At 38.1% G+C, this 72,089-nt stretch overlaps 2 protein-coding genes across 2 annotated transcripts; both read right to left on the bottom strand.

Annotated features, from left to right (window-relative positions):
* Positions 1 to 33,251: 33,251 nt before the first annotated feature.
* LOC130455932 (small cysteine and glycine repeat-containing protein 1-like) lies at positions 33,252 to 33,598 on the bottom strand. Its single transcript, XM_056808374.1, has one exon. The coding sequence runs from the start codon at positions 33,596 to 33,598 to the stop codon at positions 33,293 to 33,295; it is 306 nt and encodes a 101-aa protein (XP_056664352.1). The 3' UTR covers positions 33,252 to 33,292.
* A 19,346-nt stretch (positions 33,599 to 52,944) lies between these two features.
* LOC130455853 (small cysteine and glycine repeat-containing protein 7-like) lies at positions 52,945 to 53,856 on the bottom strand. The gene has a single exon (XM_056807611.1). The coding sequence runs from the start codon at positions 53,854 to 53,856 to the stop codon at positions 53,494 to 53,496; it is 363 nt and encodes a 120-aa protein (XP_056663589.1). The 3' UTR covers positions 52,945 to 53,493.
* Positions 53,857 to 72,089: the final 18,233 nt, after the last annotated feature.

The raw sequence follows: 72,089 nt of genomic DNA, 5'->3' as shown, positions 1-72,089 counted from the left end.
AACGTAATGGACTTCTTCATTAGTGGCAATGCAATGTCCCTGAACAATCTGCAGGCATCTAGGAGAAAAATACTATCCACAAGCAGAGGACAAACTGTGGGAGTAAAAACACCAAGGAAAAGCAACTGCTTGACTATAGGGGTTGAGGGAACATGTCTGAGGAGAGACTCTAAATGAACACTCTAATGCAAATACCAACAGCGTGGAAATGAGTATGGATCGAGGATACATGTGATACACAGTGGAATCATGCATCGGCTAGGGGAGGGGTGGTGGGATGGGGGGAGGAAAAGAAAATGATCTTTGTCTCCAGTGAATAATGTTTGGAAATGCTCAAATAAAAAAAAATTAATTAATAAAAAAAAGAAAAGAAAAGAAAACATCAACAGATTTATAGCATTGATGTTATGAGTTGTCTTGGTACCCTGACCATGTATCCCTATCTTTGTATTCTATACATGTGCCCTGACCATGTTATTTGGCCATGCATATTTTCTGCATTTAGATTAAAAGCATCTTGAGGGCAAGGACTTTCCTTCATTTTTCATCTTGGCATCCCCAGTGCTAAATACAGAGCCTTGAACATAATATGTATTTAATAAATGCTTAATGATTGATTTTGATTTGTGTCCTTTTCCACTAGTAATATGGGAACCATAGAAAGTGAATCCTACATCTGCATGGAGAAATTTCTTTGCTATATTGTTTGATTAAATGTCTTTTGTTTTGAAATAGTGGACTCATTGGCTGATAAAAGTAAGCATATCAGTGGAGGCTCATGAAGCGTAATTTTAGGAGAGTGCTAAATTGTAGTGCATTGAACCTGGGATAAGTTTCTTATTAATAGATACCAGGAAGCCAGGAAATTTGGGGTAATGTGCAAACCACCAAAAAGCAGGATCTAGTTAGGAGTGGTTGGCTTGATACAATTCTGTTTCTACCAAGTACAGTTAAGTAATAACTTTTCGAGAAGTGTCAGACAAAAAGTGACAAATTATTTTCCAGGGCTTTACACATTGCCCCAAATCCTCTAGTTTTCCAGAATCTTTCCAAGATCAGAATTTTTAGCTAAGTAACTATTGCCCTCAGGGGATATAAAAGTGATTGGGGTTTAGCCTGATTTTCCACTTCCTGTAGCAAAGGAGGGAAAAAATGCCACTGTACATTGCTATGAAATATTTCCTCCCTCAGCTTTTGACATTGAATATTTTTTGTTTTTATTTCATTTGAATAAATGTTTATTAAACACCAACTCTGTGGAAGGTCTTGTGGGTAGAGACAAACTTGAAGCAGTCCTACCCTAGGAACTTATATTCTCCTGGGGAGACTTAACATTTAAAGAACAAAGCTTTATTTTCATTTCTCGGACCTTTTAGAGTATGGGTGATTGTATAATAACAAGTTCTGTTTAATATTTATTTTTTCAACAGACTTTAGCATTTTTTCCTATCTTAAAAAAATACAACACTGGAGAATATGGAGGGGAAAAGGAAGGCTTATGTATGAGATGATTCAACTACTGTCATTTCCTCTTAGAATTCAGCCATAGTAAATCAAACTTTATTTGGAGTCTACTAAATCATTTGTTACATAGTAAGGAATTTCTGCACAAAATTGGTGAAGCATGAAATAGCTTGGAATTCCCTTTAGCATATGAATTATCACTTGGCAAATTCTATCAACATTTAAACTTTATTTTTAAAAGTATTATGTTCTAAAAGACTGATTCTGGCTTTAAATGGTACATTTTTCTTGGAGAATATAAGGTAATTTTCCTTTGGGGGGAAAGATGAAAATTTTTAAGAAAATCAAGAGAAAAGATAGAGCAAGAGGATTATTTTCAAGTAGCTGGTTTGCTTTCCTTTCATTCCAGGAAATGCCCAGTCTGGGAATGACTAATCCAATGACTGGCCCTGAATTAGGACTTCTTGTTTCTAAGTTCACTATACCATACTCTTCATGTGTAAGTGTGTACATATGTATGTGCATAAAAGTACAAGTATACAGTATATTATCTGATTTTCCATTATTTATATATATACATATAAAAATATATATATACATATATATAAATGTATATATATGTATATATATATTCCTTAGTATCTTCCATTGCACAGAATCTATTATCTCCACCAGTCTAATCCTAAATTGCACCATGGGCTTTTAGGAATTGAATTTTCAGTCCAGGTTTAAAAAGTCAGTATCCAATTGAATTTCTTCAAATATACCCTAAGAAATATTATCTCTGTTTCTGGATTACTTTTCTACACCTTTGTTGGTTTAACCTTAGTTACAATGAGTATAGATTTCATATATTCACCCAAGAAAAATTTTCATGTCTGCACTCAAGCACAATTTCATCTACCTACTCCTAGAAAGAACTATTTTCAATCATTATCTCGGTTTTCTCTTCTCTTCATTCACTCACTCTTCAACCCTTCGTAATCTGAATTCTGATGTCATCACTTAGTAAATTCACTCTCTCCAAAGTTATTAATGATCTTGCAAAATCTGATGATCTTTTTTCAATTCTCATTTTTCTGGACCGTGTAATATATTTGACATTGTCACCCACCCTTTCCAGCTGGATGTTTTTTCCTTTCTCGGTTTTTGGGACACTATTTTCCCCTGTTCTATTCTCTGACCACTCTTTCTCACTTTCTTTTGCTGGCTCTTTTGATATCATGCCCCATTACTCTGGGTATTCCTCAAAGTTTTGCCTGGGTACTCCTCATCTTCTCTTTCTATACTGTCTCTGTCTTAGTGGTCTCAACAAATTGCATAGATTCAACTATAATCTTTATTTAAGAAACTCATTATAACCAGCCCTGATCTGTTCCATGAGATTCTATCTGAAATCCACAACTGCCTACTGGAAATTCCAAACTGGAAGACCTGGAGACAGTGCAAATTCAGAATTACCCAAACAAACAGAACTCATTATCTTTCACTCAATTTGCCCATCTTTCATACTAGTTTTTGTTGAAGCACCATCATTATTGCAGTCCCCCAAGGTCATGAGCTTGGTATTCTCCTTGACCTCTCACTCTTATTTATACCACAATCTAATCAATTGTAAAATGTTAGTTTTTAATGAATTGATTTTATTTATATTTATATAATGTAAATTATGTATAAATATATTATATAATTTATATTCATATAATGTATATTATATATAAATATAGCATATATAATCTAGATCAAATATTATATAATATTTAATATATAAATAAATTATGCAAATAAAAATACAAATATAAAAATAGATGCATGGAATAAATATATAATATAAGATATATGGATGTAAACTATATAATTTATAATAATATAAAATTAAAATTAAAGAATAATAAAATGATTATTTAATTAATTAATTTTAGTTAATGTTGCTTCAAAACATCTTGCATCTGATTTCCTTTTTCTTCCCAACCATCATCTTTATTCAGGTCCTTATTGCCTTTCACCTAGGCTATTACAATATAGCATCCTAATAGGTCTCATTGCACCAGGTTTTTTCTTACTCCATAAAGAAAATGAGGGCATTTGTTTTGCTTGATTATGCACATTTGCTTCTAGAATTTTTCTCTTTTTGTTTTTTTCCCTCCCAATGACATAGAGGGCGAGAGGGAAAGAAAACAGATTTCTGTTAACTAAAAAAAACTTAAATAAAAAGATGAGGCAGGGTGCTACAGATGATGAATGATGCATGCACTTTTAGATGAAGTGACTATAGTGTTAGTTTTACTTACTTGGTTTACTTTGCTATGAGAGCTCTTCTAGAGTGGGTATAACCTGTAAATGTAAATAAAGAAACATAACATATCAATAAAACTTTAAAAATTTATCAATAAATAATTTTTTGTTTAAAAAAATCCTTACCTTCAATCTTAGAATCTATATTGTACATTGGTTCCAAGGCAAAGGAGCAGTAAGGGGTAGACAAAGGGTGTTAAGTGACTTGCCCAGGGTCATACAGCTAGAAAGTGCCTGAGGTTAGACTTTAACTCAGAACTTCCCATCTTGGGATCTGACTCTTGATCCACTGAACCACCTAGCTGACCCCAAATAGTTTGTTTTTGTTTTTGTTTTTGTTTTTGTTTTAAGGAGAAAAATGAGCAAAGCTGCCATTAGCCAGGACCAGGGCGCAGCATTCAAGATAGACCTGCTGGAACCAAATGCTCCTCAAGGAAGTAAGATTTTCTTCTACTTCTCTCTGATGTACAGCTTTTGTATGAGCCCTGATATAAACTTGGGGTCCCCTTTAATATGTACCATTTAAAAAATCAACTTACCCTTAAGAAAGACCCAGACAGGGGCAGCTGGGGTTCAAATGTGACCTCAGAAACTTCCCAGCTGTGTGACCCTGGGCAAGTCACTTAACCCCCATTACCTAACCCTTACCACTCTTCTGCCTTGGAGCCAATACACAGTATTGACTCCAAGACGGAAGGTAAGGGTTTAAAAAAAAAAAAAAAGGCCCAGCCATTAGTAGAAATCAAGGCATTTCCCCAAAGCATGGACCCAGTCCAAGTTTTGTTATTGTTGTTTGGTTGTGTCTGACTCTTTGTGACCCCATTTGGGGTTTTCTTGGCAAAGATTCTGAAATAGTTTGTCCTTTCCTTCTCCATCTCATTTTATAGATGAGAAACTGAGGCTCATAGAGTTGTGACTTGCCCAAGGTCATAGAGCTAGTAAGTGTCTAAGAAGTATTTGAATTTAGAAAGATGAATCTTCCTGACTTCAGGTCCCATGCACTACCCACTGAGCCATCTCGCTGCACAAGCAGTTCTAGAATCAACAGAAAAACAGGATCTGGATTCCTCAGTGTTTTCATTTCTTGTCACCCTCTTACATGACTCCATTCCTTCAGCATGTGCAGTACATTGGCATTCCCTTCTATGATCTACTCATCTGTTCATTTAAAAAACATGCTCCAAATTAACCATACACAACCCACTCTCTGTTTCTGATTTCGGTGTACCTATTCCATCACCCAAAGAGTTTTTTTCCTCCATGAAGTCAAATAAGTAAATTTTAAAACTTTTGTTTGCTCAAATGTTTCTTCTAATGCCAGACTTATCTTTTTAAAGTTGTTTTTATCTCTGTTATATTCAGGAGAAATAAATAACCCCTTGCCTTGCCTAGAGCTCTTCCTATGGCAATCTGGTTTGCCTTTACTTGCTTCTGTACAGCCTTCATGAGTTTTTCAATATCCAATTATCACCTGTACTCAGGTCCAAGCAGCCTGAACTTAAGGACAGCGCTCGTAATTCCTTCCTTTCCTTCCTCTCCTAACAGCAGAGTGCTCACTGAACTTTCATTAGAAATGAATTTCTGGGGGCAGCTGGATGCTCAGTGGATTGAGAGCCAGGCCTAGAGATGGGAGGTCCTAGGTTCAAATCTGGCCTCAGACACTTCCCAGCTGTGTGACTCTGGGCAAGTCACTTGACCCCCATTGCCTAGTCCTTACTACTCTTCTGCCTTGGAGCCAATGCACACTATTGACTCCAAGATGGAAGGTAAGGGTCTAAATAAAAGAAATGAATTTCTACTGAATGGAGATGACTTTTTTGGGCTCTTCTGATCCTGCTTGGAATAATGTAGTTTCTTCATTGGAGCCAAGAAGTCTTAAGGCCGATGAGGACCTTCTGTTGTCTTGTTTTTTGGCAGGGACACCTTGATCCATTTGTTGGTGAAAAATCCAAGGGCTCTGCCAGTTCCCCTTGCCCTGAGTGATGGATAGGGTGTCTCTGGACCCCCTTAGGGGCTGCACGAAGGGCTCTTTAGTCTTCCAAAATGACTCAGTTTGTTTGAGAGGAAAGACAAAGGTAAACCAGGTGTCACAAGACAGCCTAGCTAGTAGAGGCAATTTGATCTGCCTCACCGATTAATTAGCTCATGAGACACAGATCTTGAATTCAGTGCCCAAATAATCTCTAGCCACAAACTCTTCCCCCATCTCCACCCTGTAGAATTAGTCACCCAGATGGTAAATATATAGGAAGCAACATGGCGGAGTGTAAGGATTATTGCCCTGACCTTCTATATAAAGTGGGCATGATAATACTTGTGAAAATTGGGTTGGCGATGCTTATCTACCTGCCTCAGTGGTTTATGAGGGAAGCACTGAAAGTCTTAATGCATGATGTAAATCTGAATTAGTTTATTCCACAAGTGGAGTCATCAGGGCACATTTCATCACTATGATTAGAAATACAGTTCAAAGCCTACTGATGGGGAGTCATAGAGTTTGAGAACCAAAAGGACCTTCAGAGATCTAGCCAAGTCTTCTCAGTTGACATAGATGAGGAAACTGAGGCTGCTCCTGTTTTACCTCATTGAAGCTCTTCTCTAGGAGTCCAAAGACAGGAAATAAATCACTTCATCTTCTCCTCTTCAGGCTCCACCGCCTTTATCTTTACCTTTCACTGGTCTGAGGAACAGAAGAAATCAGCGTAGAGGACTCCCTTATCCTATTTGATATGAACAAGATGTTTAGATTGTCTTACGGGCCAAAAGGCAAATATGGAATGGTATGGGAACATTTATTAAATGTCTCTCTAACTTGTGCTAAACTCTGGGGATGTAGCAAAAGGCAACCGTGATCCCTGCCCTCAGTGAGCTTACATACTAACAGAGGACATCACGTGCAAACAACTATGTACAAGAAGATAGATGGTGGATAATTTGAAGATAAGGCAGCTAGGTAGCACAGTGGATAGAGTACCATACTTCAATTTGGAGGGTCCCAGGCAAGTCACTTGACCCCAACTGCCTATCCCTTGCCATTTTTCTGTCTTAGAACTGATACTAATGTGGAAGGTAAGGATTATTTTTTTTCTTGAAAAGAAAAAAAAAAGGAGGCAGCCAATACAGCACAATGTAGGAACTTTCCACATTGGACAATATCATGGAGATACCAATTACTCCTTTGTGATGTAAACATATTCACACACCTTAAAATTCCTTAACTCTACTAGAAGAAGGAAAAATGAGGAGGATAGACTAGAGCAAGGACATGAAAAGGTTAGAAGGTCTAATCCAACTGGCGGGCACAAAAAGGCAATCTGCAGAGAATAATATGCATCACTGACACAAGACAGGAAAGAAAAGGACCAGGATCCAGAGGCTAGCTAGACACCACTTTAAGGGAAGAGTGTAGAATCATACCGAATAGCCACTTGACAAGGTCAGTCGACACAGGAAAAAACAGAGGTCTATGGGCATGGACTTTTAGAAAAGTGTTTCTTATTCCCTTCATTAATTATCATCAACCCCAACCTAGGTACTTCTGGACCCCAAGTGATAATTAAGCAACATTACTGTGGCTAATTTAGTTTATTAAGAGAGGAAGTCTAAGTTATTGGAGACAGAAAACTGGGGATAAAGCCTTGGTTTCAGTGCTCATTAGCTGTATGACCTTGGACAAATTATTTAACCTTAAGGAAGTTCCATTTCTTCATCTGTAGAATTGGGATAAGGTTATTCTGAGGAAAAAGCTATCTAAATTGTAAAGCTCTCTATAAATGTTAATAATTTCTACTAGAAGTATTAACATTATATAATAATATAATATACAATTTATAATTAATGCCATATATAATATATAATATACTATGTATCATATGTTTTATAACATGTAATAGGAAATATAATATGTATTATAACATATCTTATTATATAATATATGATATATTATCTTATATGATATATTATGTAATAATATAATAATGTATTTCATATATAAATGCTACATAAGTATTATTTATTGGAAGACAGATGACTTGAGTTTGTGTCCTTGTACCTTCATTTATTACCTGTGTGTACTTGGGTCCTGTTTCCTCAGAAATATTCTTGTAGAATTAAAGGGGTTGGATATGTTTATCTCTAAGATTTTTTGAGCTCTAGAGCCAGGATCTTATAAATGAATGAATGGATGGATGATAATATAGAATTAATTATTTAATAAAGTAGTGAAATAATTAATTATAAATAATTACTCTCTGTCTCCACAAACAGTGAAAATATAGTTGGTAGTCAAGGTAGAAGAAATCACAAAATCACAGGATTTCAGTGCTTAAAGGAGTCTTAAAGGCAATGAATCTCAACACATGCCTGGAAAATGAACCCCTTCTATCAAATACACAAAAAAATGATGATCTAGTCTTTGAAGTCATCTAATGATGGGGAGCCCACTGACTCCCAAGGCAGCCCATTCTACTCTGTTGTTGTTGAGGTTCAGTCTTTTTCAGTTGTGTCCAACTCTTTGTGATCCCTCTCAGGGTTTTCTTGGCAAAGATATTAGAATGGTTTGCCATTTCCTTCTCCAACTCATTTGACAAATGAGGAAACCGAGGCAAACAAGCTTAAGTGACTTGTCCAGGGTCATAGAACTAGTAAGTGCCTGAGGCCAGATTCGAACTCAAGAAGATGAGTCTTCCTGACTCCAGGCTTGGAAGTCTATTCACTGTACCACAAAGTTGCTCTCATTCCTCTTTGGATTATCTCTACTTGTTTCAAAGTTTCTCCTTAAATTATACCTAAATGTAATTTTCCTCTGCAGTGGTATTGTCCTTAATTCTGTCCTCTGGAACCAAGGAAAACATGTCTAATTCTTTTTCCACATGACAGTCCTTCAACTACTTGAATACACATAGTGTTTCCTCTTTTATTTTCTCTATGCTAAATATCCATAGATCCTTTCCTTTGTCCTCAGATGTCATGAACTCAAGGCCCTTCCCTATCTTAGTCATCCTTCTCTGAACTTAGGTCAGCTTAATAATATCTTTCCAAAAATGTGACCCCCTAGGATTGACCGCAGTCCTTGAAGATTCGTGTTCCTTATCCTGCCCAGTCCCCAAGGACATAAACAGCACATGCTACACTATAAGAATTTTCATCATATCTCTAATGCAAGTGACCTTACTTTTTCAGGCAAATTCAGTGTCTTCATTCTTTTTTAAAATGCCATCACACTATAAAATAGTGAAATGCAACCAGCTAAGGGTTTGTGGTGCCAAAATTTAAATTTAATTTAAATGAACTTGACTATGATGGAATTACATTTAGGGTACATATTTGGCTCTTTGCCCCAATTAATTCAGAAGTTCTCCATTTTAATTTTATAATAAAAATAATAAAGAGGGGATAGGACGCTTGGTTTTGTTTTATAAAAAACCAGATGACATCCAACCATTTTGCTTGTAGGAGCAAGCAGACCTTTCCATACTGAGGATCTTATGCACCAGAGAGAGCCATCCTAGCTGTATGCCAGAGAAAGTATACAAACTCAAGGTCTTACCCCTTGGACTGGAGAATTTGCAAGAAAGATTTCACATCTGTGGTGGTGGTGGTGGTGTGTGTGTGTGTGTGTGTGTGTGTGTGTGTGTGTGTGTGTGTGTGTCTGTGTGTGTGTGTGTGTGTTGTTTGTTTGTTAGAAGTCTTTTTTTTTCTCTTTTGGGAGCCAATTCTTCTCTCCATCCTCTTGCCCTTGGTGATTTTACTTTGATTACAGATGCCACTCTCCCACTTCACTTTGCAGGCAGATATGATATTCCTTCAAAGGGCAAAGAGAGGGCAGATCACAGGCCCATTCCATGACCGGCTTATCAGTTTGCCTGGCCAAACAGCTCATATTGGACACATCTGTGTGAGGGACTGAGAAGCCAAAGATCCTTTTCATTTCAGTGCACCACAAGATGTTCTCTTTCTCATTCATGAAGATGGGAAAATGCTGGCCTTTGCCCTGCTTGATGGAGTTTGACCTCATCGTAACGATCCTCACTTCGCTGACCTTTGCTATCCATTAGGAATAAACATATGAGCCGTGCCAGAGGAGCAGCAGGAGGCACGCTCGGAAGGGTGGAAGGGTGCCACCTGGCCAGGATCAGCACCCACTGCAGAGCATGGGTGGCCATTACCAAGAAACCAGGATCTAGGCTTCAGAGCTAGCCTGGAGCCTAGTGGTAGAGGTTGAAGAGGAGGAAGGACCCGTTCACAGGTACCGAAGGCTCCTCTGGCACAGGTAGTAAAGAGTGCTCGCTGGGAATGCAACAGGGCATGGAGGGGCAACATTCACTGTGCCAGAGAGCAGCCACGAATGCTAGGGAGATCCTGGCATGCTTCTGCCAGCAGGATCCCTCATCCTTAAGTGACTTTTTAGTAAATCTTTCAAGCGGGACTTTAATCTAGATTTTCCTGACTCCAAATCCAGCAAACTATGTACAATATCATACTACCTCATCATAGATAAAAAAGAAGGGATCAATGCATGGTGGACGCTTATGGATTCCATCTTCTATGACATACTTATGTAAAATATGGTATAAATCAATCCCAAATAGCTGTTCATCTTTAATAACAATTTCTGAGGCAGTGTTGTGCAATGGAAAGTGTTGGGTTTGGAGTGAGAGGACCTGAGTTCAGACAATGACTATCAATATTTATATGGCTTTGAGTAAGATGCTTAACAGCTCTGAACTTTCGTTTCTTCACCTATAAAATGGAGGAATGGGGCTTCTAAGGTCTCTTCCAGTTCTAAATCTATAGATCTATAGAAGAGTCTATATTCTTGCATTTGGACCAATTTCCCATTGATGATGACACCTTTCTGCAATATCACATATACTCTATGAAATGTAGAAATCATCCGAGAAAATCTCCATTTGGAAGCAGAAGATCTAAGGTAGAGTCATTATTCCATCATCCACTGGCAACTCTTGGCAAGTTAGTCTACTTCTTTGAACTTGGATGTCCTCATTTGTAAAGTGAGGGAACTAGATTAGATAACATTTGAGATCCTTTCTGGCTCTAAAAGTCTAGAATTCTTTTAGTTATATGAAGCCAGTCTACTAATCAATTAGCAAGCACTTATTAATTACTTACAATGTGCAGGCTATGCTCTGTGCTGGGAATACAAAGACAAAAGTGAAATAGAGTGTAAAGGGCCATCTGGAATGTTTCAAGTTGGATATTCACGGCAATCCATAAAGTTAGTGTGACAGGGAAATTTAGTAATAATAATATATACTCCTAGAAGTCAAATATTAGGGAGGTAATGTGGAAAATGGGCACATAACCTAATTGAAGGATAAAGCAAAAGTTATTAGAGATTAGTCAATTCCCCAAACTAAAATGCAGGCTGAGTCATTTGGAAGAAAGTCAGAGGCCAATTTTGCTCCTAGTTATGTTTCTATTGAGTCACATTTATAATCCTCATGAACCACATGACTACTTAGGGCCCTGTAGGGTCTAGTATAGTAAGAAATTAGAGGTTTTGGAGAACTAAGATTGAAATATAAAAGAGTCATGTGTAGTGTGAAAGCCGTGGTCTGGTCATTCCTCCAATGGGAAGCTTTCTTCTCGTTTTGGAGCAATCCCCTTTATTGGCAAAAGTGATGAAAATACTCTCTGAACACCTGTGCCTCTCAGGTCTTCAATGTCTTGACCACTACTTCAGCATCTGTCCCTAGAGAGACTTTATGGCTCCTTTACATAATATCTCATGAAATCCCAGAAGTCAGAGTGAAACAGGACGTTGGGGGGTTCTAGTCCATCCTGTACCTGATTAACAATCCCTCCTGCAGAATTCCTGATGAGTAATCAGCTAGCCAGTTTACCCTTGAATACAGCTAGTGATGGAGAAATGACTCCTGGCAGTTGGCCATCTCCCTTTTGAGCAGTTATAATTGTTAGGAAGTTTTCCTTTAAGCAAAACCAAAATTTGTCTTTCTCTAACTTGCACCTATTACCAATGATTTTGTTCTTTTGTGACTCAAATAGAACTAACCTGATCTTTCTTCGAAATGATATCCCTTCAAATAATTGAAGGCACCAACCATTCCGGAGAGCAATTTGGAATTATGCCCAAAGGACCAGAAAACAATGGATACCTTTTGATCCAGTAAGACTGCTACTAGGTCTGTATCCCAAAGATAAAAATAATGGAAAGGACCTGTTTGTACAAAAATATTTATAGCTGCTCTTTTTGTGCTGACAAAGAATTGGAAACTGAAGGGATGTCCCTCAACTGAGATTTAAATCATCATGATAGCCTGTTTGGGTCTTTTTGGATCCCAATTCTGTCATCTAACATATTAATTTTTCCTACCTATTTCATGAGTTCCATAAGTTTCTTATATATTTTCCCTGTGATTTCATTTCAGTTATTGATAATAATATTTAACAGTACTGGATCAACTATTTTATAACTATTAGTTATATTTCTAAGAGCGGCTTTATACCAGCTCTTAGAACACAGTAGGCATCAATGAGCACTTATTGAATTGAATAGGGCCTTTTTCTTTACTCAGAATGTCACTGGTGTTCATATGCTCTCTAGATTCCTTCACTAGACACCACCATCCCAAGTATTCATCTTATTTGTCTCCTCCCTTCCTCACCTAAACGCCTACGAGAAAAAACAGTCCACATGTCCTGCTCCCACTTTCTTCCCACACTTCTCTTTGAAATCTGGCTTCTATTATCATGACTTTATTGAAACTAATGGTGGGTGTTGCCCAAGACTCTGTTGTAGCCCACCCTCACCCTTCTTTCTACACTCTCTTTTGGTGACCTCATTAGCCCCCATACGTTTAATTATCACTTCTGTGCTGATGACTCATAGATCCATACCTCTCCCCTGAGCTTCAATCCCACATCAATTGCTAATTAGATATTAAAATGGCTATCCAGAGACATATCAAACTCAACATGTACAAAAGGAAACTCATCTTTCCTTCAAACATTACTTTTCCAAACTTTTTATTTCTGTCAAAGGGACAGGGAAAAGGACAGGGATAAAAAGACAGAGGGACAGAGATAAAGGCAGAGACAGAGAGATAGATATACAGAGACAAAAGAGACAGAGAAAGCCAGAGGGAGAAAGAGAGGAGAGAGACAGAAAGAAGAGGGAGGGAGGGGAAGAGAGAAACAGGAGGAGAGAGAGGGGAGGAGGAGGAGGAGGAGGAGGAGAGAGAGAGAGAGAGAGAGAGAGAGAGAGAGAGAGAGAGAGAGAGAGAGAGAGAGAGAGAGAGAGAGAGAGAAAGGAAGGGAGAGACAGAAGAAAACAGACAGTGAGAGGCAAAGATTGAGAGAGAGAGAGAGAGACAGAGAAGAAAAGAGAACACAGTCAATTCTGGTTATACAAAGAGACTACTCCCAACTACAAGGCAGGTCAATAGAATGTCCACACCTGCACAGGTACTCCTGTTTCCTAGAATCAGGTCCCTGATGTTTCTGACATGACTGCCTCCATTTTAGGTGATCTGAGCATCACCAGACTGTTATATAAGCTACTATAGATTAAGTGTGATTCTAGGGGTGGACTTTTTGTACAAAGTAATTTCTGCAGTAAGGCAGTGTAGCACAGTAAATAGAAAATCAGTTCTGGAGTCAGGAGTACCTAGATTCAACCTAGTCTCATATATATATAGATATGCAAGTCTTTGATAATTCTCTAAGATTATAGAGTAGACACTTAGCACAGTGTCTGTGTAACACTGACTGCTTTGGCCCCCAACTATATGAAGGCCAGGTATGTTACACTTTATACCATTCCTAAGGTTCTCTGATGCCCTTAAAAGAGTTTCTTCCCTCCCTCCCTCTCTTCCTTCCTTCTTTCCTTCTTTTTTCCGTTCTTCCTTTTCTCCCCATTTGTTGTTGTCTAATTGTTTCACCATTTGACATTTTATGACTCCATTTGGAGTTTTCTTGGCAAAGGCACTGGAGTGGTTTACCATATCCTTCTCTAGCTCATTTTACAGATGATGAAACTGAGGCAAGCAGGATTAAGTGACTTATCTAGGGTCTCACAACTAGTAAATGTTTATGGCCATATTTGAACACAGATATTCCTGGTTCCAACCCTAGCACTCTGTACACTATGCCACCTAGCTGCCTTTTGATTTCATTACTGCTTAGTACATACTTTTAGTTGCCCGTTTTTGCCATTGGAGTTGCCATATAGAGGACTAGACAACTCTTACCTGGTGCTGATGCTTACATGGTATATCTGAGCAACCATGTACTCTTTGATAACTCTAACTTTCTTAAAGGAAGAGGCAGGGGTTAGTAACACTTTTTTCTTCTTCCTTTGACTGAGGCTAATAATCTAGATGGCAGAGAAAAAAAATATATATGTATTTTGCCCTCCACATTGGCAGAACCAACTGAATGATTGAAAGAGAGAATCTCTTCATTTGTGTACCTCTTACAAGTAGTGTTCCAGCAGTCAGACCTCTCTCAAGCCACCATACACTGCATTACATTCATTCATTCAACAAAGATTCATTAAGCATCAATTATTGGTATGACATCAGAAAACCATATCAAATTACTGATCTCGGTAATATGTCTCTTCTGGGAATACTAGCACTCATGGGGTGAATATTGCTCCAGTTTTGCCTTTGCAGAATCTATCTATGTTAAAGGATTCCAGGAAGTTAATGGTCTCCTGAGTTTTCTAGGAACACATGGAAACAGCTTCATGTCAACCCCAGGCCCTTTGGGGAAATTTATCTGACCATCAAAAGGTCACTCACTAGTACTTCACATAAGAAGTCATCATCTGAGCCCATGGACAGAATGAGAGAATTGTCTCATATGAATGGCATTTCTATTGTTAAAGCATAACTCTTATTTTCTAGGAAACTATTCAGTATGCTCAATAAACTTGAATCTCCATTTTCTGTACCACACATCCCCCCAATTTTGTCCTAGTAAGTAGCAGAAGTTGGATTTGAAGTCAGGTTTTCCTGATTCCAGATTGTTGTGCCATCTAGCTTCCTATTAAAATAAGGATAATAACCTGAGAGTTATTTTGGAAGAAAATACTATGTAAATGTTGATTTTTGTTATTATTGTTTTTAAAGAACACTATCCAGCAAATAGAGATCAAGGAAGATTCTACCAATCCTCTCCTTCTACATGACTGGGCTTTACAATGAGATTCAATGGGATCATTTCCTTCCTTCTTTCCTCCCTCCCTCCCTCCCTCCCTCCCTCTCTTCTTTCCTTCCTTCCTTCCTTCCTTCCTTCCTTCCTTCCTTCCTTCCTTCCTTCCTTCCTTCCTTCCTTCCTTCCTTCCTTCCTTCCTTCCTTCCTTCCTTCCTTCCTTCCTTCCTTCCTTCCTTTCTTCTTTCCTTCCTTCCTTCCTTCCTTCCTTCCTTCCTTCCTTCCTTCCTTCCTTCCTTCCTTCCTTCCTTCCTTCCTTCCTTCCTTCCTTCCTTCCTTCCTTCCTTCCTTCCTTCCTTCCTTCCTTCCTTCCTTCCTTCCTTTTTCCCTTCCTCCCTTCCTCCCTTCCTCTCTTCTTTCCTTCTCTTATTTGGTAGAGAGTTTCCTCACTGGGAATTGCCTATGCCAATGAAATCACAGATCCAATTAAAAAAACATTTTTTTTTCACACCAAGGAATTGCACGTTTCTATGCCTTTTGAATCATCAAAGAAAGGTTCACTTTTGTTTAATGTGGTTTTGCTTTCTGGGAGTTTTATTGTATTTTAATTTTTTACCCAGGATAATTTATATATAATATGGTATATGAAAGCAATCAGACCAATTAAATTAAACAAGCTCTTCCTGAGTACCTGGAATGTATACCAATTGTATGCTAGGGACTGAAGATTCAAAATGGAAAATGAAAAATAGTCCCCACTCCTAGAAACTTAAATTCTATTAGGACAGGAATGGGATGTGAAATGGTGAAAGATAAGCACATATAATATCATTTGAGAAAGGAGAGGGAACCAGCAATTATTGTCAGGGGATCAGGACAATCTTCCCAAAAGAGGTAAAGATGCAAAAGATTCTAAGAGACAGATGAGGAGAGACTGCCTTCCTGATATATGGGACAGTTTGTATACAGGCACAAGGCGAGATGATGGAATAGAGGCAAAGAGCCCAAGTAGGCCACTTTGCCTAGAGTGTAAGGTGCATGAATTATAGTGAAGTGAAATAAGTCTGGAAAAAGATACTCAAGCCAGATTGTATAGGCTTTAAATTCCAAGCTAGAGATTTTGTAGTTAATGTAAACATGTGGTTTAGGAAGATTATTATAGTAACTTTGTGGAAGAGGAATCAGAAAGGAGAAAAACTGGGGAAACTAATGAGATTATTGCAACAGTACAGGTAAAGAGTGATAAAAATTTGATCATCTTCATGATGGCTTAATGAGTAGAAAGATGGGGGTAGATGTGAGAGATGTTTTTGAGTCTTGTCACCTGATTAGATTTTGAGGGCAAGGGAGAGTATAAATCTGGGTCAACAGAAATAAGATGGGTGTTATTAACCAAAAGAGGGAATACTTCATTCCTCAGTGATTCTGGACAATGAAGTATTTGATATAGGTTTAAATATAAAATCCAAGGTCCTTTGAGCTCTTTGTTGAAAAATTATAGCTGATAAAACATAAAAAAACTTGAATTTTCTCAGTTCTCCATGGATAATGAGATTCCAGGATAAGATGATATCTCCAGCATTAATGAAAGGATTGAAAAAGAGATAGAAAACAAATTTAACATCTGCTTGGAAATTAAGTTTTCTGTCATAGTGGAATTGAAGAATTGTTATAGCTTAATTATTTTATCAAACTGAAACATATCCTAATTAACACAAATGGCATTTGTCATGTCATCTTGGGAATGAGAAAGCTGATTTAATTCAACTTTGACTAAAAGCTTGCTATTTAAATTAAATGAAGAATTATTAATCAATTATAGTTGCTGGCAAAGTTAGTGAATACTAACCATTGGGAAGGGATAGCCATCCAATTACCTCATGAATAGCTTAATGGAATATTGAGTGTCATGGTTATGGGGTGGTTGCTTTACCAGCCAAGACTTTTGCCAAGATGCAAATTTTCTTGGCACCATTTTGTGACTATCTATTTAAAATCCTTCCTTGAAGAGCTAAAGCTATATATTTGAGAGTTTTTAGATACTATTTACTCAACACTTTCCTCCTTTCCTTTGATAACTCCAGCTAGGCATAATTGTTCTTGAGATGAGGCTACAAGAGAACAAGTCACCTGCAATAACAAAAGAGGTTATGCCGAGAAATCATCTTTCATTTTAGTGAAAAAATTTTCCTCTTTGTTATTATGAATGTGACAAATAGGCAAGATGTGATAAAGGCTTGATCATCTCCATAATGACTTCATGAGTGGAAAAAAGGGGGGTAGATGTAGGAGATGTTTTAGGGTTTTGTCACTTGATTAGATTTTAAGGATAAAAAACATGGGGGTAAAGGGTACATGTGGACAGTTCACTGTACATAGAATAGACAGAGGATTGTATATAAAACCATAAATACAATTTCTTTAGTTGGAGTTTTGGGGGGTATATTTCAAATTGAATGTGGTATTTCCAATCTTGTTCTGCTTATCTCTATCCACTCCTGAATTTTTTTCTATTCTTTCTGATGAACTTTATAATAATTCCTTTATTCTCTTCTTTTTCTTATAGTTTCATTATCACTGCCTTTCCCTGGTCAAATGACACTATAGCATCCTCTCTCTACCAAAAAAAACCCAAACATCTAAATCTCTACCTTGTAACAAATAAACAGTCAAGACAAAGGAGTCCAGTTAGCTTTCTTTTAAAATGTATATCTGGATCTACATCACTAGTCTATCACCTCTCTGCCAAAATATGGAAAACATGATTCATTATCAGTTTTTGAAGTCATGACTAGTCATTGCATTGATTATAGTTCTATATCTTTCCCAGTTGTTTTCATTTACAATACCACAGTCATTGTATTCATTGTTTTCCTGTCTGTGCTCACTTTGCTCCATCAGTTCATACAACTTTTACCAGGATTCTCTGAATTCAGCATATTAATATTTTAATGGAACAGTGATATGTCCTTATGTCCACAACTCATCATTTATTCAGTCATTCCCCAGCTAATGAGCATCCACTTGGTTTTCAGTTCTTTGCTACAATAAAAATGCAACTATAAATATTTGTGCCTATTTGGGTCATTTTTCTGATTTCTACTACTTAGCATAAGCCTCATTCTGCACCTGTACTCCACCACCTCTCTACCAAGAATTAGAGATGCCTTACTACTGGTCCTCTGGAATCGAGAGTAATCAATACAATGATCTGAATTCTAGAGCCTCTTAATATTGCTTTCCTTGCCATCATTCAGGTTGCCATGTTGTTTTAATTAGCTCTGCTCACTTTATTTGATACTAGTTTATACAAGTCTTCCTAAGTTTCTCTGGTTTTCCTAGTTATCATTTCTCATGATGACATATAATATCTCATCCCTCCTATATATTAAAATCTGCACAGTGGATGTTATTGTACAAGAATCTCCAGCTACAACTTGGGACTTCCTTGCCTACTCTTAATCATTTGACTTCAGCTCACTCTCTAGTTGCTGTTTGGACATATTTCTGTCCATGGTAGTTTCTCCACACATGCCCAGAATTACAAAGTTGTGTTCTAATGAGGTCTTGGATAAAGCCATACCTAGGAACTTTCACATAGTAGGAGAGACCATCTGCTATTCAGGGGAAGCTCCCTAAAGGGTAGTGGAGGGAGAAGGCAGAAACTGGCTGTAGGATAGGAGGAGAAACCCCAGGACATTGGCATAAGTCCATTAATGGAAAAGATGTCACAGGGGTGATTATCTTTTTAAATTATGTGTTAATTCTGTTGTGTTTCTACATTGCTGTAAAGGTTGTCAGTGTCCTGGATAAAGCCGCCATTGCCCTGCCCTGGTTACATTTCTGTACTTGGATATGATAATAGTAAACTGGTCATGGTCGAGTCCTTTACTGATGTTCATTCTCATTTCTCCAAGCTGATGTTGATGGAACAGCTAAAAAGAAGTTGTATTTGGAGCTTTCAGCAACTTTTTCTTAGTTGTGGGGTGATAATGAGAGAGGAAGCAAGAAGAGAAGGCTTTAGTATGATCATGGGCAAGGTTCTAGGTTGTATAAAGGACTCAGAATGAAGAGAATCCTCTTCTCAGATCGGGAAATGGTCTGATTTTGACTTTTTTCTTTATAATGAGATGTACGAAGAAAAGCATGAGTATTCAGAGCACCTTAGTCCACACTATTATGTAGATAGGTAACATTTAGAGACTTTTAAGGTTTCAAAAGTGCTTTATGTCAATGAGAAAATAAACCATTAATTTGGGGGAAAGTACTTTACAAATGTTATCTCATTTTATTCTCACAGTATCTCTATGAGGTTGATACTATTATTATTCCCATTTTACAGATGGAGAAATGGAGGCAGGGAGGAGTTAAATGACTTGCCCAAGATGACACAGCTAGTAAGTGGACAGATTTGAACTCAAGTCTTCCTGACTCCAGGTTTAGTCCTCCTTCCATTACCCTCTAGTACCTTTGCTATCTATGAAATTTTGGATGAAGTTTTCTCATCTATGAAGATGGTCCCTTTCTCCTCTAAATTTAGTATTTTTCTGCACTCTTAATATTTCAAGAAGGGCCAAGTGATCAATACATAGTTTTGCCGGTTGATTTTTCTCTTACTTGGAGGAATATACAGGTCAGAGGTATAGTTAACATGAAAGAATACACCAAAGTCATTAAAAAAATTACCCTTAGTAACTGAGCAGCCATTGATTTCTATGATGGTTACTGGCACCAAGAATCTTCTTTTCAGTTGTTTAGAGTCTTTAATTCCAAATAACAGCATTTCTTTGAGATTAATTGATGGTATTTTCTTATCATCTGAATGCATTATCAAGTCTAGATAGAAATGAGACAAAAATGCCTTAACTTATTGTTTTTCAATCATTTTTATTCTCTTCTGACTGCATGGGCCCATTTGGATTTTTCTTGACAAAGATACCAGTGTAGTTAGTCATTTTCTTCTCCAGCTCATTGTACCACTGATGAAATTGAGCCAAACAGCATTAAGTGATTTACTCAGTCACATAGATAATAAGTGTCTGAGGCCACATTTGAATTCAAGCCTTTCTGACTCTATCTACTATTCCATGTAGCTGCCCTTTAAATGTCACTAGTGCACTGTAAATTCTTTTTTGACTGACCGTTAAATAAAGATGACAGTCATAGCTAATGCAGATAAAACAAAAATAACTATCTTTAGCTTCCTTAGACAAGTCAAACTTTCATTTGATCAGAATCTGAATGTCATCTACATTTGCTAACTTTTGCTTAAATGAGGTAACTCGGCATAATCACAGAGCTTCTAATAGAGTATCTGAACAAGAGGGCACTGTGTAATTGGAAATCTTGGGCCTTTGAACTACATTTCCCAGGAGCCCACTGACTTCCTGTCATTAGGTGCTGACTTACACAGGGGGATAAATAAGGTGGTCTTCCATGGCTAGCTTTCTGCTTCCTGTTGGCAACTGTGGTGGAGCCGGCTGTTTGAATAGGTAGATTAGCCATGGGCTAGTGGTTTTATTTTGTTACCTTTTTATTTTGTTACTTCTAGTGATTATTAATAAATCTTATAAAATGTAATATTTGAAATGCTTGTATATTAATTTTAATTTTATAGCACCCTAAGGGTCAAAATATAAAGAAATTGAGAGAGAGAGGCTAAGTTCCTAGTCCAAAGTTATATGGTCAAATAATGGCAGAACTCTGAGCTGAACCCAGATCTCCCTCCTCATAATCCAGGGCATTTTCCCACCTAGTTAGTTTGAATAAATTCCAAGTAGATCTGCAATGGGACCAGTAACAGCTTTAGAATGAATTTTGTTCCTTTCCTATAATTGTCTACTCTTTACTCTCCAACATGAAGTTTTGGGGCTTTCTAGAAGACTATGGTCTATCTTCAACCACAGTAACTTTTCTCTCACTTAGAGACTTTAAAATGCCATGTTCAAGAAGCTTCTTCAAGCCTTCGACTCATTATAACCTCCTACACATTATTCCCACTGTTTCATGATAAATAACAGATGACTCTATCTAGGTTAAGAGGTTACCCTGCTGATGCCCTCTGGCAACCACTGAGGACAACAAGTGTTTAATGTGGTTCTTTGGTCTCATCACCAGTATCAGGTTTCGGCTCCTAGACTATTTTCCAGACTTCTCAGTGGCCCCTTTAATGTTTTTATTCTCTTATCCTTTATGTATTGTCCTGGATGTTACCTGATTCCTAGAGATGAAATTTTCACAGGATAAAGTCAGGAAGTTGCTTTGAAGGTCCAAGGTCCCCTTGTTTGCCCTTACACTGAAGCCCACTAGAACAATATGAATGATCCCAGGAGCAAGAAGACATGTCAGAAGCTGACTGCTGTTACCAGAGGAATGTCGGGTTGGGGCCACTGTGTGCCACTTTAAGCTGTCCCCCTAGTCAACAATGACTGGAGTAGAATCATCAAAGAATCATCACTTGAGGTAAGTTCTGCCTGGATTAAGGGCTCAAACTATTTCAGTGGGCTCCTGAATTTGGATAGGAAAAATAAATTACAGCTATATTTTCATTCATGTCTAATTGAAATTTGTTATATCCAGTTATCAAATGTAGAAAGAAATCACAGTATCGTTAGTTTTTACCAGATTGCCAAAGGAATCCATGGGGGAAAAAGAAGCTAAGAATCCCTTGTCTAGAGGGTAAAACTCAGAATCATTGAAAACATTTTGGGAGACCAGTGGAAAAGACAAGAAACTGTATAGCATGGTGGTTTGAGGTCTTACTTTGGGGTAATGAAGACTTGGTTCAAGTCCAGTGTCCTCTAGCACATTCTAGCTGGGTAAGCCAGGGCAAATCACTCATCTTTTTAGTGTTCCAGGAAACTCTCTTTGACCATAATAAGGTGGAGAACATGTTCAAATTGGTGAGGAAGTTTCGATCTTAAGAGCTCCTTACATTAGTGAAATCACAGGTCTGGTTAGTTCCACCTCTACCACAAAACCCCACAAAAAAATCATTGAACTAAAGACACCTCAGAGGTCTTCTAATCCTACTCCCTTATGAACTGAGGAGGTTCCATGAACATGGACATGAACTCTATAATAGAGTGACTTGTCCAAGGTCACCTAAGTAGTGATTGCCAGAAGTGGAATTTAAACCCATGTCCTCTGATTCCAAGAGAATGCTTAGATATTGGGTATTATTAGGCAGACATCTCAACTTCATTTTGTAGTCTTAAATTTAATCATATTGTTGTGTTTTGGCTTCATTTCTTCTCTCCTCCCACCCATTCCCCACCCCAAGCTTTTATTTCATTTGCTTAAAACAATGTTTTCTGGCAGCTTCTGGGAAAGTCTTTTTGAATGCGTCATGAAGTCATATAGGTACTGGGTCTGTTCTGAGAGCAATTTTCATCCTTGTCCTGAGGGGGAGATAAAAAATTAATGATCACTTTCAGGATGACTTGATCCCCTCTGTGGTTTCTAATATCTGCTCTGTGGGAGGCTTATAGACCTTCTTTGAGTTACTTGGCCATCACTTATGAGAACCAGTTCCATTGAGCTCATTTTTATGTGACATTTGATACCTCATGAGGATGGGGTATCTCCCCTCACTCATTTGGCTCAGTTGCTTAGAATAAAAACGAAACCCAGAAAACACCGACAAAAAAATTAAATTTAATTAAAAAAAAATTAAAAGTTCAGAATTTTTTTTTAGTCCCCTTCCCTCCCTTTTTAGGTTTTCTACCTTCATTTTGTGTCTGTCTTCTACATCAGGAGTGGCCTTGGATCTGAGTTTGAGGTCTCAAGACTGCCTTCTCACAGATCCAGGAATGACCCTTTGATACTGATTATCAGTGTCTTGGAATTGAATTTAGATTGATTCTTCTGAAAATGACTGCTTTGGGTTACTCCTTAGGGAATGATTCAGATCTGGGGATTATATACTTGTGGAAGTGATCTCATTAGTCTGGATATTTCTGGTGCTTGGTTTCTTCCACCCTTCTTTTTATTTTGAAAGGCCTGAAGAGGATGGTGGGCAGGAATCATTGATGAACATCATCTCTCATTCTAGCCCAATGCACTCTACAGGGAATAGTAAAAGTTTTTCCAAATGTGAATCCAAATATGCTTTCCTTGGAATATTCTAAGGAAACTTCTCCAGGATTGGACTGTGTTGCCTTTGTATCTCTTTTAAAGTCTGATGTAATTAACCTTTATTTACCTCAGTTTTCTCATCTGTAAAATGAGGATAATAATAGCACCTACATCTCAGAGTTGTTGTGAAGATCAAATGAGCCAATAATTATAAAGCACTTAGCACAGCCTAGAGCCTAGTAAGCACTACATAAATGTTATTTATATTATAAATGTTATATTATACATATATTACATGTAATACATATCTATTATATAGGTACATTATAGATTTAAAATAGCAAAGGGCCATAAAGAAATCATCTAGTTTAACCTTTCAAGTAACAAAAATATGCAATCAGATGCAGTTAATTTTGCAATCTTCTTTTGCTTACTATACTCCCCAGAAGTCAAGTAACTTGAGCAAAGTTACCTAGGAAGTAAGTGGAAAAGCTAGAATTTGAACTCAAGTCCTCTGACTTCAGATTTAGGGCAGTAAAATGTCTTTTCATGATAGAGAACTTTTGCACAGGTGGCCATACTCATTTAAAATACCTCAAAATTAATGTAAAACTACACAATAGTTTGTAACCTGTTCCTCTTGGCAGACCTCTAGTGATTTTTAAGAAAGCATATTTATTTTTATTTTTAAGATATAACATAATGTAATATGTAACATAATATGATACACATGATTTGTTCTAAATCTGTAATAAATTACAATACATGCTTATCTAAAAAAAATTTGCATGTGTAGCTTTATTCAAAATTCTTTTTTTATTTCCTCTTTCTCCCATCACCATCCCCTTCCCAAGAAGCAGGCAATATTATAAAAGTCACATATATGATCACACAATACATAATTCCTTCTTTGTCATGTTGTGAAACATGAGACATAGTGCTTACCCTAGAGAAAAATTCATGGAGAAAATAAAATGTAGAATGGTATGCCTCAATCTGCATTCAACTCCATCTGTTCCTTTTAAGGTGGAGGATGTTCATTTTTTGTCACGAGTCCTTTAAAGTTGTCCTGGATGCTTGCCTTGATGAAAATAGTTAAGTCATTCACTGTTGATCATTATTGTTGTTACTGTACACAACATTCTGCTGTTTCTGCTCATTTCGCCTTTATCACTTCATATAAATCTTTCCAGTTGTTTTTTTATTTTTTTGTGATTATCTTGTTTGTCATTTTTAATGGCACAATAGTATTTTGATATAATCAGATACCACAACTTGTTCAGCCATTGCTCAATTGATGAACATCCTTTCAGTTTCTAGTTCTATGTCACCACAAAAAGAGCTATTATAAATATTTTAGAACATATAATTTCTTTTCCTTTTTCCTTAATCATCTTAGGAAATAAACCTAATAGTGGTATTACTAGGCCAAAAGGTACACAGTTTTATAATTCTTTGAGTATAATTTCAGATTGCTTTCCAAAATGGTTAGATAAGTTCATAGTCCATCAACAACGTATTAAAAAATGGTCCTATTTTCCCACATCTCCAATAATTGTGATTTTGCCCTTTCGTTGTTTTAGCCTATCTGATAGGTCTGAGATGAAAACTCAGAGTTGTCTTGATTTGCATTTCTCTAATCAATAGTGGTTTAGAGCAATTTTTCATTTAGATATATAAAATGTTGATTTCTTCATCCAAAAACTCTTTCATATCTTTTGACCATTTACCAGTTAGGAATTGATCACATTCTTGTATATTTGAAGAGTTCTCTATATTTAAATGTTATTGTTGATCTTTTCATAGAACCAACTCCTAGATTTTTTTTAATCATTTGATGGGTTTTAGGATTTCTAGTTTGGTCAATGATTTTAAATTTGTTCTTTTTCTCATTTTTAAAATTATATTCCCAATTCATTGATCTGTTCTTTATTAGAGATAAAAATCCTCTACTGATTTTGCTATATCTCACAGGTTTTGATATGTTGTCCCATTAGTCTTATTCCTTTGTAATGAAATTATTTACTGTTTCTATGACTTATTCTTTAACACTTTCATTCTTTAAGATATTTAGACTCAAATTAATTTTGTCTTTGTATTTCCATGGTTCCTTATTATACACACTTTTTATTTTATTATGGTCTGAAAAAGATACATTTAATACTTATTTCTGTGCCCTAATATATGGTCAATTTTTGTAAAAATACTGTGTACTGTTAAGAAGATATACTACTTTCTCTTCCTAGTAATTCTCTCTAGAAATCTATCATATTTAATTTATCTAAAATTCTATTCATCTCCTTTACTTCTTTCTTATTTATTTTTTGGTTAGATTTATCTAGTTTTGAGAGGAGAAAGTTGAAGTCCCCCACTATTATTGTTTTGTTATCTATTTCCATCTGCAACTCTTTTTTTTTTCCTTTTAGCTTTTCCTTTAAAAATTGGGATGCTGTAACATTTGATAACATTCATTATCTATGGTACCTTTTAACATAATGTGATTTCCTGTTTCTCTTTTGATTATAACTATTTTAGCTTTAACTTTGTCAGAAGTCATGATTGCTACTCCTGCTTTTTTTGGTATCAGCTGAGGGATAATATATTCTTTTCCAGCCTTTTATTTTTACTCTATGTGTCTCTCTCTTTCTATGTTTCTTGTAAATTTGTTAATTTTTTGTTTTTGATTCATTCTTCTATTTTTTCCATTTTATGAATGATTTCATCCCATTTATGTTCAAGTTTATATTACTAGTTGTGTATTTCCTTCCATTCTATTTCTTTCTCACTATTTTTCCTTCTCTTCCTCTCCTTTTACTGTATCTTTCCTCAGACATCCAATTTCTTCTATCTACTACCACTCTAATTCACACCACTTTTTAGAACCCCTTCCTTAACCTTTCCCCTTGTCCTACTATTTCTAAATCATTCTTCTTAGAACCCTTCTAAGGTTCCCTTCTTTTGTCCCTTCCTCTTTACTTTCTAGTTCTTATTCTATCTCCCCTTCCAAAAGTCCCTCACTCTCCCCCCCAACTCTACCCTTTTATTTCTTGATATTAATTCCCTTCTAAAAATCCATCCCTTAGGAGGCAGCTGGGTAGCTCAGTGGATTGAGAGCCAGGCCTAGAAATGAGAGGTCCTCAGTTCAAATCTGGCCTCAGACACTTCCTAGCTGTGTGACCCCTGGACAAGTCATTTGACCCCTATTGCCTAGCCCTTACCACTCTTCTTCCTTGGAACCAATCCAAGATGGAAGGTAGGGGTTTAAAAAAAAATTCAACCCTTATCTTGTCCAAAGAGTTCTTATCCTCTCACCCTACCCTTCTGTTTCTTGATTTGTACTCCCTTCTAGGAACCCTTCCCTTTTCTTATTCTGTTTCCCTCTTTTCTCTTAATTTACACTCCCTTCTCTAAATTCCCTAGTGCCTTAACTCTTATTCCCTCCTTTATTCTATCCCCTCATCCTTCTGTTTCTCTATAAGAAGCCTTTTACTATTCTAGTTGTATATGTTTTTCCCTCTTTAATTCAGATATAAGAATAGAGTTCTACTACTACCATCACCCCTCCTTTCCACCTCCCCTTCTTTGTGAGTTATTCCATTTATGCCTTTTTTAATATGAGGTAATTGTTCCATTTTAATTCTTCCTACCCTATTTTGTTGTTATTTTTAGCTCATTTATTTATATTCAACTTGACCTCACATCTTCTATCTATACATGCTCTTTCAAACTACTCAGGTAGTAATCATTCTTAAGGGTTATAGATAGCATTTCCCATCCATTCTTAAGGGTTATAGATAGCATTTTCCCATATACAAAGTAAATAGTAAATAATTTGGCCTTGTCAGGACTCTTAGGACTCTTATAATTGATATTTCATTTTTATCCTCATGATTCTTATAACCCAAATTTTCTACTGAGTTCTGGTCCCTGGTTCCACCAAGAATTGTTGAAATTACTTTAGTTCATTAGTTAATTTTTCTCATTATGCTCAACTTTGTTGGGTATGTTATTCTTTGTTGTAAAACCAGCTCTTTTACCCTTTGAAATACTGTGTTCTCATTATTCATCTAATGTCAAAGCTGCTAAGTCTTTTTTATTCTGACTATAAGTTCATAGTATTAAAAGGTTTTTTTTCTTGTTGCTTTTGTATTTTTTCTTCTTATTGGAGTTACAGAACTTAGCAATGATGTTGCTGTGCATTTTCATCTTGGAGTCTCTTTGCAGTAGTGATCAATGGATCCTTTCAATTTCTATTTTACCCTCAGGTTCTAAAACTTCTGAGCAATTTTCCTTAATGGTTTCTTGGAGTATGATGTTTAAATTTCTTTTTTTTAATCATAACTTTCTGGTAGTCTGACAATTCTTATGTGGTTGCTCCTTGATCTAATTTTCTAGGTCAGTTGTTTTTGTGAAGTTTCATATTCTCTTCTATTATTTTATTGTTTTGATTTTGCTTTGTTATTTCTTCTTATCTTTGGAAATCATTAGCTTTCCCTTCTCTAATTCTCATTCTTAATAAAGTATTTTCTTCCATTAGTTTTTGGATCTCTTTTTTCAATTAGATGATCTTTCTTTTGTAATTTTCTTGATTTTGTTATGTTGCTCTTATTTTTTTCTTAGTTTGTCCTTGACTTCTCTCATTTGGTTTTTGAAATGTTTTTAAAGCTCTTCCAAAAACTCTTTCTGGGCTTATGACAATTTGAAGTTTTCCTTGTTGTTTTAGAAGTAAGTATTTTAATTTCACTGTTTCACAATTTGAACCCAAATGGATCATAGAAGTATCTGAATCATGATCTGTCCCTGTAAGATATTTAAATTGGGTTCTTTCACTTTGGCTTACTCAATTTTTTTTTTTACATTATAGCAGCCAAACCAATAGCCTTAATTTTTAGTTATATATTTGAGTTGGGCTCTGTTCCTGGGCTATGAGGTGTGATACTTTAGGTTCCAGGATTTTTTGTTTGTTTGTTATTTTCTGGACCCTACTTAGTTCTTCCAGTTTCAATAATCTAGGGCCAGGTATAGTCCCTGCTTCCTCTTGCTTGAACCCCATTGTGTGATTGACCTAAGGTGCTGCCTCCTGGTAGTTTTGCTACTATAAGAAAATAGTTCTCCTCCCCTTGGAATGGTAGCTAGGAAGTCCATTCTTCTCTGGATGACCACAGTAGCAGGGTCCCAGACCCTCAGCAACTGCACTCATTGATTTGACTCCCTCTTAATTCTTCTTCTCCCCAAACTACATCCTGGAGCAGAGCCAATGCCTGGTCAGTGCACCTGGGCTGCTGAAGTCCTTCTCTGTTCAGCTGTAAACTCCCAATTGTGGGTAAGTGGGAACTTCTGGAGCCAAGGCTGCAGTCCATCCAGGTGGACTGAGTGAGTTGACACCTATAGAATCCACTGTTTTCTGCCACTAGGATCAGACTCCAAGTTAAGAAGATAAGATAGCTACTTGCCCTGCCCCTCAGGCTTGCAGCAACTAATCCTTTGTTGCTCCTGGTATCTGCACCAGCAGGAGATGCTGTGACCAGAGATGTCAGACACATCTTTTCTAAGTTATATGCCTCACTCCTGATTCTTTTCCATTTTTTTGCTGCTTTTAGCATTGATTTTGTGGAATTCTTTCTAACTGGGGAGTTTGGAGGGCATGACAGTTTTATGCCCTATGCTTCCATCTTCTCATTATTTGTCTTATTCTCAAAGATTTCTTAGGAAGGAGACAATTCTTCCCTATATTATTCCAAGCTTTTGCTCTCCCTTTAGTGCATTTGTCATATTTTCTTTGAAAGAAAGACGACTGTTCAAAATAGAGAATTTATTTCTTAATTTGAAGCTCATTATTTTTCTATATTTATTCTTTCTGCCTCGGTTCAGTAAGAAGGACATCAGTCAGTCAGTCAATAGGCATTTTATTAAATACTAAATATGTACCAGACACTGTGTAACAAAACCAGCCTTAGTGATACAAAGAGGCCAATGCAATCCCTATCTGTAAAATCTGTAAAATGTGAGACAAAGTTCACAGCTGAGAAGATAAGATGAAAATATTTGGAAGAGCCTATGGAAAAGGTTGAAGGGGTAGCCTAGGAAAGGGTTAGATACTGTAGCTCCACTCTTGTAACTAAGGAGTTCAAGAAGCAAGACTGTTGTTAAATTTGAGAAATATGAAGTTAGTTTTATGCTTTGTTGTTCATTAAATGACTATAAGCAAGTTGTTTCTCTGTAAGGCAATTTCCCAGAGCTAAAGGAGTGGTTATTTATCATCAGATATCATCATCATCATTGAAATTTGAGAGAAGGATTCTAGCCCTTTACCAAGGTTCTGATCTCTTGGTTTCAATGCAGATGTCAAATGCTAGGAGATTGACATCACATTCAGGACATTTGACATCTGCATTGAAACTATGTCACTTGTTTTCAATCTCTTCCTATCAACTGGCTCCTTCCCTTCTTCCGCAAACATGCCTCTGTCTCCTTCATCCTCAAACCCCTTCATTTTATCTTTCCATTCCTGCCAATTCTCATCTTACATTTCTTCTGCCTTTTGTTGCTAAACTCCTCGAAAAGGTCATCTACAATAGGCCCTTCCATTTACTCTTTTCTCTCTCTCTTCTTGACCTTTCCCAGTCCATCTTCTGACTTCATCATTCCACTGCAACTGCTCTCTCTAAAGTTACCAATGTTCTTTTAATTGCCAGATCCAATGGCTTTCCACCCCATCTTCATTCTTTTCAAACTCTTTGCGGTCTTGCTCATCACCCTCTTCTCTCTAGATTTTTAGGATACTCCTCTCCCTTGTTTTTCTCCCTTCTTCACAGAACACTCTTGGAATGATGATAATATTATTATCCAGCCATCTATATTCTCAGGAATTCTGTTCTATAGTATCTCTTACTTCCATCATGATCTAGTGGGAAGAGCTGTGGTTATGTTAAAAGAGCCCTTAACTTGGATGACCTGGGCTGGAACCCTAGCTGTTCCACTTACTAGTTGTGTGACCTTGGAAAAATCATTTAATGTCTTTGAGTTTCAGTTTCCTCACTTGTTACTTTGGGCTAATGGTGCTTGCACTATCTTCCAGAACCAAATGAGATGATGAATGTAAAGTGCTTTGTTTAACTGTAAGGAATTAGAGGAATGTGGCAAATGTAAGGTCTTTGTGTTCATGCCGTCCTCATTTTCTTCATAATGATCATCATTATCGCTTATCCATTTGTCTTTCAATGAAAAGAGAGTAAACATTTACTCAAAGTACATACAGTTTGAGGATAATTTTTAATGAATATATTTTCTTTCACTGTAACACACAAATCCCAACACACTCACAACTAGCTTCCACCCCCACGCTAGCCTGATCCTCAGACAAAATAGGCAAAATATCCTAAAAGACTGATTGGACTAACAGTACTGTGTGGCCTTATGTAAACCATTCCATTTGTTCTGAGAAAAGGTGGGTGCATGTTTTCACTTTAGCAAGTTAATGGCAGCATTGCCACTGTTTCAAGCTGACTCTGAGGACAGTTGTCGAGAGGCCCCATTGGGAGGTCTACAAGGTTGGAATATTTTCCCAGATGGATGTTTTAGATGAAAGCTTGCCACATTCTGTTCATCCAGCACCATGGGAGACCCATGTTTTACTTTGTAGTGGGAAAACGGGGCCATAAAATAGTGTCCGAGCCATCTCTCTACTTTGGATTTTATGATGATTAATCTACAGCTCCCCTGAAGTATATTCTTCTAAAGCAAAAGCCACCCAGTACCACCACAAGGGAGATAGGGCAAGGGCTTTGGGTGTGCTAATGAAGAGATTGCTCATTGTCCTTTGGGTTCTTGTTATAAGGAGAGCTGTGACCTGGAGGAGGGAATGCGGTTAGCTTTCAACTCTACAATAGACCTATACCTATTCTGTGGAAAGTATGTCAACCTGTGCAGAGAGAGGAAAGGGAATCTGCTGCCTGAACAATCCCTACAATCTAGTAAATCTTAGAGATATTCCTGAGTTCAGAGGAGATTTAGGAAGTCTTACAGGGCTGGCACCTGGGACTTCAGAAAGCATAGGTGAGGGAGGAAGGATGAGAGAAAGTGTGGAAAAAGGAAATTCCATCAAACTGCTGTTTATTTTAAATAGACCTGAGGTTCCTATCACACTATTACTTACCTTTGAACTAGAACATTTCCTTCTCCAGCTCATTTTACAGGTGAGGAAACTGAGACAAACAGGGTTAAGTGACTTTCATAGAGTCACACATCTAGTGTCTGAGACGGGATTTGAACTCAGAGAGATGAGTCTTTCTGGCTCCAGACCTGGCACTTCATCCCCTGTTGCACACTTTGGAAATCAGCAAATGTTTCAAACAGGGCATAGTTTATGGTTTTGTCAGTTATCTAGATTTAATAAAGTGACTTAGAAAAAGTTAATAATGCAGATTGATCTTATGTCCTGAATAAGTTTTCTTATCTTTTCTTCTCCCCCACTTAGAGATCCAATTAAACATTTTCCAGCATACCCCTGCTTATAATCTAATTCTACTCCCTCTTCATTTTTATATACCTCCAGCTCCCCATTTGTGCCTCCTGTCCCCTTCAAAACTGCCTTCAATGTAAAATTTAACCTAATTTCACTTGTGCAAAAAATATTGGAGAGAGGCAAAGGGAATTAGAGTATACGATTTACCCTAAGCTCCTAGAGCTGGGTCTAGAGTGAGGACATGCTTTATGTTATTCATTGGTTCTGGGAACGTTTGGTTTTAAACAAACTAATATTTTAACAAATAATTTTTTTCCTAAATAACGCACAATTCTGGGTTTAAGTGGATTCTATCCCAATTTAAGGGGATTTTGGAGATTGTCTCTCGAGTGACATTATTTCTTTCTTTCCTTCCTAGTTAAGTTGAAACTATTAGGTTAATATTTATAAGGCTAGAGATTTCAATGATTTCCTAAAATGAAGAGAAAACCTACCAGAAAGGGGAGGAGAATTATATAGACTATGGGCTAATTTGAGTCGTTGGTATTTTCTTCACTTTCTATTTGGCTAAATAGAGACATCTGAAATGTATAAGTACATTGAGTTCTTGTATGGGAACTAAAGCTCTTTTTATTCATATCAGTAGAGACTTATACAAAAGTTATGGATTCTGAGATTGGTGGGAAGGGGGTATAAAATGAGCCATATATGGATAATTTGGGGACCCAAATTCCAGTTTTTAATGTAATTTGAATAAATCCGAAGTTTGAACTTCTCAGACATGGAAAAATGATGGATAGAATAACATTGAAGTGGAGTTTTATGATGCTATAGTGAGGTTTGATGATAATGTATAGCAGTTTTAATACAAAACAATATTGGGTGATACAAATTCATGAGTAATATGTGTTTATTGATGATGGGTGTTCCCAGTGTAAACATGAAATATAATAGATATTATTTTTCTCAGATCCTGATCTGTCTGAAATTATAAGTTTACTTCAGTAATGGAAAAAAAACCTTCTTTAATGTGAATTGTTCAACTCCTGATTTCTTTCTGTAGCCATTCGCAAGGTGGGAATAAAAGAGACAAGTTTATTATTGGAAATTTAGCTAATTTTATTGAGATACTTATAGGTGGGTAGGAAGATGATTAAGAAACACCAAAAGCATGGAAAAATGGGCAATACAAGTAGGCAAATTAGTATCTACATTTCTTTTTTTTTTTAACCCTTACCTTCCATCTTGGAATCAATACTATATATTGGTTCTAAGACAGAAGAGTATTAAGGGATAGGCAATGGGGGTTAAGTGACTTGCCCAGGGTAATATAGTTGGGAAGTGTCTGAGGCCAGATTTGAACCTAGGACCTCCTATCTCTAGGCCTGGCTCTCAATCCACTGAGCTACCCAGCTGCCCCTAGTATCCACATTTCAAGAGGGAAGCAGCATGGGGTAAAGGTTAGAGAACATATCTTTGAATACTGAAATTTAACATCTAGGCAATATCCTATATGTATACATACATATCTGTACATATACACATTTTAAGAAAAGGAACAAAAATTATGATTGCATTTTTTCTGACCTCAACAACATATAATAGCTGACTTTGCACCCTTGTCTTCTTTAGTTCTTTGTTTTGCCTATGATATTTCTGTGAAATCAAGAAAGAGACACAGTATCCTCAAAGTAGGGGGATCCAAACATTTGTTTCAGCACACACAGATGACATACATGTCAGGCAGAAGTAAAGCAGATAGTCTGAGACAAAGGAAAGTCTTTCCTTCATGCTGTGCATGTGCCCCCAGCTGTTCCTTCACAGAGGCCCAGCCCTCATCCTCATTGCTCTTTTCTAGCAGCAGCATTGCTTCTTACAGCAACTTTGTTGGCAGCAGCATTTCTGTTGGCAGCAGCCCTTGCCACAGCCACAGCCACAGGAGCCACAGCCACAAGATCTGCAGCAGCAGGTGCGGCGGCAGCAGACAACTGTGGGGCTGCAACAGCCTCCACAGCAGCCATAGCAGCAGGGGCAACAGGCAGAGCAACAGCCCACACGGCGGCAGGTACAGGTGGTACAGCCACAGCCACCACCACAGCCTCCACAGCCACCACAACTGCCACAGCCACCACAGTTGCCTCTACAGCCACAGCAACCCATAGTATCAGTAGAGAGGGTTTAGGTGAGGTGAGGAGAGAGGAATCAGGAGAAATGAGTACAGTTTGATACTCTTCTTCTGCAGGGCAGCCCTTATAAACCCTCTTAGTTACTTCCTTGTTTTTGATGATTTCTATTTTTGTAGGTTTTTATCTTGTCTTGTTTATTTCCTTATCCTGGACACATTCCCAAAGTCTTCACCTCTTTGTGGTATGTTTTTTTAGGTTTATGTCTCAAGGATGGATTTTATCTCTTAAAAGAATGTTGCTTGTTTTCTGTTAAACACCAGGCTTAAAAATCTTTCTGAGCATAACTTATTGAAGTCACTTGATGCATACTTATACCTTTATTTAAGATTCTTAATCCTTATTCTGGGCAGGTACATGGCACAGGGGACTGAGTACTAGGCCCGAAGCCAGTCAAACCTGGCATCAGACACTTACCAGCTAGATGACCCTGGGCAAGTCATTTAATTACCTCGGTTTCCTCTTCTGTAAATGACCTGGAGAAGGAAAAACCATTCCAGTATCCTTGCCAAGAAAACCCTAAACAGCATCATGAAGAGTTAGACATGACTGAAATAACTCAGCGATGAATCTTTACTCTGTGCTCTTTTGTTCCTCTTTACAATCCCCCCTCCTTACCTTGGTCATAATCTCTATGGAATCACTTTTTCTCAAATTGTCTTTCCTCCTCTCCCCATATCAGCACTACAGTTCCTTGCCCACAGTCCTGGTCTTATTTTCTATGCTATTTCTGTGCTTCTGTGCTTTCTTCCAAGGAAATCATTTTTTATCGATTCACTAAACTAAAAGGAAAATGTCAGCTTACTTTTCTAGTCTCCCATTCTGGTAAAACACGAAATTTCTCTAGCCTCATTTTGCCCTATTCTCTTACATGATGTTCCAGGATTGTTTCATTACTTTCTGAACAGAGGTTCCAACCACTTTGTGAACCCGTGTAAATCTTCTATGGTTTAATGGTCCTCATTCCTGCCCAGTGACATTTTTGTGCCCAGATACCCAAACCATGGCTCAGTGTTGATATTGATACAGTAGGATATTCCTTTCTGCCTGGCCTCTTCGGTCTCCAATATACCAGACTGCCTTTCTCGTGAATTAAATTAGTTTCATCATGTGTTCCTTTCTTGGAGCCTGGTGGTACCAGTGTTGGGAATAATGGTAACTAAGGAAGTGACTGGCATCTTAAAAAAATATTGTCCTGAAGAGGTCACTCCTGTAAGCAGTCTATTCTGATCTCTCCCCTCCCCGAATGTTCTGCCATTTCTGAAGTAAGTTATTTGACCTAACTTTATACTCCATCACATTAAGAAACCATTGGGTAGCCACACTGAATTCTGCTCTTTTCATTTTCTATCTATGGTCAGTGCTAAATACATCACTTTTGGCAGACCATACTTGGCCATCTCAGAAGAAAAAGGAGATCAGTTACCCTGTCATCCCTTATGTTCCCTCCCTGTGCTATCTTCTCTTCCTTCTTCCCCTATTCCTGCCCTTACCTCTTCCTTCTATCTTGTTATACTACCCAATGGATCTTCTTTTTCTGCCTGACCGTGAACTACTTTCTGTCCCAAGAAGTAAATCTGGCAGCAGCTAGATTGCTGTACTGGGGTCTTGCCAAGTGTGACTATGTGCAAATCAGAAAGGTATGTTGTGGTGGGTGTTTCTATATGTCTATGCTTTGAGGTCTGGGTTTTTAGGTATGCTGGATTGAACAAACCCAGATAAAGAATACTCCACATCAGGGACAGGTAGGTGGTTCAGTGGACTGAAAGACAGGCTTACAGATAAAAGGCTATGGGTTCAAATAAGGCCTGAGACACTTCCTAGCTGTGTGATCTTGGGCAGGTCAATTAACTCCCATTACTTAGCCCCTACTGCTCTTCTACCTTGGAATCAATAAATGGGATAGATTCTAAGATGGAAGATAAAGGTTTAAAAAAAAAACATTCCACAGGGCAGATGAACATTTACTTATTGGCAGGAAAGTTAATGTGTAGATAGAATCCACTTTCCAGGCTGGCCCTCCCCAAGCTCCTCCTACCCTGCATCACATTTTGCCTGAGTACTTTGCAAGGAAGTGGAGTACTCTCTGGGTTGGTGCTGCTGTATGACCCTGGGCAAGTCACTTAACCCCCATTGCCTAGCCCTTACCACTCTTCTGCCTTGGAACCAATACACAGTATTGATTTTAATGGGGATGGTAAGGGTTAAAAAAAAAAGAACAGAAAAGAGATCTCAAACCTAGTAACACAGAGGCATGATAGAGAAGTGATGGGATATCATTTACTTAGGCATCTATTGGAACACCATTCCTTACCCAAACCAAGCAGCTACCAATATTTGGCTTATTGTGATGTTAGCTTCATCCATCAAAGGCTGATGGAACCAACCAGGAGAAGTGTGATTCTGGGCCTGATAGGAACTGGTTGCTAAAGGAAAAATGATGGAAGCCATGGGGAGAAGAGACTGTACGTAACCTTCTGGTCTGAGATGAAGAGAGGAAAACTGGGCATAGTTGGACATATACCCAAGAATTTTGGAGAACAAATTTCAAAGAGTTCAGAAAAGTGATAAGTAAAATCCTATGGATTAAAATTCTATAGCATGGGGCAAAATGACATTTTTAAGATTCAAAGAAAAATAATTTTATTGGAGAAGGAAAGTAGTAGTTGTCCCAAAAAGACCATGGACCAGCAAAGAGAGGCTCATGAATCGAACTAGATTTTACAGAGATATACAGAAAATGAAGGTAAAGGGAGGTAATAGAGTATGATTTTAAAACTTTGATTTGGTCTTATAAGAATAGTAACAAGAGGGCTTAAGTTCAATATGTGCTGAAGCTGATAAAAAATGTGAATGTGAACTAAAAAAAGAACCCCCCCCCCATATGTTAGACTAGGCAAAAAAGTCAAATCAAAGAAAGAATTGGACTGGTTCTCAGTGTGGATGGAACAATGATAACTGACAACCTCTTATTTTGGCTCTTTTTCTCTTCCAAAGAAATTATTCTTTGAACTTGAATGAACAAAACAAAAATGGCTAACAGAGAATTGGTATCCAGGATACAGATAAAGGAGGTAGAGAGGGAACATTTAGTTTCTCTTAAGGTGTTCAAGTTACCAATGCCTTGAATAGAACCTGGTGGGTAGGACTACTGAAGAGTGACCCTTAGAAGATTTTGAATAGTGGAAGAGATTCTTTGGAATTGTCACCTTTATTTTCTTTCTTTAAAAAAAATTTTTTAAATAATCTTTACCTTTTGTCTTAGAATCAATACTGAGTATTGGTTCCAAGCATAAGAGTGGTTAAGGATACTCCCCACTTCCATTTGAAAAAGAGAAAAGAGCAAAATCGGTTCATTATAGGCCAGTGAACTTGACTTGATTTCCTGGGAAATATGAAGAATGGGTTTGAAAAAAACAAACAAAGTTGACTTGCCCAAGTTCACACAGCTAGGAAGAATTTGAGGCTAGATATGAATCCAGGACCTCTCATCTCCAGGACTGACTCTATCCATTGAGTCACCTACCTGCCCCCAGTATTAATTCTAAGACAGAGAGCAGTAAGGGCTGAGCAAATGACTTACCCAAAGTCACCCACCCCACCTCTGAGACCAGAGTTGAACCCAAGTCTTCCCAGCTCTAGACCTGGTGTTCTATCCACTGTACTGCTTAGCTACCCTTGTAGGGTAATTTAAAGTGTAAGAGAAGATTTTACAGAGTTGATATGCAATGGTGAAGAAGCAAGAGTGAATGACAGGGCAGTTGGAATGTTGGGGACAATGACTGCTGGGAGAATAACTAATGGATGAGGAGTTCCGCTCTGAACCTTCGCCTGAAAGCATCTCCCTTTCCTATCTCAGGATTTGAAACCCACCATTTCCTGAGGATTTCCCAAATGTATCTGATGCCCACATTGAGTCTGAATCGATCCTATTTCTCTGCCATCTCAAGACCTGTGAGGACTGACTGGACATTCAGCTGCCTGACAGGGTTTTCCCTGGAGGGCAGACTGAGTCAGTCCTGAAGACAGAAAGATCTCCCTTTGTATCAGCTATACCTAAAGACATTTATTGTTTCTTTAACATTAGATTAGGATAGCTGGCATAGGGGAGTCAAGAAGACAGAGAAAGCTTCTAGGCTGGTCCTTTCAGCTGTTGGCCTAAGCCAAAGCATCCATCTTCAATCTGTGCTTTTACCTTAGGGATCTCCTGTTTGACCTCTTCCCTATCCCCACCCTAGTTACCCTATCCCAAATAAATAGTTGCTGTTTATTCATTAGCAGTCAGATCTTTAGGGGAGAAGAAGGAGGGTTATTGGCTGGAGGGGTTTAGATTCAGGAGGGAGATCTCCATCAGAACCAGGTTAAGCAGAATCCTGGCTCTGGCACCATTGATCTTCTTCCAGCAAGAAGTTTTACCAGAAGGCCATCCAGGGGGATTAGATTTCCTAAAATTGACCTAATCAACTGTCATTCTCCACTCCTGTGGTGTTCTCTAATCTGGTATAGACCTCTGCTTTACTTGGGCCTCCATCACATAAGGCAAGAACAGTGGGCAGCCATCAGCTTTCTGTCTGGGAAAGGAAGAAGTATCCTTGGGCTGGTTAGCTCACTAGACCTTCTGACTAACCATTTTACCATCATCCCGGGGGTTCTCTTCTCCACCTTTCCTCTTAACAAAAGTCCTACTTGTTGATGGCTGGAATTTAGAACAAATTATGTGAGGTGGAGAAAGATATCCTGTAATGATTTCCTTTGGCCTTTTAATTCTTCCTTTTCCAATCCCCTAATATTCAGGGTGATTTCAGGGGAGATTCCATGGTTAGAAGAAAATCATATTGCCTTTGACCCACCCAAACCGTCACAGTTTATACAGTGCAGGTCTCTAAAATGGATTGAGGGGAAGTATAGAGTGATGATAAAGAATTGATTGGGGTTACAGGCAACTCTTTAATATTAAAAGGCTTAGAAGAAGAATTGGACTTCAGACTCTATCAGAGAGAAAGTATTTTGAAAGGCAAACTAAATGGTGATGGGTTTATTGGGTTCTGCTTCTGGATGGCACTAGACCTTCCACATTGTGTCCTGCATGTATCCTTTGCATCTGATCTCTGTGTGCTAGCCACAAACGTTCCTGTGTGTCCCACCAGGCCTGACGCTATGTTGTCTACTCTTCCTGCCTTTCTTGGGAGTATTTGAGGGGGGGTGCCTCAATTTTAAGAGGAAAATGTTCTACTCTTACTATTTTTATGTTGATTTTTAATTGTAAATGCATTTGCTTTGGACTCATCTTGTCCTCTGGCTGACTAGTAAGAACAAACCTCTTGGTGAGGACCCCTGAAATTTAGTTTTAAGGGAATATAAACCACTGTGTACCTTGAATCCATGTTCAAGCTTTTTAGGATGGAGTGAAAGCTGGTACTACATGTAGAAAGTAGTGTTCTGGGCATGGTTAATGAAGTTATAAAAAGGAAGTAGTAATTAAAATGAGGCAGCATGTTCTTAACAAGTGTGAGCCAATTAGCTGGGATTAACTTCCTTTTTTTAGACCTTTTTAAATTCATTCCCTTTTAGGTCAAGGAGATTCTACAGAAGTGATTTACCTATATTTTAACAACTTATTAGAAAAACATGAAAACAATTCTTATCTTCTATCTTAGAATCTGTGTATTGGATCCAAGTCAGAAAAGTGGTAAGGGCTAGGCAATGGGGGTTAAATGACTTACCCAGGGTCACACAGTTAGGAAGTGTCTAAGGTCAAATTTAAACCCAGAACCTCCCATCTCTAGGCCTGGCTCTTAATTCATTGAGCCACCTGGCTGCCCCAAAGAACTTATTTAATAAAGCCTTATGAGATTGTTGTGGAAAAGATGTAGATTTGTGGACTTGAGTTGATTATAATTAGATGGATTTGAAACAATTTGAATGTCTAGACTCAAACAGTAGCTATTAAAGACTGGATGCCAATTTGGAGAGAGAATCTCTAATTGAGTATGCCAGGTAGCTCTGCTTAGGTGTTTGCTGTTTAACGTTTTTGTTGCTGACCAAGAAATAGGGCAGAGACAACATGCTTATCAGATTTGCAGATAAGACAAAGATAGTAGGAATAACTCACTTTAAAAAATCAACTTCAGGGGGCAGCTAGGTAACTCAAAGGACTGAGAGCCAGGCCTAGAGTTGGGAGGTCCTGGGTTCAAGTGTGACCTCAGATACTTCCTAGCTGTGTGACCCTGGGCAGATCATTTAACCCCCATTAGCCCTTATTATTTCACTACTTTGGAACATATACATAGCATTGATTCTAAGACATAAGGTAAGGGCTTCAGAAAAATCAACTTCACTACTAGAAGGTATATTATGGTAGAGGCATGGAGAGAGAGAGGACTTGTAAGCCAAGATGCAAGAAACAAGCTGGGGACTTAGCCTGCCTGTCAATCAAGAGTGGGAACAAGAGTCTTTGATAGTGAACCCTCATCCAAGCAGTTCTCAAACTGAAATTAATACAAACACAAACCATTCCTCTGAGCAAGCTATTAGCTCACAGACAGCAGTGGTCCAAAGTGATGCAAGTGTATTACAAACCCTGGGGCAAGAAAGTAAAGATGATACTAGGAAATCTGTGTATGTAAACACCATAATAGCTAATCTACAAGGAACTCCAGAACCATATCTTGGGACAGAAGTGGGAGAACAAAAGCACAAACCTCTCACTGATATAGGGGCAAGTGGATCTGTATTGAAGTCATTCCCAGAAGATAGAGGGAATGGGTTTCTATGTCAGCAGATTCACAAGAGGAATACCAGAAGGTGTGATTATAATGGATGAAGATGATATAGAACAAATGCCTTATCAGTTTTATAAGCTTTATGAAGAGGTAGACAAAGAAGGGGATGTGTGGGACACAAGTGAAAAGATCGAATACCTGGAACCAGTGCAAACAAACTCTTACCAAGATACTGAGGAGGAATTATTCTTTGGGCACAGAACAAGTTGTATACCATTAGAGGAAATTTATGAATAGTATAGTATAGTATAGTATAGTATAGTATAGTATAGTATAGTATAGTATAGTATAGTATAGTATAGTATAGTATAGTATAGTATAGTATAGCATAGCATAGCATAGCATAGCATAGCATAGCATAGCATAGTATAGTATAGTATAGTATAGTATAGTATAGTGGGGTGTATGGGGTGCTCAGGGAGGGATAGTATCTCTGGTATGGAGGGCTTGACGTGCCCTCCTAGGGCAGCTCTCCAACCTCTGACCCTCACCTGACACCCAGCTCTCACTTGTGGCTCCCAGTAGCTGCTAGCATGCGGCAGCGGCCACACCCCGGGCAACGGCTTCGACAGGCCGGCTAAACCTTGTGAGGGTAGCCATCGGGTCATCGACCCCTGGTGAACAAGGGCTTTGCTCACCCAGCATGTGAAGACTGTTTTGGCGGAACAGGCGGAAGAAACCAACAAGAAGGTTCAATGGCTGAGATGGCGACACAGCAAAGCACTGTGGAGTGCTTAGGGCGTGTTGGAGCACAAAAGACAACACGGCCATCCAATGCAGCTGAGGAAGTCTCCAGGTGTAACGACTTTTCATGCCACTGGACCCAGGCTTCCAACGCCAAGAGTGTGGGACTGTCTCTGTGCATCGACTTTTCCACTTAAATCTCCTTCACGCACAAGTGTTTTTGTGCACAAAAATGCACAAAGACAATCGTCATCCTCAGTTACTGAGAGACTACTACTAGTATAGTATAGCATAGCATAGCATAGCATAGCATAGCACAGCATAGCATAGTATAGCATAGTATAGTATAGTATTGTATAGTATAGTATAGTATTGTATAGTATAGTATAGTATAGTATAGTATAGTATAGTATAGTATAGTATAGTATAGTATAGTATAGTATAGTATAGTATAGTATAGTATAGTAAGCCTTGCTCAGGTCCCACACTGTGTACTGCCTAGCCTCTGCAGGTATCTGAGTTATAATATCATTTGGAGATAGTGTTATAGTATGTCTCTTCCTTATGAAATTATTCACAGCCCTTAAATCCATCATAAGTCTCCAGGCAGGAGTATCATCTTCATTTAGCTTATTCTTTTTAATAGCTAATATTGGGCTATTGTATTCAGATACCGTAGGTCTCAATATACCTTGCTCAAGCAAGTTATTTATGATGGGTGTTATCCCTTTTCTTGCTTCTTTACTCTTGATTGACAGGAAGGTTAGGACCCCAGCTTGTTTCTTGCATCTTGGCTTACAAGTCCTCTCTCTCTCCATGCCTCTACCACAATAGACAATTTGTAGCTCTCTCAGAGGGGAGAGAAGCCACAAGGTAGGAAGATAGAGACAGGATAGAAGTTTTAGATACCACGAGGGGGATGACGGAGTCAAATTAGAGATATGAGGTGGTCAGAATGAGTCTTTATTAATTATCAATGAGCCACAGCCAAGCTCTGATCAAAGGACCATTCCGAAGGCTTTTACCAGTCCAGAGATCCATATTTAATACCACACAGGTCAGAGAGATGAATAGAGAAAGATTAAAGATGGAGCTTGGCCAGAGGCCAAGCTACTGCAAGGACAGCCATCAGCTAGCCTGAAAGAGAAGGAGAGAGAGCGAGGAGGAGCTTGCTGGGCCACTTATACACTTTGCTACGTAGTACATAGGGATGACCCTCATTGGTTAATGACAAGGTGTAGGTGTGGTTTCTCTTAACCAGGCGAGAACAAAGAAACTTGTTTTCCCACCTAACCTGGGAGAAGCTGGGGTCAAAGATCAGAGGCCTTCCCAGCCATGAGCAATACTGAGCATGCTCAAGACTGAGCATGCTCTCTTTTAAGGCAATCTGCACATACCAACTGTTCCCCTTGCCCATAGCTAGGGGTGGACTGCTACAACAATTAAAAAAAATTAAATAATAAATGCAAGCTTGATAGCATTTATAAACTGCTCCTAAGTTTGCAAGGGGCAGGTAGGTGATGCAGTCATTAAATCACAGGGCTTAGGATCAGGAAGACTCATCTTCATGAGTTAAAATTCAGCAGCTGTGTGACCCTGGATAAGTCACTTAACCCTGTTTGTCTCAGTTTCCTCATCTGTAAAATGAGCTGGAGAAGGAAATGGCAAACTATCCCAGTATCTTTGTCAAGAAAAACCCAAATGGAGTCACAGAGAATCAGAAGTGAGTGACAATGACTCAACAACAACAACAACAAGGTTTACAAAGCACTTTATATCTGTTTTTTTTAAATTTTATAATATTTTATTTGATCATTTCCATGCACTATTCATTAAAGACAAAGATCATTTTCTTTTCCTCCCTCCCACCCCCCATAGCCGAAGCATGATTCCACTAGGTATCACATGTGTTCTTGATTTGAAACCATTGCCATGTTGTTAATATTTGCATTAGAGTGTTCATTTAGAGTCTCTCCTCTGTCATGTCCCCTCAGCCACTGTAGTAAGGCAGTTGCTCTTCCTCGGTGTTTCTACTCCCTCAGTTTGTCCTCTGCTTATGGATAGTGTTTTTTCTCCTAGATCCCTGCAGATTGTTCAGGGACATTACACTGCCACAAATGGAGAAGTCCATTACGTTCAATTATACCACAGTGCACCAGTCTCTGTGTACAATGTTCTCCTGGTTCTGCTCCTCTCGCTCTGCATCACTTCCTGGAGGTCGTTCCAGTCTCCATGGAATTCCTCCACTTTATTATTCCTTTTTGCACAATAATATTCCATCACCAACATATACCACAATTTGTTCAGCCATTCCCCAATTGATGGGCATCCCCTCGTTTTCCAATTTTTGGCCACCACAAAGAGCGCAGCTATGAATATTTTTGTACAAGTCTTTTTGTCCATTATCTCTTTGGAGTACAGACCCACCAGTGCTATGGCTGGATCAAAGGGTAGACATTCTTTTACCGCCCTTTGGGCATAGTTCCAAATTGCCCTCCAGAATGGCTGGATCAGTTCACAACTCCACCAGCAATGAATTAATGTCCCTACTTTGCCACATCCCCTCCAGCATTCATTACTTTCCATAATTGTCATGTTAGCCAATCTGCTAGGTGTGAGGTGATACCTCAGAGTTGTTTTGATTTGCATCTCTCTGATTATAAGAGATTTAGAACACTTCTTCATGTGCTTATTAATAGTTTTGATTCCTTTATCTGAAAACTGCCTGTTCATGTCCCTTGCCCATTTATCAATTGGGGAATGGCTTGATTTTTTGTACAATTGATTTAACTCTTTGTAAATTTGAGTAATTAAACCTTTGTCAGAGGTTTTTATGAAGATTTTTTTCCCAATTTGTTGTTTTCCTTCTGATTTTAGTTACATTGGTTTTGTTTGTACAAAAGCCTTTTAATTTGATGTAGTCGAAATTATTTATTTTACATTTTGTGATTCTTTCTATGTCTTGCTTGGTTTTAAAGTCTTTCCCTTCCCAAAGGTCTGACATGTATACTATTCTGTGTTTACCCAATTTACTTATGGTTTCCTTTTTTATGTTTAAGTCTTTCACCCATTTTGAATTTATCTTGGTGTAGGGTGTGAGGTGTTGATCAATTCCTAATCTCTCCCAAACTGTCTTCCAATTTTCCCAGCAGTTTTTATCAAATAGTGGATTTTTGTCCCAAAAGCTGGGATCTTTGGGTTTATCGTATACTGTCTGGCTGAGGTCACTTGCCCCCATTCTATTCCACTGATCCTCCTTTCTGTCTCTTAGCCAGTACCAAATTGTTTTGATGACTGCTGCTTTGTAATATAGTTTGAGGTCTGGGACTGCAAGGCCCCCATCATATGTGTTTTTTTTTCATTATTTCCCTGGATATCCTTGATCTTTTGTTATTCCAAATGAACTTTGTTATGGTTTTTTCCAAATCAGTAAAGAAATTTTTTGGGAGTTCAATGGGTATGGCACTAAATAGATAAATAAGTTTGGGTAGGATGGTCATTTTTATTATATTGGCTCGTCCTACCCATGAGCAGTTAATGTTTTTCCAATTGCTCAAGTCTAGTTTTAGTTGTGTGGCGAGTGTTTTGTAGTTGTGTTCATATAGTTCCTGTGTTTGTTTCGGCAGATAGATTCCTAGGTATTTTATTTTGTCTAAGGTGATTTTGAATGGGATTTCTCTTTCTAGTTTTTGCTGCTGAGCTGTGTTGGAGATATATAGAAAAGCTGATGATTTATGTGGGTTTATTTTGTATCCTGCAACTTTGCTAAAGTTGTTGATTATTTCAATTAGCTTTTTGGTTGAATCTCTAGGATTCTTTAAGTAGACCATCATGTCATCTGCAAAGAGTGATAACTTGGTCTCCTCCTTGCCTATTTTGATGCCTTCAATTTCTTTTTCTTCTCTAATTGCTACTGCTACTGTTTCTAGTACAATGTCAAATAATAGAGGTGATAATGGGCATCCTTGTTTCACTCCTGATCTTATTGGGAATGCATCTAGTTTATCCCCATTGCAAATGATATTAGCTGATAGTTTTAGATATATACTGTTTATTATTTTTAGGAATGACCCTTCTATTCCTATGCTTTCTAGTGTTTTTAATAGGAATGGGTCTTGTATTTTATCAAAGGCTTTTTCTGCGTCTATTGAGATAATCATGTGGTTCTTGTTGGTTTGCTTGTTGATGTGGTCAATTATGTGGATGGTTTTCCTAATATTGAACCAGTCCTGCATCCCTTGTATAAATCCTACTTGATCATGGTGGATGACCCTTCTGATCACTTGCTCGAGTCTTTTTGCTAGTATCCTATTTAAGATTTTTGCATCTATATTCATTAGGGAGATTGGTCTATAGTTTTCTTTCTCTGTTTTTGACCTGCCTGGTTTTGGAATCAGTACCATGTTTGTGTCGTAAAAGGAGTTTGGTAGAACTCCCTCTTTGCTTTTTATGTCAAATAGTTTGTATAGTATTGGGATTAACTGTTCTCTGAATGTTTGATAGAATTCACTGGTGAATCCATCAGGCCCTGGGAATTTTTTCTTAGGAAGTTCTTTGATGGCCTGTTGGATTTCATTTTCTGATATGGGATTATTTAAGAATTCTATTTCTTCTTCTGTTAGTCTAGGCAGTTTGTATTTTTGTAAGTATTCATCCATATCACTTAGATTGCCATATTTATTGCCATATAATTGGGCAGAGTAATTTTTAATGATTGCTTTAATTTCCTCTTTATCAGAGGTGATGTCCCCCTTTTCATCTTTGATGCTGTTAATTTGCTTTCCTACCTTCCTTTTTTAAATTAGATTGACCAGTACTTTGTCTATTTTGTTTGTTTTTTCAAAGTACCAGCTTCTTGTCTTATTTATTAAATCAATAGTTCTATCACTTTCTATTTTATTAATTTCTCCCTTAATTTTTAGGATTTCTAGTTTGGTTTTTTGTTGGGGGTTTTAATTTGGTCACTTTTGAGTTTTGTTATTTGCATTTCCAATTGATTGATCTCTGCTCTCCCTAGTTTGTTAATATATGCACTCAGGGATATGAATTTACCTCTGATTACCACTTTGGCTGCATCCCAAAAGGTTTGAAAGGATGTCTCGCCATTGTCATTTTCCTCGATGAAATTATTAATTGTTTCTATGATTTCTTCTCTAACTAAACGATTTTGGAGTATCATATTGTTTAGTTTCCAATTAGTTTTTGATTTGGTTTTCCATGTACCATTACTGATTGTTATTTTTATTGCCTTGTGGTCTGAAAAGGCTGCATTTATTATTTCTGCTTTTCTGCATTTGTGTGCCATGTTTCTGTGACCTAATGTATGGTCAATCTTTGTGAATGTGCCATGTGGTGCTGAGAAGAAGGTGTATTCCTTTTTATCCCTATTTATTTTTCTCCATTTGTCTATTAATTCTAATTTTTCTAAGATTTCATTCACTTCTTTTACCTCTTTCTTATTTATTTTTTGATTTGATTTATCTAAATTTGATAATGGTTATTCTTGGCTGTAGGCCTAGTTCCCTTGCTTTCCAGAATATCATATTCCATGCCTTTTGTTCCTTCAGTGTGGATGCAGACAGATCCTGTGTTATCCTCACCATGTTTCCATGGTATCTGAATGGTTTCCTCTTGGCAGCTTGTAATACCTGTTCTTTCATCTGATTGTTTTTGAATTTGGCTATAACATTTCTTGGTGTTGTCAGTTGGGGATTAAATACAGGAGGTGATCTATGGATTCTTTCAATCTCCACTTTCCCCTCTTGTTCTAGGATTTTGGGATAGTTTTCCTGGATAGTTTCCTCTAGTATTATGTCCAGGCTTTTTCTTTTGTCGTGGTCTTCTGGGAGTCCAATTATTCTTAAATTGTCTCTTCTTGAATCATTTTATAAATCGTCTGTTTTGTGAATGAGATGCTTCACATTTTCCTCAATTTTTTCATTCTTTTTGTTTTTTTTTATAGTGTCCTGCTGCCTTGTGAGGTCACTTGATTCTAGTTGTTTTACTCTGGTTCTTCAAGATTGGATTTCATCTTTGGCTTTTTGGTTTTCTTTTTCCTTCTGGTCTGAGTTTCTTTGAAGATCGTCTTTCTTCCTCTTTACCTCGTCTTTCATCTCCTTTGCCTCATCTTTCATCTCCTTTGCCTCATTTTCCAGCTGGATGATTTTGGCTTTCAGGACACTATTTTCTTGTTTTAGTTCAAGTGCCTCTGTTTCCAGATGATTTATCTTAATTTTTAAGTTCTTTTCCCAATTGTCTTCAGCCTCTCTTAGTTGTGTTTTGAGTTCTTCCACAGCCTGTATCCAATTCACTGGGATTTCTGGTTTATCGTTTGCTGATCTCTCCCTCTCTGTTCCATTTGGTGAGTAGTAGCTGTCTATTGTAGTTTCTTTCTTCTGTTTCTGTTGTTTGTTCAAATTCGCCCCTTCTTTCCTCCCCGTATTTGTCTGTGCTCTTATTCCTCTCATTTTTTTGTTTTTTAGGGACTTCTATCAGTCTCCCCTCTTGGAGCTTTAACAGAGGATCTCTTGGTGTAATCTCTGAGGGAGGGTTGTTGGGGGTTTGAGCTTTCCTGTCCTCTGGAGGCTTTTGATTGGCTTAAAGTCCAGCAGTCAATGAGGATGGATGGGGAGCCTGGGCTTCCCTGTGTTCTGGAGACTTTTGATGGGATTGAGTTCAGCTTAGTTGGGCTGAGTTTACTCTGAGTTTTAAACTTCCTGGATGGCTGGAGCAGATATGGAGGATCTCTAAAGCTCTGGCCAGGCTGCCAGGTCTATGCTCCTTCTAGGCTGCCATCTTGACTTTGCCTCTAGGTTTCTTTTTTTTTTTTTCAGAAGACCCAGCTCTCTAAGGGGGTAGGGGTTGTGGCTTGCCTGGACTCTGAGGGCTCCTGATGGGATTAGGTTCAGGTGGTGTGGGCCGAATGATCCCGGAGCCAAAAAAAAGGAAGAAAAAGAAAAGTAGCAACCTCCTCTTCCACAGTCTGTGTTGAAGGCTCAGAAACTGGCCCGGGTTACTTTCAAGGTAAGCTCTTTGGAGCAACCCCTTTGCCAGCCCTGAGTTTTCTGTCCTTTCAGTAGCTCTGAGGGCTCCTGATGGGATTGGGTTCAGCTGGTGCCCTAAAGCTGGGACCTCCCTTGAGACTCAGATGGAAGGACCCAGCCAGGGGGCTACAGGCTTCCCCCTTCTCTCTAAGTTTCCCTGCCGTTTGTGTTGAGCGCCCCAGAGACTGGCTCAGGTTGCTTTCAAGGTGAGTCCTCAGCGCCCTGAGGTTCCCACTGCTGCTGTGGGCTCAGCACTCTGGGTTGGGGGGGATGGGTCCTGGGACCTTCTTTCTGTCTACCCCTTTGATCCGAGTGATCTAGGGTTCTAGCTTTTGGGGTGTGGTACCTTTTGATCTGGGTCTAGGAGGAAGTTTCCCCAGGTCTATCCTGTTGTTCAGCTTGAATTTCGGTGGCCTAGGAGCACTCTGTTTGCGATCGGTAAGGAAGGGTTTCCAAGGTCTGAACTTTCGCTGCTTCTCCACCGCCATCTTGACCAGAAGTCCTATATCTGTTTTTTCATTTGACACAATAACTATAGAAGATAGAGGCTGTTATCATTCCCATTATATAGGAAATTGAAGTTAAGAGAAAACAAAGGCTTAACTATAGTCATTTGACTAGTGTCTGAGGTAGTGTTTGATCCTCCCAACCCCTCTATCCTCTATACCACCTAGCTGTTTCAAAGAGTTAACAGTGTGACATCACAGCTCAAAAAGTTACCTTGCAAGGCAATTGTGAGGTTCAAAGGAGATAATAAATGTTCAGTGCTTAGCACTATGCCTAGCACATAGAAAGCTCTATATAAATGTTAGCTATTATAAGAGTAGAAGTCATATTATCATAGGCTGCAGAGAATCCAAAATCAGGAGGTGATAATCTCTTGGTTGGAGTAAATCTGGAATATTGGGTTTGGTTCTGGGTGCCTCATTTTCAGAAGGACATTATTAAATAAGAGGAGAATGACCAGGAAAGTGAATAGTAGAGGCAGAGTTTCATGTCCTGTAAAGAACATCAGAAGCAATCAGGAATGTTAGCGAAGAAAAGAATAATCTTGGAGGGATATATTAGTTTTCTTCCAGTATCTGAAGGGAAGTCATGTGGGAGAGGGGTTAGATTTAAGCATATTTAGGAGTAAAGAAGCAGGTTTTTGACTTAAAGAGAAATGCTTTCCAAATAGAGATGCCCCACAGTGTTTCTGACTAGCTCAGGGTATCTTGGGTCTGTCCTCACTAAATGTCCTAAGGCAAAGGCTGGGTGGGTATTTCCTGGCTATGTTACAGTGGGGAATGGTGGAATAAGTAGCCTCCCAGGACCCTTCCAACTCTGGAATTCTGTGATTTATTCATTACCTCTAATGAGTAAAGACAGTTCTGTGGCACAGGGAGCAGCAGGAAGATGGTAGGAACTATTGGTGACTTTCTGAATCAGCACTAAATTTGTAGGTGAAGGACTGTTGCACGTGGTTGAATTTCCTTTTATACTTCCTCTTTTCCTACCCACTTTCTTGACCCCTCTGTCCTTGTGCAAGTGCCTTGCAAAGCCACACCCTTTTGTAATCATCTTGGTTATTTGTGCTGATTTGTGAGAAACTCTTCTTGACTTTTGAAATCATAAATCCATGGCTGGAAGGGACCTCAGAGGCCTTCTAGTCTTATTTTATGGATGAGAAAACTGGGGACCAGCAGGTCAAATGATTTAAGTTGTAAAAGTTAGAATCTGAATCCAGGTCCAGTCACAAAGACCTATTCAAATCTGACGTCAAACTCTTAGTCGCTATATGACCCAGGGCAATGACCCAACTACTCAGGTTCCTCAATTGTAAAATGAGGATCATAATAATGATTACATTACAGTTATGAAGATCTAATGAGATGATAAAAGGCACTTAGCACAATGCTTAAAAAGTGTTCTGTTCCTTTGTAGAAGATTAATGGTATTGAACTTGGTTGAACTGGAAGAAGAGAAGACTCTGGGGTTACATTTCCTCTCCTCTGGTGCATACGAAAAAGAGTTTTGATGAGGCAATATGGGAGGATATGAAAATGGGCCTCAGTTTCTTCATCTATATAAAAGAGAAGGTTTAAATTGAGGATTTTTAAGGTCTTTTCAGCTCTAACTCCTGTGATCAAATTTCAATAGGACATGATCTCTGAGGGATGGTTCCAATAACTGATAGATTTGCCCAGAGCTATACAATCACTTGCCTTGAGTTCTTTGGAAAGATAAATAGCTCAGATGGGAATAGCACCTTAAGGCTTATCAAGTATTTTCTTCTCAGCCCTGTGAGGAATCCTACCATCAACATGTGCTTATGCTTATTTTTAAAATGAGGAAAATGAGTCAGAGAAGATGTACCTGGGTTGTAGTTACATAGCTGGGAAATGACTCAGCTAGACTTAAATTCAGATCTCCTGATAGCAAGCTTTCACTCCATTCCACCAACTAGTTTGTTAAACTCGGGCTGGGGGTGCAATTTCTTGTTGGGAAATAGAATGAAGAAAATGTAGGCACTAGATTATAACCTGATACTCCTGATGTTGATTTTTTTTGTGTGGTTAGACTCTGAATATTCATATAAATCCCAAAATGAATTACTAAAGTAAATGGAATTTATGGTAGTTTAATTATAATATTTACAATAGAAGGAAGATATTAAGGAGAGAGAGAGAGAGAGAGAGAGAGAGAGAGAGAGAGAGAGAGAGAGAGAGAGAGAGAGAGAGAGAGAGAGAGAGAGAGAGAGAGAGAGAGAGAGAGAGAGAGAGAGAGAGAGAGAGAGAGAGAGAGAGAGAGAGAATGAACTCTGGCTTCTTCTGATACCAGTTAGAATCTCTAAGCCCCAGCCAGGGGAAGAGAGTCTTAAGAAGATGGGCCTTATCTGGAGGCTTCACGCCTCCAGAAAGGCGGGGTCACTAAGTCAGCCTTTCATTCACCAATGATGACAGGCTAAAAGAAGTCTGGGTGTCTGCCTTCCAGTTGCTCCTCCGAGTCAGTGCCCGAATGTCCACATGCCCAAATATCCAAATCTCCAAATGTCTGTCTTCCCTTCAGCTCCAAGTGACTGATCCTTCGCTCCAAGCTCAGGGTGACTGACTGTCTTTCTTCAGTCTTTTTTTCCCTCTATTTAAAGACCTTTTCCTCTTGTGTCACCTCCTCTAAATTTTCATGTCTATCAGTCACAGCATACGCTTTTCTCCAGGATTGCCCATTCTTTACTTCTCACCTTCTTTGGTTAGATTTTATCTTTTTGGGTTACTTAAATCCTCTTTTGTTAAGTTCACCTTTTGTAGTTATTTAACACCTTTTTGTAGTTAAAATCTAAAAATAGATTGTAGTTTACAATTCTAGCTTCACTATAAAGGAAGAGCTAAGTACCTTCATTGTTGCAATCAGGAATTACAATTGTATCTCCTGAGATAGCTAAATCAAACTTCACACTGAACAAAGTGATACAATCAACTGAGGTAACAGGGATACAGTTCAAATTACCCCAGCTAGGGAACATTGTCTGTGAATAAACAGTTTGCCTTCCTCTCCCTTTTTATATCAGCCTCCTAGTTTCTTTGAGACCAGCCTAAAATCTCACCTTCTGCAAGAAACATTTCCCAATGTGGCTTAATTCTAGTGTCTTCCTACTGTTGATTTTTTGTATACAGCTCGTTTGTATGTAGCTGTGAGTATTATTTCTCCTCCAATTTTTAAACCCTTGCCTCTGCCTTAGACTCAATACTGTGTATTGGTTCCAGCCAGAAAAGCGGTAAGGGCAAGGCAATGGGATTAAGTGACTTGGCCAGAGTCACACAGCTAAGAAGTATCTGAGGCCAAAATTGAACTCAGGACCTCCTATCTCTATGCCTAGATCTCAATCCATTGAACCACCCAGCTGCCTCCTGATTCTAAGCTCTTTTCTTCCCTTTCTTTGAATCCTCAATGTTTAATAAAGCAGCATATAGTAGGTGCTTCATAAATGTTTAATTGTTTACTTCATTGGTATTTTCTGGGCCAGTTTAGAGGACAATTTCAGAGCTTTGCTACTTTCCAACACTATCACACCCATCACCTTTTAGTACTCTACAGTGTTGTTGTTCAGTTGTTTTAGTTGTGTCCTACTCTTTGTGAACCATCCCCCACCTCCAAGCCTTTGAGATTTTTCTTGATAAAGATACAGCTCATTTTACAGATGAGGATACTGAGACAAATATGGTCACATGCCATTCTATCCACTGTGCCACCTACTTGACCAACTCTACAGTAAGGAATGCTGAACTAAAGAACTAGTCAAGTCTTTGAATTTTCTATGAATTTAAATTTAATTAAACTTTTTTTTCCCCTTTTTGATTCACAAATGTATCTAAAAGTCTTTGCCAAAAGTTAAGAGGGCAGAAGGTCTGATTCAGGGCTAAGATTCCATGATATATTATTCAAATCCACATTTCTCAAATGGGATCAAATGTTCAAAGATCAAAATCAAAGAGTGGAACTTTTCTTTATAAAAGTATAGTTTTTAAAGATTGGGTATACTTTTCTGTACTTTTTTAATCTTCCTGCTATGATTTAAAGAGCCATAGAAAGGGAATAGAAGCACTGTCCTCATACATCCAGGCTGCTTAGACTATTTTAGCGTTGTTCAGACTGTAATGAAAAACTCGCTATGGCTGGGGAGAATCAAGAAATGAGGGCATAACCTAGTATAAACTAGAGATGGAGTTATTTATTTTTCCTGAATTTAATAACATGTAGATAAAGATCAATGGGAAAAGATGAGTCTGGCATTAGAAGAAATACTTTAACAAACAGAAATTCTTGTTTCCTTGGTGTCCACTGTGGAGCATAAAACACTCCTTTAGTTGAGAAAGCCAACACACTGAAATAAGGAAAAGGAGACCCTTTTTTATGGTTATTTGGTGCATTTTATTGAGAATAATGAGAGATTGAGGTAGAAGACAAGCTAGCAGAAGGGAACAATAATGTATTGTATATACTGAAAGGAAACATACAATTATAAAAGATATAAGAAGATAAAAATGTCAAAGGAATGCAAAGTTTAGAGTCATGATCACTTTTTCACTGTTGATCTCACAATATTTTTATAGCAGCTGGACTGTGTCCATCTTTTAATTGTTTTGGAGTTTGTCTTGGTTTGTACTGCTGTTGGGACTCCATAATGAGGAGAGAATGATGACATGATAGTTTCTCTAAGAAGGACACATTGTTTCAGGTACCCACAAACCATATGCCCACATTCTAGAATACAGATGGAAGTTATAAGAGAAGTAGAGGGTCTGAAGTGAAGAAAAGTCTTACCTTATTGGACAGATCATGGTTCCAGGAGGTCCTTCTTAGAGACTCAGCTCTGATTGTCACCTCTAGCAGCAACATTGCTTCTTGCAGCAACATTTCTGTTGGCAGCAGCATTTTTGTTGGCAGCAGCCCTTGCCACAGCCACAGCCCTTGCCACAGCCACAGCCACAGGAGCCACAGCCACAAGATCCACAGCAGCAGGTGCGGCGGCAGCAGACAACTGTGGGGCTGCAGCAGCCCCCACAGCAGCCACAGCAGCAGGGGCAGCAGGCAGAGCAGCAGCCCACTCGGCGGCAGGTACATGTGGTACAACAGCCACCACAGCCACCACAGCCACCGCAGCCACCACAGCCACCGCAGCCACCACAGCCACCGCAGCCACCACAGCCACCGCAGCCACCACAGCCACCACAGCCACAACAACCCATAGTGTCAGTATAGAGGGATCAGATGAGATGTGGAGAGAGAGAACTCAGGAGAGATGAGTGAAGTCTGATGTTCTCCTTCTTCAGGGCAGCCCTTATATACTCTCTTGGAGACACAGGACATACAACACACCTGTTGTTTTTTAGAGTTCTATTAAAGACCTCAAATTTTCATACAGACATTCTCATTTGGTGTGTTTAGTCTAATTAAATTGCTCATGGTAGGTTTTGTTAGGTTCCTTTATTTTAAAACTATTAGAGAGAACTTGAAATGAGGAAAAATACCACATGACAAACTCATGTGTACCTTTGACTCATCTTGTGCATAGGTAGAAAAATACAATTTTTCCAATTTCTTTTTCCATGCTTTTCTAGAATGATAATGATTTCCCTTCAATGAGTCTTCAAAACAAATACTTGAAAGTAGAAAAATTCTTATTCAGTAGGAGAAAAGAATATATGGAAAACCTTTACTGAAGAAAATGACTTCCAAACTTTGCAAGTGCCATATTACCTCAGATTTCAGATGTAAGTAAACTCATAAGCCTGTTTTAATCTTATCTTGCCTAGTATTTTTCTATCTGAAAACTGAAAAATCAACATTTTTTTATGTACTAATTCAAGACATCTTCAAAAATCACTTACAACATACTCTCTTCCAAAAACTCCTGAATGATCTACATCCATAAGGATGACATAGGGCCTCTAAAGGATTACTTCTTTAGGTTAAGAAGTAATTAAAATTTTGGATGATTTCATACCAGGACTTCCTGATGAATTTTATTTGAAAAAGTAGGCTTCAGATTTATGCTAAGAATGGCATTTTTGGCCATATTTGTGTCATAATTAAATATCTGAAAATAAGAAGTTTCTTCTAAAACTCAGCAAAGTCCAGGATGGCTTCAGTTTTTGCCAAAGGGTCCTTACATTATATCTCACCTATAACTTTAGGATATAGACCAACATGAGAAAGAAGCATACTTTCTGTGCCTATTCTATTAGAATTATTAAAAGAGTAACAAACTAGTTGCTTTGGATTAGCTTGAATTCCAACTCATTGGATATGGATTAATATGGCCCTAGTGATGGAAAAACCATGTTATAGTCAGGTGATAGAATGTCCTATGCAATATTTATTGAGCATTTAATGACTCATTAAATTGCTTACTCAACACAACCATGTGATATGTGAGTGCTAAGTGAGGTATTTTAAAGTTTTCACATGAGATGTATTTTCAAGTGTAGGCCACCACATGGGATAGGAATTGATGTGGCAAAAGGTGTCAGTGACTTATAGTCACTCTATTCAAACAGGTGAGGAGATGGTAAATGGTAAACATTTCCATTGGAGATATCAAGGTCTAGGGCAGTTATGGCAAACCTTTTAGAGATTGAGTGACCAAACAGCAACCCTCATGCCCATGTGAACCCCCCTGCCTCACTCCAGACAAGGGAGGGAGGAAGCTCTCCTATTGGGCTGCTGGGCATAGAAGTAGGTCATGTGAGAAATGTCCTCAGGCATTGTGGAGAGGAGGAATGGGTCAATCCCCTCCAGCATGCTCAGGCATGAGTGCCATAGATTCGCCAACACATGTCTAGGGCCATGCAGCTACAATAAGAATCACAAGGAAATTAGAGGTCATGGAGTCTCAAATTGTAAAGATTAAAATTTAGGGGAACTGAGGCAAGATAGAAATTAGTTTCTCTCTGCAAGGAGTATTATATTTTTATGAGGTTTATTGAAGATTAAAATATAAAGAAAACACAAGTAAGAAAATCATGTGTCTAGGACCAGAGAACCTATTCACGACCACTCACATCTTGCCTCCTAGGTGGAGAGCCACGTGTGCTCCGAAGCGGAAGTAAAAAGAGGGCCGAGCCTATTCACAACAAGTTTTAAATACCCCATCTCTCTCTTGGCCCAGGTGAGAATTCAGTGAGATTAGAGGGCATTCTGGGGAAGTGGAGCAAGCATTTCTGGGGATTGAAGTCCTGAATTCGAGTCTATTTTTTACATTTTTCCCATTTGATCCTCTTGGGAAGAAGGACTTCCCCAAAGGATCATAAAAATATCAATTTTAAAGATTACAATAATTTGAGGATAAGAGAAAAGACAAAAGAACAAAACCAATAACTGCTGGATGCATTGACAAAAAGCCAGTTAGGGGGCAGTCCCCTTTCTGACATGAAAGTATACATACAAATAAATGTTCATTCAACCACACCCAAAGTTCATTTTTGTGCAGCTTGTGGTCTGGAGGCTTCTTCATGGTGTCTTTTCCAATAGTTCAGTTTCTAGATTCAGGAAAGTAGCATCTTTCTTTACCTAAAATTCTTCTCAAAAGGAATTTAAACTTTGCAATTTAAATAATGATATTTTTTACATTTCCCCTTTAAGAGAGTGATTGAAAAAACAGGATCACTTAGGGATATATGGCTGAGGTATGAGGTATATGAATCAATTGGCAAGAGAAATTAAAAAGATATCAGAAAAAATCCAAATGAAAAAAGAAAAATTTCTGGATGAAAATATAGACTATCAAAGTCTTATGTGTAAAAATTCCAAGTAAAAAGAAAAATAAATCTATAACAGGTCCTTGAAACAGGGCCTAATTAAAATGATCGAATCAATGATGCATTTACCCAGTCAGTAGCCAGGACTACAGAAAGGTACCACACTATGAAAGGCAGAAAAGGGGACCAGATTATATGAGCCAAGGTTTTGGGGAGACTTGTCTGTGAGTATTTTCAGAGTGAGTGTGGACATAAGGAAAGCCTATGACTAGCATGTTAAACACAGTAACCTTGAGTCTTCACACTAGGTTCAAATCCTTTGTATTGGCCTAGAAGTGTATCAATCCATCCTGGGATTGGCTTTTCTTTGGCTCTGTGCAATGGCTCTTGTGTGTATATCTTGTCCTGGAATCAGACAGAATCATTAAGCAAAGTCCCATAATTTTTAAAAATAATTAGTGGCATCATTTTTATAGTCTCTAGCTTTTTAGGGCGTGCATTAGCTGGTGTATCTTAAACTTATAGTACTGAAAAGTCAAAAAGTTAAAGAAAATCTTAATGCTAGTGACATGTGCTTCAAATATAAAAAAGGAGAGAAAAAATTAAAAACCCTGAAATAGTATATTGCACATGTAAGAAAAATATAATAATAAAAGAGCTTTAAAAAATTCAAAAATATAGCTTATAATCATTGACACACTGTGTCAACTAAGGAAATATAGAATACAAGGCTTTCTCACCAAAAATGAGATCTATTTCCTCTTCATGTCTAGCCATGAACCACTGTGAGTGAAAGGCAAATGAATTGCTTTATGTCATTTTTCAAAACCTATGAATTGATAGATATTTCTCACGATTTTTTACAAATGTAGCAATCTTTCAACCTTGGTAATAAACATATTTTTAAACAAACTAAAACTCATCTTGGGTTAAAAACATAATCAAGAAATCTATATATCATTCTGGTGGAAGTAAAGTAGTGAGCTGAAGAGTATAAATAAAGGGTTGCTCCATTTTCTTTGGAGGCTTTTTTAGGGGTACAAATGCCCTGAGATTAACTGCCCCAACTTCCATTCACATATTTAGAAATGTGAGAAGGTTGGGGGGTTATAAAATGTATTTCACTTCAGCTACTGGAATGAGCCTTACACCTCGTGGTAGGGGCAGGCAAAAATGCGACACTTGGCATACATTAAGATGTAGGCCTTCCTTGTATCCACACTCTTCGTGAAAATACCTATAGACAAGTACCAAAGATTGGCTACCATCCTGTCTCCCTCCATCCCTGAGAATGAAGATAAGACTTCCAGTCAAGATGGCAGCTTAGAGGCAGTGAAAGTTTAGACCTCTGAAAACCCTTCCTTACCAATCACAAACTGAATGCTCCAAGGACACAGAAATTCAAACTGAACAAGAGGACAGACCCGGGGAACCCTCCTCCTGGACCTGGATCAAAAGGTACAGCCCCCCAAAAGCCAGAACCATAGATCACTCAGATCTAAGGGGTAGGCAGAAAGAAGGTACCAGGACCCATCCCCCCCAGCCCAGAGTGCTGAGCCCTCAGCAGCAGCAGGAACCTCAGGGCCGGCAAAAGGGCCTTAGGGCTCGCTATTCTGAAGGACTCACCTTGAAAGCAACCTGAGCCAGTCTCCTGGGTGCCCAACACAGATAGCAGGGAAACATAGAGAGAAGAGGGAAGCCTGTAACCCCCTGGCTGGGTCCTTCCATCTGAGTCTCAAGGGAGGTTCCAGAATTAGGGCACCAGCTGAACCCAATCCCATCAGGAGCCCTCGGAGCTTCTGAAAGGACAGAAACCTCAGGGCCAGCAAAGGGGTTACTCTGAAGGGTTTACCTTGAAAGCAACCTGGGCCAGTCTCTAGGCATTCAACACAGATTGTGGAGGAGGAGGTTTTTTGGTTCGGGGATTATTCAGCCCACACCAGCTGAACTTAATCCCATCAGGAGACCTCAGAATCCATGGAGGCCACGACCCCTCCCCCCTTAGAGAGCAGGGTCTTCTGAAAGAACAGAAACCTAAAGGCGGAGTCAAGATGGTGGTCTACAAGGAGCATAGACCTGGCAGCCTGGCCAGAGATTTAGAGATCCTCCATATTTGCTCCAGATGTCCAGGAAGTTTAGAACTCAGAGCAAACCCAACACAACCAAGCTGAACTTAATCCCATCAAAAGTCTCCAGAACACAGGGAAGCCCAGGCTCCCCACCCATCCTCATTGACAGCTAGACTTTAATCCAATCAAAAGCCTCAAGAGGACAGGGAAGCTCAAACCACCACCAACCCTCCCCCAGAGACTACACCAAGAGATCTTCTGTTAAAGCTCCAAGAGGGGAGACTGATAGAAGTCTCCAAAAAACAAAAAATGAGAGGAACAAGAGCACAGACAAATACAGGGAGGAAAGAAGGGGTGAATTTGAGCAAACAACAGAAAAAGAAGAAAGAAACTACAATAGACAGCTTCTATTCAGCAAATGGAACAGAGGGGGAGAGATCAGCAAACAATAAACCAGAAATCCCAGCGAATTGGATACAGGCTGTGGAAGAACTCAAAACACAACTAAGAGAGGCTGAAGACAATTGGGAAAAGAACTTAAAAATTAAGATAAGTCATCTGGAAACAGAGGCACTTGAAATAAAATGAGAAAATAGTGTCTTGAAAGCCAAAATCAACCAGCTGGAAAATGAGGCAAAGGAGATGAAATATAAGGCAAAGGAGATGAAAGACGAGGGAAAGAGGATGAAAGACGATCTTCAAAGAAAATCAGACCAGAAGGAAAAGGATGACCAAAAAGCCAGAGATGAAATCCAATCTTTAAGAACCAGAATACAACAACTGGAATTAAGTGACCTCACAAGGCAGCAGGACACTATAAAACAAAACAAAAAGAATGAAAAAATTGAGGAAAATGTGAAGCATCTCATTCACAAAACAGACGATTTAGAAAATCGTTCAAGAAGAGACAATTTAGGAATAATTGGACTACCAGAACACCATGACAAAAGAAAAAGCCTGGACATAATACTAGAGGAAATTATCCAGGAAAACTGTCCCAAAATCCTAGAACAATAGGGGAAAGTAGAGATAGAAAGAATCCACAGATCACCGCCTGTATTTAATCCCCAACTGACAACACTAAGAAATGTTATAGCCAAATTCAAAAACAATCAGATGAAAGAACAGATATTACAAGCTGCCAAGAAGAAACCATTCAGATACCATGGAAACATGGTGAGGATAACACAGGATCTGTCTGCATCCACACTGAAGGACCAAAAGGCATGGAATATGATATTCCGGAAAGCAAGGGAACTAGGTCTACAACCAAGAATAAAATACCCATCAAAACTGACTATATTCTTACAGGGGAAAGTATGGTCATTTAACACAACAGAAGAGTTCCAAGCATTCATAAATAAAAGACCAGACCTGAACAGAAAATTTGAAGTCCAACCACAGAACTCAAGAGATTCATCAAAAGGTAATTAAAAAAGGGGGAAAAAACAAACAAAACAACAACAACAAATTTTTAAGAGACTCAATAAGTTAAAATGATATGTATCCCTATAAGAAAAGAGGTCATTGGTAACTCTTAAAAACTGTTGCTATCACCTGAGCAGCTAGAAGAATTTCACTTAGAGGGAATAGTGACAAACTGTATAGGATGAAAGGACAAGACATAAATAGGTATATAGATATATGCATGCATAAATATATATACATGTGTATGTATATATGTATATATACATGACTAGAGCTAAAAAAAGAGGTTATGACTAAAAGAAATAGGAAAAGAAACAAATGGGGGTAAATTTTTATGTCACAAAGAAGCTCATGGCGGGAGGGGGGAGAACATCGATACACTGGAAGGGTAAAGAGGTTGGAGATAGGAAATACTCAATTCTTACGTACTTTGAAACTGACCCAAAAAGGGAAGAACAATCCAATCCATTGGGGAAGAGAATAGATTTGTGCCCTATAGGGGAGTAGAAGGGTAAAAAAATGGACTGGTGGGGAGGGAAGCAGTACAAGGGAGGGAGAGGGTGGGGGAGAAATTTTAAAAAGACTACAGGGGGAAAATAAGGGAGGGAATAAAAAGGGAGGGGGGTAGAAAGGGAAGTAAAGTAAGGGGAAGGGGAACTAGGGGAACTGACTATAAAAAAAATTGGTATAGAAAGAAATAGTGAAAGAAGAAAAGGCAGGACCAGGAGTAGAAATCAAAATGCTGGGAAATACACAGCTAGTAATCACAACTCTGAATGCGAATGGAATGAACTCACCCATAAAACGCAAGTGAATAGCAGAGTGGATTAGAATCCAAAATCCTACCATATGCTGTCTGCAAGAAACACACATAAGGAAGGTAGATACGCATAGAGTGAAAGTAAGAGGATGGAGCCAAACCTATTGGGCATCAAATGATAAAAAGAAGACAGGAGTAGCAATCATGATATCGGACAAAGCCAAAGTAAAAATAAATCTAGTTAAAAGAGATAGGGAAGGTAATTACATCCTGATAAAAGGCAGTATAGACAACAAAGAAATATCTGTACTCAATATGTATACACCAAATGGCAGAGCATCCAAATTTTTAAAGGAGAAACTAGAGGAGCTCAAGGATGAAATAGATAGAAAAACTATACTAGTGGGAGATCTGAACCTTCCCCTATCTGAACTAGATAAATCAAATAAATAAATAAATAAGAAAGAGGTGAGAGGAGCAAATGAAATCTTAGAAAAATTAGAGTTAGTAGACATATGGAGAAAAATAAATAGGGACAAAAAGGAATACACCTTCTTTCCAGCAGCACATGGTACATTCACAAAAACTGACCATGTACTAGGGCACAAAATCATTGCAAACAAGTGCAAAAGGGGAGAAATAATAAATGCAACCTTCTCAGACCACAATGAAATAAAAATAATAATTAGTAAGGGTACATGGAGAGATAAATCAAAAATTAATTTGAAATTAAACAATATGATTCTCCAAAACCATCTAGTTAAAGAACAAATCATAGAAACAATTAATAACTTCATTGAAGAAAATGACAATGGTGAGACATCCTTTCAAAACCTATGGGATGCAGCCAAAGCAATACTCAGGGGGAAATTTATATCCTTGAGTTCATATATAAACAAATTAAGAAGGGCAAAGGTCAAAGTGAATTGGGCATGCAAATTAAAAAATTAGAAAGTGAACAAATTAAAAATCCTCAGATGAAGACTAAATTAGAAATCCTAAAAATCAAAGGAGAAATTAATAAAATTGAAAGTCAAAGAACTATTGATTTAATAAATAAGACTAGAAGCCTGTACTTTGAAAAAACAAATAAAATTGACAAAGTACTAGTCAGTCTAATTAAAAAAAGGAAAGAAAAAAACCAAATTGACAGTATCCAAGGGAGACCTCACCTCTAATGAAGAGGAAATCAAAGCAATCATTAAAAACTACTATGCCCAATTATATGGCAAAAAATATGGCAATCTAAGTGATATGGATGAATACTTACAAAAATATAAATTGCCTAGAATAAAAGAAGAAGAAATAAATTACCTAAACAACCCCATATCAGAAAAAGAAATTGAACAAGCCATCAAAGAACTCCCTAAGAAAAAATCCCCAGGTCCAGACGTATTCACAAATGAATGCTACCAAACATTCAAAGAACAGCTAACCCCAATACTATACAAACTATTTGACAGAATAAGCCAAGAAGGGGTTCTACCAAATTCTTTTTATGACACAAACATGGTACTGATCCCAAAGCCAGGCAGGTTAAAAACAGAGAAAGAAAACTATAGGCCAATTTCCCTAATGAATATAGATGCAAAAATCTTAAACAGGATACTAGCAAAAAGACTCCAGCAAGTCATCACAAGGGTTATCCACTATGATCAGGTAGGATTCATACCAGGAATGCAAGGATGGTTCAATATTAGGAAAACCATCCACATAATTGACCATATTAACAAGCAAACTGACAAAAATCACATGATTATCTTAATAGATGCAGAAAAAGCCTTTGACAAAATACAACACCCATTCCTATTAAAAACACTAGAAAGTATAGGAATAGAAGGGCCTTTCCTAAAAATGATAACCCATATATATCTAAAACCATCAGCAAACATCATCTGCAATGGGGAAAAACTCAAAGCCTTCCCAATAATTATGATCAGGAGTCAAACAAGGATGCCCATTATAACCTTTATTATTTAATATTGTACTAGAAACACTAGCAGTAGCAATTAGAGAAGAAAATAAAATTGAAGGTATTAAAATTGGCAATGAGGAGACCAAGCTATCACTCTTTGAGGATGATATGATGGTCTACTTAAAGAATCCTAGGGAATCAACCAAAAAGCTAGTGGAAATAATAAAAAACTTTATAGCAAAGTTGCAGGATACAAAATAAACCCACATAAGTCATCAGCATTTCTATATATCTCCAACCCAGTTCAGCATCAAGAATTAGAAAGAGAAATTCCATTTAAAGTCACCCGAGACAATATAAAATACTTAGGAATCTATCTGCCGAGACATACACAGAAACTATATGAACACAACTACAAAACACTCTCCACACAATTAAAACTAGATCTAAACAATTGGAAAAACATTGATTGCTCATGGATGGGACAAGCTAACATAATAAAAATGACCATCCTACCCAAATTTATCTATCTATTTAGTGCCATACCCATTGAACTACCAAAAAGCTATTTTACTGAATTAGAGAAAACCATAACAAAGTTCATTTGGAAGAACAAAGGATCAAGGATATCCAGGGAAATAATGAAAAAAAATACAAAGGAAGGTGGCCTTGCATCCCAGATCTCAAACTATATTACAAAGCAGCAGTCATCAAAACAATTTGGTACTGGCTAAGAGACAGAAAGGAGGATCAGTGGAATAGACTTGGAGCAAATGACCTCAACAAGACAGTATATGATAAACCCAAAGATCCCAGCTTTTGGGACAAAAACCCACTATTTGATAAAAATTGCTGGGAAAATTGGAAGACAGTGTGGGAGAGATTAGGTTTGGATCAATACCTCACACCCTACACCAAGATAAACTCAGAATGGGTGAATAACTTGAATATAAAGAAGGAAACTATAAGTAAGTTAGGTGAACACAGAATAGTATACATGTCAGACCTTTGGGAAGGGAAAGATTTTAAAACCAAGCAAGATTTAGAAAGATTCACAAAATGCAAAATAAATAATTTTGACTACATCAAATTAAAAAGGTTTTGTACAAACAAAACCAATGTAACTAAAATTAGAAGGAAAGCAACAAATTGGGAAACAATCTTCATAACAAAAACCTCTGACAAAGGTCTAATTACTCAAATCTATAAAGAGCTAAACCAGTTGTACAAAAAATCAAGCCATTCTCCAATTGAAAAATGGGCAAAGGACATGAATAGGCAATTTTCAGTTAAAGAAATCAAAACTATTAATAAGCATATGAAAAAATGTTCTAAATCTCTTATAATCAGAGAGATGCAAATCAAAACAACTCTGAGGTATCACCTCACACCTAGCAGATTGGTCAACATGACAGCAAAGGAAGGTAATGAATGCTGGAGGGGATGTGGCAAAGTAGGGACATTAATGCATTGCTGGTGGAGTTGTGAATTGATCCAGCCATTCTGGAGGACAATTTGGAACTATGCCCAAAGGGTGATAAAAGACTGTCTGCCCTTTGATCCAGCCATAGCACTGCTGGGTTTGTACCCCAAAGAGATAATAAGGAAAAAGATTTATACAAGAATATCCATAGCTGCACTCTTTGTGGTGGCCAAAAACTGGAAAACGAGGGGATGCCCATCAATTGGGGAATGGCTGAGCAAATTGTGGTATATGTTGGTGATGGAATACTATTGTGCTCAAAGGAATAATAAAGTGGAGGAATTCCATGGAGACTGGAACAACCTCCAGGAAGTGATGCAGAGTGAGAGGAGCAGAACCAGGAGAACATTGTACACAGAGACTGACACATTGTGGTACAAGAGAACGTAATGGACTTCTCCAGTAATGGCTTTACAATGTCCCTGAACAACTTGCAGTGATCTATGAGAAAAAAAAAAACTATCCTCAAGCAGAGGACAAACTGAGGGAGTAAAAACACCAAGGAAAAGCAACTGCTTGACTACAGAAGTTGAGGCGATATGATCGAGGAGAGATGCTAAATGAGCACCCTAATGCAAATACCAACAACAAGGAAAATGGGTTCAGAGCAAGGACACATGTGATACCCAGACGAATTGAGCCTTGGCTAGGGAAGGGGTGGCGGGGCAGGGGGGGGGGGAGAGGAAAAGAAAATTATCTGTTTCCAATGAATAATGTATTAAAATGACCAAATAAAGTGATGTTTTAAAAACTTAAAAAAAAATGAATTTGTGTGAGCAGCTATAGGTGCTCAGTGAATGAAGAGAGACCCAGTATTGATTCTGTTTTTATTTTTTAATACTTACCAACCCCCTTAGAATCAACACTGTATATTGGTTCTCAGGCAGAAAAGTGATAAGGACTGGGCAGTGGGGGTTAAGTGACTTGCTCAGGGTCACACAGCTAGGAAGTGTCTGAGACCAAATTTGAACCCAGGACCTCCTCTCTCTAGGCCTATTTTTTCATCCACTGAACCACCTTGCTGCCCCATCATGATATTGACTCTAAGATGGAAGGTAAGGGTTTAACAAGACAAAAAAAGAAAATGAGCATGTCCATAAAAATTCCTATGGGTGGCATATTGACTTTGTTTTAAAATGTAAGGTTATCTATATTTTATTGCATTTTAATTTATTTTATTAAATATTTCCCAGTTGCATTTTCCTCTGGTTCAAGCACCCTCAAGGCTATTGTAGATGTAATTGCTACACCATGAATAAAGCCTTTTGGATTTTCCCATATGAATGACTCCTTTTTGAAGTTCAATTTGTGCTCATGGAATGGGGCAAAAAACACATGGCGCCAAATTCATGACTTGGGCTCTAAGCAGCTGTATGAACGGTCAAAAACAGTACCAAGGTGCTCAATACTAAATTATATGCTAATTTGCCTTGTTCTTTCCTCCCATAAACTGAGTTATCTCAGAGGACTTCAGAGCAATCTTCACTGCTGCTTTAAGGTGGTCTAGAACCATCCTATCCATCACTCTCTTAGCACACTGCAATGAGGGACGCCTGAATAAGGAGCTGGCTGAGTCCTCGGATTTTTTGCTGGTAAATGGTTCTATATGTCTCTGCCAAAAGATCAGAAGATAGAAGGTTCTATTCAGGCCCTAAACCTTGTGATTTAATAAAGAAGGCCATGGTATTCTAAATAGGGTCAGAAGAATAGCAGAAATATGCATCTCCAGGGAGAACAGTATTTCTTTTAAAAATATAGTTTTCCGGTTTGGGTAGCTCTTATTCTGCTGTGAAATTCCACTATCTATTAATTGAAGTATCAAGGGAAGGAATTAAGAACACTAACTCCATAAATCCAGTTTGTTTGGCCCTAAATGGAATTGACATTTTGGCATTGTTCACTGGGTAATGAAAAACTCACTGGGACTATATAGAAGTAGTGAGGGAATAAACCAGTATAAGCCATGGTGCTATAAGAATTAAGATGTACAAGGCATAAAGCTATTTTCTCTAGTTATAGCAGTGATAATATACCCAGATAAAAATCAGCTGGAAAAAAATGTCTGATATTAGAAGAAACACTTTAGCAAACAGGGATCTTAAATTTACTTGGTGGCATTGTGGAGCATAAAACATTCCTTTAGATGATGGAGCAAACACACTGAAGAAGGAAATGGAGACCACTTTTATGATTGTTTTATTTTATTGTGAATAACAAATGAATGAGGAAGGAGATAATAGACAAGAATGGAAATGTACTGTACACACTGAAAGAACAGAAATAGTCATAGAAGAGGCAAGAGGATAAAGATTTCAGGGGAATAAAAAGATAAGGAAGTATAAACCCCACCTGGATTTTATGCATTGTTTATAGTAGTTTCTATGTGTCTGAATCTCATCATGCGGGGGATTTGCCTTGGTTTGTATTGATATCAGGGTCTCTTCAGGGCAGAATTAAGATGTAGTAACCCTGAAAGAAGGGTGCATAGTCTGGGGTATTCACAGTCCATGTGCCCACATTACAGGATACTGTATTGCAAACCAGATAATGGCAGCTCAGAGGGGAAAAGTTCATACTTTCTGGGAATACTCCCACATCACTCCTGTCCATCCATCTACTCAATCTTCCTCAGTCCTCTTTCAGAGTCTGACCATGGATCCAGTTGGCAATAGACGTTGCCATTGTAGTAGCTATAGGCAGAAATGCTGTAGAAATTGCTTCAGCAGCCAGAAAATAGGGCTTAACCATGGCAGCCACTGTTGTCATCTTAGCTGCCATGGAACCCACAGAATCAGTGTGGAGGGTTCTGGTGAGGTGAGGACTCAGGAGAGGCAAAGTTGAGAATCTCCTGCCAGATAGCCTTTAGAAACCCTACAGTGTATAGAAGAACTTGGAAACTCCTTTGGCAAAAATTCTTCAATTCTTCATTTCTTAAAACCTGATGTATCACAGTTCAGCCCATTTCTATATTTATTGACTTGGATTACACCTTTGTGTGTTTCTGAAAGGGAATAGATTTTAGGGGCTTTTCTAGAGCCAGTTCTGATACAGATAGGAAAGAGGGACTATTAGGGATTATAAGATTGCTGTAGGAGGGGCCTGTCAGAAAATGTGGGATAAGGAAGGCAGATGTCTCAGTGGATAGAACCCTGGACCTGGACCTAAATTTAGAAAGACCTGCTTTCATATCCAGCCTCAAAATCTCATTACATGTGTGACCCTGGGCAAGTTACTTATTCTCTCTAAACCTCAATATCCTCATCTGGAAAATGGGGCTAATAAAAGCACCTCCTTCACAGAATTGTGGGATAATTTGTAAAGTGTTTTGTAAACCTTGAATTGTTTTATAAGTGCTAGCAACGATTATTATTATCATTTCACAATTTTGTTTGAAGTTAATGTGGTCAAATGATTCCCCTCATTACTTCCTTTACTATGAACTTCTTAATTCAGCTGCCTGGAAGAAACTTTCTTTAGCATAAGGACTAGTCTATGGCATTCTTAATCAATTCCCACTAGTTGGGTCCAGAGGAATTTACTTATATTACTACGGAGTGAAATTCAAGCTATTGATGTTGAAGTCTTCCAATGGCATCCAAGGATCTTAACTTCAGTATTTTAAGGATCTATGGGTACTTCCCCGACTCCCACAGATTATAACCATTCCATAATTTCATAGATGATACCACTTGCTGTGCCTCAAAATATATTTATTATATTGTTGATAAACTGGTTTGTGAATGAGCCACTGAATCAGTTCTCTGTGTGCAATCAAACCACTGAAACATTAAAGCAAAGGTCAAAATCTGCGCTAAATTAGAAATGAGGATAAAGATGAGAGGAAGATGATAGACACACTTAAAAACTGCCTGATACTTCTGTTTGCCAGAATATAACAAAATAACAACTAACATTTATATACTTTGTATTATGTGCCAGGACTCATGCTAAGCATCTCATTTGATCTTCATAACAACCCTGGGAAGGAGATGCTTTTTTACCTTCATTTTACAGATGAGGAAACTGAGGCAGACTTGAAATTAAGGAACTTGCCTGGTGTCCCAGTTAGTGTCTGAGGTCATATTTAAGTCAAATCTTCCTGACTCCAGGTCAAGGGTTCTATCTACTATTCCACCAAGCTGGATAATAATATTTAAAAGAATCCCCAAACCAGTCATTTCACAACTATTTGTTTTCTTACACTCCCCTGCTGATCAACTCTTATGTTAAAGTACAGCTTAGCATAGAGCAGCAGAGTCAAAGAGAAAAATAGGTCAATCATTGTCTTCAGGCTTTCCTCAAGCAAAATGTAGGAAGAAGAAGGTTGGTCTTTGCTTCCTTGCTATGCATCCTAGTCCCATTCCTAATATGTCCCTCCCTTAGATACCCAGATAATTTAATTCTTTCTCTTCCTTTTTCCATATCAAAACTGTGAATTTTAAAACTATTCCACCCTAATCAGACCATTCTTTCAAAGATCTGATTTAGCCATTTCCTGATCAATAACAATGGAGATACTTGGAATATCAGAATCAGGTCTTGGAAAACCACATTCTCTACCCTACTCATTTTAACAAGATTTTGAAAGGTCTGCATCAAACTCAAGATTTAATTATCTGAGGAGATGGCCTTCAACAGACGTGTGCAAAAAAAGGACAGACTTCTGGACTGTCCTAAGTGAAGCTAAGTCCTCATTGGTACAGAGGAGATGCAGAAAAGTGATGTAAAAATATCCATATAAGGCACATCATGGGCTGCCTCTTTCTCTTTTCCCTGAAGAGATGACTCTGGTTGGCAGCGTGCTAAGCATCCTGACATCTTGGACTGTTAGGTGGTGAGTTTTGCCCTGGAGCTGATTTCAGGTTCCAACATCTTAGCTAAGCCTCCTTGGAGGTCAGGCTGATTCTTTCCTCCTTCACACTCAAAACCTTACTTTCTAGATCTCCTATCTTCCTGCCTGGTACTAGCCCTTTCCTTCTTCCTTCTTTTTTTTTATAAACCCTTACCTTCTGTCTTGGAGTCAATACTGTGTATTGGTTCCAAGGCAGAAGAGTGGTAAGGGCTAGGCAATGGGGGTCAAGTGACTTGCCCAGGGTCACACAGCTGGGAAGTATCTGAGGCCAGATTTGAACCTAGGACCTCCCATCTCTAGGGCTGGTTCTCAATCCTCTGAGCTACCCAGCTGCCCCCCTTCCTCCTTCTTCTTAAAATCTTCTCTACTATATCAATTAAACCACCATAAAATTTGGCAAGTGACTTGGGTATTTTATTATTTGGGATTTCCCTTGGAGACCACTTAAATTTAGATTCTTTTCAGTCTCAACCAAAATTTTACCCTTTACAAAACCATTACTGAAAAAGATCTTAAGACTTGTTTTCATTTAGGTATCGTGATCTGCTCACAGTGTCAAGTAATGAGTTATTCTTCCCAGAAGGCAATTTTATATACACAAGCCAACAGACAAGCCAGTGATGAAATGTAGATAAATGATTGTAGATTCAGGAATTAGGGAGGACTTGGAGACAATTCTGAAGGTTTTTTGTTGAGGAATGTTTCAAGGTCTCAGAAACGATAACAGTTCTGACTTTGTACGAGGTCATTCCTAATCCCTGACAGCCATGAATCAGGATGGGAAGATCACAAGACTGCAGGAATTATATTGGAGGTCATCTACTTAGTTCTTAGCTTTATTTGGTGTCATGGGACTCTTTGAGAGTTTGGTGAAGCTTACAGATCCTTTCTAATAACTAGTATTCTTATAGTACTCTCATGTTGTAGAAGTGTTTAACAAATATTGTTACATTTATCCTCAAAACAACTTTGGGAGGAAGATGACATTATCTCTATTTTACAGATGATAAACTGAGGCAGGCAGAGGTTAAGTAACTTGCCAAGGGTCCACCACTTACAAACATCTGAGGCATTCAGAGGAGCAGTCAAATGATTTGATGAAATCCAGATATATTATGTCAGTGGTAGTCCCCTGATAAACAGATTAAGAAGGGAAATGAGATTAGTCTGCCATGGTCTGCCCTTGACAAAGCTCTACTTACTGGCTCTTTGGGTTCATTTCATTTTCTAAATGCTTGCAAATTATCCCCTTTAGTAGTAAGTCCTATAATTTTGCTAGGAATCAAAGTCAAGCTCACTGGATTATGATTTAAAGACTCCATTACCCTTTTTGAGGGGCTGGGAAGGGGTGAAATTGGGAGAACAGGTTGCCATTATGCTATTTTTTACCTATTGTTTAAAAAAGCACTAGCTTTGGTTAGTGCAAAATCCAGCCCACAAGGTCATCCTCCAACATGGCATCCATATAAATGTTAAGATCCTAGAAGATTCCTTGATATTGCAACCTCAGAGATAATTTTTTTCAACTCTTCTCCAATAATTAACATCAAGTAAAGGCATTAAATAGGGAGAGGTATAGGACTCCATTATCTTTGCCAAGAAAACCTCAAAGTGGTCAAGAAGAATTGGACATGGCTGAAATGACTCAATAAGAACCACCACCATCACAATATATGTCCTATCAAAGTTATTTTTGACTATCACAAAAGATTAATTTGTTTGAGGTTCTCCAGATCCTCCTTTTTGTGGAAAAGTGTGTTGACTGCATCAGGCTCTAGAATATTACAGTACGCCCTTAATGAAATTTATAAACACTCTAAATAATCTATATAGGCCAACTCAAGGGGATGAAAAAAACAACCCAACCTAATGTCTGAATTATGTTCCAGAATTGTCTAAGGAACTTGCTTATATTATCAGTATAATTATATATATGAACTAGTCTATATATCATATATTAATAGATATAAAGTAGTAGTTGTTTAGTTTAGTATATTACATATATAGTTTAGTGTATATATAAATTAGAACTTGCTTAGTTTACATATACAAAACCTTTATCTTCTGTTTTGGTATTGGTATCAATACATATTGATTCAAAGACCTAAGAGCGGTAAGGGCTAGGTAATGGAAGTTGTGACTTGCCTAAAGTTATACAATTGAGAAGTGACCAATTTGAGGTCAAATTTGAACCCAGGACCTCCCATCTCCAACCTGGCTCTAAATTCACTGAGTCACCTAGATGCCCCCAAATAGAGATTTTTTTTTAATTGAAAATTTTTGTTTAATTAGTTAACTTAGAATATTTTTTCCATGGTTACATGATTCATGTTCTTTTCCTTTTCTCCCTGCTCCCCCTGTAGCCGGCACACAATTCCACTGGGTTTTACATGTGTCATTGTTCAAGACCTATTTCCATATTATTGATATTTGCACTAGGGTGATCGTTTACGGTCTACATCCCTAATCATATCCCCATCAAACCATGTGATCGAGCAGTTGTTTTTCTTCTGGGTTTCTACTCCCATAGTTCTTCCTTTGAATGTATTCTTGTACAATTCTTTTCCCTTATGATCTCTTTGGGGTATAAACTCAGCAGTGGTATGACTGGATCAAAGGAAAGGCAGTCTTTTAGTGCCCTTTGGGCATAGTTCCAAATTGTCATCCAAAATGGTTGTATCAATTCACAACTCCATCAGCAATGCATTAATGTCTCAACTTTGCCACATCCCCTCCAGCATTCATTACCTTCCTTTGCTGACATGTTGGCTAATCTGCTTGGTGTGAGGTGGTACCTCAGAGTTTTTTTAATTTTCATTTCTCTAACTATAAGAGATTTAGAACACTTTTTCATGTACTTATTGATAGCTTTGATTTCTTTATCTGAAAATTGCCTTTTCATGTCCCTTATCAATTTATCAATTGGGGAATGGCTTGATTTTTTTGTACAATTGAATTAGCTCTTCATATATTTGAGTAATTAGACCTTTGCCAGAGGTTTTTGTTATAAAGATTGTTTCTCAATTTGTTGCTTCCCTTTTAATTTTGGTTGCATTGGTTTTGTTTGTACAAAATCTTTTTTAATTTAATGTACTCTAAATTATTTATTTCACATTTTGTAATTTTTTAAAATTCTTGTCTGGCCCTAAAATCTTTCCTTTCCCAAAGATATGACAAGTATACTCTTCTATGTTCACCTAATTTTAGAGACATTT

The sequence above is a fragment of the Monodelphis domestica genome, chromosome 8 (genome assembly GCF_027887165.1).
Source record: "Monodelphis domestica isolate mMonDom1 chromosome 8, mMonDom1.pri, whole genome shotgun sequence".
Lineage (NCBI taxonomy): Eukaryota > Metazoa > Chordata > Mammalia > Didelphimorphia > Didelphidae > Monodelphis > Monodelphis domestica.
This window is presented reverse-complemented; position numbering and strand designations above follow the sequence as displayed.

Bases quoted from the DNA above. Each gene is read 5' to 3' on its own strand.
- LOC130455853 (XM_056807611.1), bottom strand. From the start codon at position 53,856: ATGGGTTGTTGTGGCTGTGGTGGCTGTGGTGGCTGCGGTGGCTGTGGT.
- LOC130455932 (XM_056808374.1), bottom strand. From the start codon at position 33,598: ATGGGTTGCTGTGGCTGTAGAGGCAACTGTGGTGGCTGTGGCAGTTGT.